Genomic DNA, 69,421 nt, shown 5'->3' on the forward strand with positions numbered 1-69,421 from the left:
CCCCGGCTCTCCACCGTCTCCCCAAACTCACCCTCCCTTTGGCCTTTGCTCTGTGGGGGCCAGAACACCCAGTGGGGCTGATGGGACCCATCATTCCTTCCCTTGCGACGGAATCAGGGCCCTCTCAATGCACAGCATTCCCCTCTTAAGCAGAGGCATCTTATTTAATGTGGGATCCACAAGGACCCCCAGATCCCTTCCGTGCCCATTGTCCCCACCCCCCACCCCCTTTGACGCTCTCCTCCAAGCAGCAGTGAAACTATGATCATTCTTTGGGTACGGAAACCCCTGTTAGAAATCCAATGGGCTTGCCTTCCCTGGTGCTTTAAGACCACCATTTCTCCCTTAGTTCCCTTAGTAAAGCACATGGTTATTTTAGGAGACGCCATATAAGAGAGGTTATATTATGCTATTAAAGAGGTTAAGAGGTTACATTATTTAAATATTCCAGTCTGGATATCAACCATTGAAGCCTTTTCATATTCAATAACATACAAGAAGGAACAAACAGATATGCTGAGCTATTAAATACAGAGGGTGAACTCAAATCCATACAAGACTTGAAACAGGAAGGCACTGAACTTAATTGGTATTCATATGTGCAAATACATTCTAGGTATAATGAAGATCAAAAACAGGAGGGTTTTTACGATAAAATGACTGAATTAGATAAAATCTTAACAGGTACCGATGAAAAGGTAATTAAAAAACTTTATGGTTACTTATTAGAGGTGAAACTCCATGAGGAACAAGTCAAAGAAACTACGTTAGCTTGGGGAAAAATTTTTGGACATGGGATTGAATTAGAGAAATGGCAAAAACTGTGGACTCAAAACTATAAAATGACATTGTCAATTGCATATAAAGAGAACTTGTATAAGATGTTTTACAGGCGGCATTTATCCCCATTGAGAATTGCAAGAATGTCCAAGAACAAATCCGAAAAATGTTGGAAATGTCATCAGACGCCAGGCACATACTACCACATGTGGTGGACTTGTACTGAAGCCAAAAAATATTGGACTAAAATCCACATGTGGTTGTAGAAGATGATACATAAACATATAGATTTAAAACCGGAACTCTTTTTATTGGGAATCATACCAGAAACATACAACAAGGACTTGAAATATCTGATTGTGAATGTATCAACAGCTGCTAGAATTGTATTTGCCAAAAATTGGAAGAATGAGAAAGTACCAACACAGGAGGAAACTATTCAGAAAATAATGGAATGTGCCGAAATGAGTAAGCTTACATTTGAAATTAGAGAACGAGACGATGAGCAATATTATAAAGTGTGGGACTTGTTTTACCAATGGCTAGATAAAAAACCTGGGAATGAAACTGTTTACTTATGTTGTAATAACTTTTTATTTTTTGTCTTTTTTATTCTTTCTGTTATGAAATAGAGTACTGCTGATATGATATATAAAGGAAAATAATGATCTTAATGTATAAGAGTGGGATGATTTGAATACCTTGGTATAATTGTATGTAATGACCATTTTATATCAGAAAAGATCTTTGTATATTAAAACGGATCAACAATGATGTAAGGAATAATTGATATATACATGAATTGAAATACTTAACCACTATATGGATTAATAATTAATAATGGGAAACTATTTTTGGAATTCTGGATGATTGGTGACACTGTGGTCAATTGAAAATATGAATGTATATTATAAATTAATGGGAATTCTTTGTTCTATTCTTTGCTCTTTCTTCTTAGAGATAGGTGATATTATAATACTTTAAAGACTCATTGTTATTTGATAGATAATTATGAATTTAAAGAAATAAGGATTGTTACAAATGAAATAATATTAATGGTAATTTGAACACATAATGCTCAATGACAGTGAAATATTCAGCTATGTTTAATGTAAACCAGTGATGTTAATCCTAAATTTAAGAATTGATGCGCAAAAAACTGTAACCAAACGACATACTTGATGAAATGGAGGAAAGTTGTTCTTTTTTGTTCTGTTCTTGCTTTGGTTTGTATGTGTTGTTTTGTTTAAAAAGAATAAAAATATATTTTTAAAAAAGAGACCATCATTTCTCTATTTTCCTGTTTCCAGCCCTTCAAGGGCAGGGGACCTTCCCAGAAGGCAAGAAGGGGACGGTTTTTCTGAACCTTCCACCCCCTTTTTGCGTTTGCAGACTTGCCGAGCATCTCTCCTATCCCCTCCTCTAGTTATGCACAGGTTGGAGCGCTGAGCCCCCAAGCGCCTCTCATCTCTCCCTGTGGCCTCAGACCCATCGGGGCAGGAGGCCTGGCCTCCTCCCTGGCGCGTGTTACCCTCTCACCCTCTTCTCCAACTTGCCCAGCACCTGCCAATCCCTTTGGGGTTGGTGTTCCTTGCAGGCCTGGATCTCCTTGGCCTTCTCTGTGGGCTCAGGAGGCAGCAGCTTTTCCTGGGCAGCTAATTTCACTCTTGGGCGCTCCTGAGATGCTCCCAAATGACCCCCAAAGCTTTTCCTCTGACAGGTGTGGACATAGCGCTAAGGCCTCTCCAGCCCCCCATTAAGGAAGGCAGCACCTTCTGCCTGTCCCAACCTCCCCCCCCCAAAGTCAGAGACTTCCAAGAAGATTCTGAAGCTTTGGGATTGTGACTCACAACTCTCAGCTCTGCAACTGGAGACCAACAGCATCAGCTGATATTTAAAGCCTTAAAAAAACTGCAGCCGTGTGCTTTCTCGCATTCCTCGCCCAGCAGTCAGGTTGCCAAAAGATTTACTCTCAGAATCTAATAATAGTGCCTAACTTCCAAGAAGAGGGAAAGCACCAGCACTATTTTAAGGCATTGGGGCCCTCAATAACAAACAGCCGTAAACTTTGTCAGCTGATTAAAAAGCCACCAGATTCTTTAAAGGAGCATCAAGCAAACCCTGGCAGGGCAGTTGAAGCCACCAGGGGCATCCTGGACCCCACAGCCCCGCCTTCCTTGCAGCCCAGCCAGGGTTCTCTGGGGCAGTAGGCTCTGCAGAAAAAGGGAGGGAGGGAGGGGGGAGAAATGCCTCCTTTGGGCCAAGGGACAGCCTGTAGCCTTAGTGGCTCTGCTGGAATGAGTGGCAGATGGGAGAGAGGTGTGCAAATGCACTCTCAATACACAGGCAACTTGCGGTGGCGTAGGACACTCAACTCCCAAAGCACCAGAAGGCAAGACAAGAAATAACGGAGGGAAACTAATCAAGGGGAAAAGCAACTTGGAATTAAGGAGAAACTTCCAGACAGTGAAAACAATTAAATAGTGGGAAGGTTTGTCTCCGTAAGTTGTGGGTTCTCCGACACCGGAGGTTTTCAAGAAGAGATTGAGAGATTTGTCCAGAATGGTATAGAATCAAGAAGAGATTGACCACCGTTTGTCCAGAATGGTATAGAATCCCTTGCTTGAGCAGGGGGTTGGACTAGAAAGCCTCCAATGCCCCTTCCAACTGTGTTATTCTGCTCCAATTCATGGCTGGTCTTAGTAAAAACCTGGGGCTTATAGAGCAAGCCATGATTGTCTGAATTGGAGGGTCTGAACCAAATCCTACCTTCCCTTTTGTTCCCTTCGAGGGACAAGCGGAGCTGAGCTCAGAATCAGTACATGGGAAGGGCCAGAGGCAGATCTGGCAAAGTCCCTTTTCCCTAACAAGAAATGCCAAAAAGGGAGGTGGCTTCTTCACGTCTGACTTGTTTATCATGGCGTAATCTGGGGATAGCAGCCCCACCCTGTAATAAGGGAGTCATCCTTAAGTCCTGCCCATCTTGGAGGTTGCTTTGGGAGGGGCAAACCAACATTATGGCCAGGCACTTGGCAGAGGTGGCACCTCCTTCCTTAGAGTTCAGTGCAGCACCAAGGAAAAAGGAAGGCTACAAGGACCAAGAGCTTGACTGCCACACCTGGGGAAATCCTAGAAGGCCCATCAAAGTGTCGGTCTGTGGGCGCCCAGAAAGGAACAAGGGGATCACCAGCAGTCAGCCTGGGTTTGTGAAAGTAAGCAGGCCACACAAATCTGCTTTTGGGGGGGAGAGGAACCATCTGCCGGCCAATGCCGACTGGCGACTACCCGGAGGAGAGCCTTCTCTGTGGCTGCTCCGACCCTCTGGAACGAGCTCCCCGTGGAGATTCGAACCCTCACCACCCTCCAGGCCTTCCGCAAAGCCCTTAAAACCTGGCTGTTCCCACAGGCCTGGGGCTAAAGAGTTTTTGCCCCGCTTCTTGAATGGTATGGTTGTTGTGTGTTTTTAAATTTTGTATTGTTATGTCTCGTCTTTTTTATCCCCCTGTCTGTACCCCCCTCCCTGATTGAATTGTGAGCCGCCCTGAGTCCCCTTTGGGGAAAAGGGCAGCATATAAATGTAATAAATCCAATCCAATCCAATATGAACCAGGGAAGGGGCTAAGGGAGTTATAGGAATGTGGTCGGAGCCACTCTTGACCCCCAGGGCTGACACAAGACTGAGGCTCTGGGACCCCCCCCCCAGCCCTGGCACTGCCCGTGTGCTCCTGCTGTGTGGATGAGTGAGAGGGAGCAGCAGCTGCAGCTGTCATCCAACGCACACACACTCTCCGCTCCCTCTGGTGTCTTCAGCCACCAAAGCTTTAACTGCTCCGGGATGAGCTGGTTTTTTCCGAATGACTAAAAGTGACGGAGTAAAAATAGTCCAAGGGGAGGGAAACACCCCACAGGCCCCCCCGTCAAAGCATGCAGCTCCTCAGATGCAACTTTTGCCTTTAGAGGCGCCAGGATCTACTTTGGAAGAGAAATATGCAGAGGGTGGGGTTTTTTTTGGGGGGGGGGTTGTTTTATTTTCAAATACATCAAGAGATCTTTTTGCGGGAATGCTCGCAATTATTTGGAGATGCGTCAAATAAATAATAGAGACTTCCATTGTATTATTTATTTTTTTAAAAGCTGAACATTATAAATATATTATACCTTCAGGAAGCCTCAATTGCTATGTGCATAAACATATGGGCGTAAAAAAATTACAACACTGGATTTAGATTTTACTGGCATAATATCCCTTCCGTTCCCTAATCCTGGCTGACCGTAATTTCCATAACCATTTTATGCAATAATTTTGGATGAAGCAAAACCCTCCTAAGAATTAAACAGAAATGCTGGTGGAAAAAAAGGCACCTTAGCAGGGGAACACTGTGTGACAAATTTTCTGGCAACTTCCACCCCATGGCAGCCCCCCCCCCCCGGGATGCCCCCCCAAAGGGAGGGCACGAGGCAGGGTGTCTTTCTTCCGAATGGCCTGGGCAACAGAGCTTTCTGGCCTGGTCAACTAAGACCATGGGAGGCTGGAGGCCATTGCTGAAAACGATGGGTGCCTGACCACCTCAGCAGTGGCCAAGGGGGGGGGGAGTGCCAGTAGCGGTGGAGCCTCCCCTGGAGTAGCTTCTTCCAGCCAGGCTGGGCATCTCTGGAGCCCAGAAGTTGGAGCTCCTTTACCAGCCCTCAGCCCCCCCCAGTTGTGGCCCCCTACCTTCGAGGGTCTAAAGATGCCAGAACCCTACAAGAGTGACTTTGCTGGTTGCCAACAGCATTTCTGGCCTCGTTTGACTTGGTGTTGAGACACCAACGTTCAAGCCCCCCACTCTGGCCCCACAGCCCAGATGCGCCATTGGGCAAAGCAGACCACCCACCAGGGGGTCAGCCTCTTCCACAGACTGGGTGAACAAATCTCAGAAGGCAGCCTTGGGTGCAAGTAGTGATGGGTGCCTCTTTCTCCGCCCCCCCCCACCCCAAGGCTCAAGGGGGAAGCCACACATCCAGCACAGGAGATGGGAGAGGGGGGTCTCCAGGGTCTCCTCCCCACTTGACCTGCAGGTGATGCAGCCAGTTGCACGCCCCCTTCCAAGCTTGTTCTGGGCTCCCCCTCTTCCTGAGCCAGGAGCCCCCCCAGGCCTTCGCTGGACCTGATCGCCCTCGTCCGCTTGGAAGCCCAGACTCTCCGCGAAGGAGGCAGCATCTTCCTTCGGGCAGTGCGCGCAAGACCAACCCCGTCCTCCTCCTGGGCTGGAGACGGGGCAGGGGACCCGACCTTTCGGGGGTCTCAGCTCAGGCAGGGCCCCTTCCAGCCCCCCTCCCTCCTTTGCTCGGGAAGCCTTCAGAAGCAGCGGGGAGAGGGCAGCGCTAGACTTCAGGAGAGCCGCCGGGGTGGAGGTGGAACCCTGGAAGCGCCCAGGGCTGCCAGAAGCCCCTTCCCCAGCCTGGCTTTTGGGCAGGGCGCCCCCCGGCTGCATACTCCGCTTCTGAAAGGCCTCCCGCCCCCCGTCCGCCGGCCAAGCGCCGTCTCCGCAGGCGAAGACGCGGGTCCTCGAGGCCGGGGAGGGCTAGGAGGCGCCGCCCTCTCTCTTCTCCTGCCGCGGCCGGTACTTCTGGGCGTAGGGCGAGAAAGCGGGCGAGGAGGCAGCGGGGGACTTGAGCCGCATGTTGCGGCCGGAGGTGATGAGGTCCCCGAAGCCCTGCTGGTGCGAGAAGGCGTAGCCGGAGCGGCGGGAGGCGCTGCGCTGCAAGTAGCGCTTCAGAGCGGGCGGACCGGGCGCTTTGCGGAGCTGTCTCACTTTACGCACCACCTGCGCGAGAAGGAGAAGAAGAGACCGGCTGAGAGAGGGGGGGCGCGGGGGGGGTTTCCTGGGAAAATAGACCCCCTGGGCTCCACGGCACATTTGGGGCTCAATTTGAAGCTCCCCCCCCTCCCCGCCCAGCTTCTGATGGGGCAGAGCGCCAATTGTGCCATCGGCCACGCGGGACAGGGAAGGGGCTCTGCATTCCCATCGGGCGGGGCCCTTTGGGGGCAAGCAAGGCTGGGGAAAAAGTGACCCTTCTGGCCAAAGCCTCTCTGTGTCCTTTCAGCCCCCCCTCCCTCCCCTCTCCCTTTTTTCCCTTTAGGGGTCTTCACTCTCTCCATGATCTCCTCCCCTCCCAGCTCTGCCTGGCACCTCTTCATTCCTGAGTGCCTCCTTTTCCCAGCAGCCCTTTAAGCCCCCCCCCCTCCAAAAGACTTTGCTGTAGCTGCCCCTCCCCCAAGTGGGCAGAAACTCTTGCTCTAAGCCAGTGTTTCTCAACCTTGGCAACTTGAAGAGGTCTGGACTTCAACTCCCAGAATTCCCCAGCCAGCGAATGCTGGCTGGGGAATTCTGGGAGTTGAAGTCCAGACCTCTTCAAGTTGCCAAGGTTGAGAAACACTGCTCTAAGCCAGCCTGAGGTTCCCTTCTTCCCTCTTCAGACCCCCAACCATCTTTCCATCTCCCCCCTGAGATCCGGACCCTCCCCACACACTCTCGGCCTTCCGAAAGTCTCTTAAGACTTTCTTAAGTCCTGGCTGTTCCCGCAGGCCTGGGACTGCTGATCTCTGATTGAGCTCCAGCCCCACTAAGATCGAGTGCATGTTGTGTTCTTTTAATTTGCTTTGTCTTTGTATTTTAAGTTCTTTTAATATTTTTAAAATTGTTTTAATGTAAGCCGCCTGGAGTCCTTCGGGATTGGGCAGCATACAAATCTATTAAACCTTAAACCTTAACCTGAACCTTTCCCGCAGCTTTTGCCATGCGGCTCCATCGTTGGTTTCCCTTCTCTCCTGTGGGGCCCAGAGGTCGTATCTGCAGGGGCCCCTGGGAGCTCTGGAGCCCCTGGGTGCTGGTCCTCAAGGCCTTTTGCCTTTTGCTTCTGCCCAATTGCTGCTCTCTTCCTTCCACTCTCCACAGGAAGTCCCCCTTCGCCTTTTCCAAACGAGAACCCACTTTCACACTCCTACTGTGTCCGTAACCAGCCAGGGAGGGAAAGTCAGGCCCATCATAAAACCCTTCCTTGCGGGTTTTATGACGGGGCCCTCTCCCCCCCCCCCCCCCCGTTTGATGGGGTCTCTGCCAAACTCTTTTCCAGGCACGTTCAACACAGGAGTCTGGTTTCACCTTTGCGTGACCCGTCAAAACCGCGTTCCACAAAAGCGCGGTCGACGAAATCGCGTATGTGACGTCATCACAACGCGACGAAAAAGATCGAAAAATTGAAATAAAAATTAAATTACAGCAAGCCGATTCACATAAAGGTAAGGGTTAGGGTTAGGTTAAGGGTTAGCATTAGGTTTTTCGTTAGGTTAAGGGTTAGGTTTAGGGTTAGGTTTAGGGTTAGGTTTGGGGGGGGGTTAGGGTAAGGTTTTCGCTTTATTTTTACATTTTTCTATCTTTTTCGTCGCGCTGTGATGACGTCACATACGCGCTTTCGCCGACCGCGCTTTTGTCGTCCGCGGTTTTGTCGTCCGCGGTTTTGTGGTGGAACCCACCTTTGCTCCTTGAGAAAGGGACAGGGACAGCCGCCTCCCCATCGCCAAGCGCAGGGCAGCCTTGGCACGCCTTCAACGTGTTGCACAGCCGCTCCGTGAACCCGTCTCCAGGCCCTTTTTTCCTGGCTCTCCGTGGGCAGATTTGGAGCAAGGCACCACTTTCCCTTCACTGGAGGGGGAGGGTTTGGGGGTTGGGGAGGGGGTTTCCTAGTTTTTCATACTGGTTCCCTCTCTTCCTGAACTCATCCTGGTTTCATTCTTGTGGGGGGGGGGGGTTAGGGTTCACTTCCTTCCTTTTCTTTTGTTTCCCATGGCGATACTGAAGGCTTCTGTATAAAAGCGAGCTCTTTTCAAACCTCCCCCCCCCAAGTTCTGAGGACAACACCTGTTATCCCTCCTCTCCCTCCCCACTTGTCCTGCTGATAGATGCGCCTGACCTTTAAGGAGAACCTGGGGCTCTCCCCCCAAGTGGAGGGCAGCACCTACAGAACCAGCTTTACCTGTCTAGGCTGGCAAAGTACCCCACATGACCACTAGGGGGCAGCATGGCCACATGATAGTCACCCCAGTTGCTTCCAGGGCCCTTAAGGAGCCTCCTGAGGACCCCTCTGCAAGTCCACCACTGGAGGGGAGGGGGCTGGTGGCCCAGCAGCTGCAGAAATCCCCCCCTTCCATTCAACCGAGGTTGCTCAGCTCCTCTTGCAAGGCAGGCCTTTGGGGGAGCCACAGGCTGGAGCCCCCCTCAACCATGGGCCAGTCCCTTTCACTCAGCCCAGCTCCCTGAAAGGGTCGTAGCTGTGTTGCTGTCCTGCCCCCCCTTCTGCCCAAGGGTCATCCAGGCATGGCACCTGGCTGCAAGCCTCAGACTAGCCTTGGCACAGGGCCCCGGGCCAGGGGGAGGAAAGGTGGGGTGGACCCTGCCCCAGGTGTCCTGGGGCCCAACGGCTGCCCAAATCCGGGGCCAGGAGGAGTACCTGATCGCTGAGGGTCGGCATGAGCTGCATCTTCAGGAACCGGAAGCCGACGACTGGCAGGACGCAGAGACTCACGCAGAGGCAGATGGAGAGCCACACCTTGGGCTGGTTGAGGATGTTCCGGGCGGTGCCTGGGAGGGGAGAGACGGACTGCAGTTGCCCTGCTGGGCGGAGGAAGCACCCGTGCTTGGCCCGGGATTCAGGGCAAATGCAGGCAACCGGTTTCTTCAGCCAAAACTGGGAACATAGGCACTGTGTCCCCCCACGCCCCCCCCCCACCCTGTGGTGCTGCCCTGTTCCTGAGGCTAAGCCCCCCCCCCCTCCAAGAGGGAAGCAGCTTCCTCCGGGGACAGAGAGGCCCCGTTGGGCATTGGGGGGGGGTGTCTTTGCAGCTTCTGAACCTACCGACAAAGGGGAAGGAGGAGGTGAATATCTGGTAGGTGCCGTCGCTGTACAAGGTGAAGGTGATGATGAAGTAGATGGCCAGGCTGCCCCAGAGGAAGAGCTGGTTCACCGCCGTCCAGTAGGCTGTGTCTAAGCCCATCTGCAAAAGGCAGCCTGGCTAAGGTGGCCGTGGTGGCGGCAGCTGCTTTGGCTCGCTGACCCTCACCCCCCCCCCCACCCCTCACAAGGCCCGGCCGAGGAAAGCCCTGGAATCCCCCTCTGGGCAGCAGCCCCTGTCCGCCTGCCCTCCCCGGGGTCCCTCCTGCGCAGTGGAGCCTCAGCGCTCCCTCCGTCAGCGGAGCAGCTCCCCTCGGAGCGCTCGGGGCAAGGGGGACGTGCGTTTGGCGGAGCAGCTTTCCCAGGCCCAAACCCCCCACCTACCTAGTGGGCAGCTGAATGGCGAACCAAAAGATGAAGAAGATGGGGTGCTGCCAGTTAGACTGGAGCCCCGCTTTTGCTTAACTCTGAGTGGGCCGTGGGAAGGACGAGGCCAAAGCCTGACTTCAGGAGGAAGAGCCAAGGGGGGCGGGGAGGGGGCACAGAACTGCAGCAGTTGGTGAGACGGAGCCCCCTACCTGGACCGACACCACGATGAGCAGACAGGTCTGCACCATGAGGGCGAAGGACTGGTAATCGGAAACGTCCCTCCCGTCGTTCCGCATAGACTCGAAAATGGTTCCGTAGGGGACCAGGAAAAGCACCAGGGAGCTGTAGATGCTGTAGAGGGTGCACTTGGCAAACTCCCTCTTGTTGAAGTACAGGTTCTGCTGGCCGGGCACGTACAGCTGGGGAAACTGCAGGCTCCAGCGGTCGTCCACATCCTGGCAGGAGAAAGAGGAAGCTGGGGGCCCCTGCGGGAGATGCCCAGAGCCCGCCCCATCTGCCAAGCCAAGGTATTGGTATTGGTATTGAGTTTATTTATATGCCGCCCTTTTCCCTGGGGGGAATCAGGGCGGCTCACAACTTAAAAAGGGAAGGGGGGAAAAGACAAACTTTTAACATATAAGACAATACATAATTAGAAACACAACATTCATACCATTCGGGCGGGTTACAATCTTAGTCCCAGGCCTGACGGGATAGCCAGATTCTGAGGGCTGTGCGGAAGGTCTGGAGGGTGGTGAGGGTACGAATCTCCACGGGGAGATCGTTCCATAGGGTTGGAGCTGCCACAGAGAAGGCTCTCCTCCGCATAGTTGCCAGTCGGCATTGACTGGCAGATGGAACTCGGAGGAGGCCTAATCGATGAGATCTAATAGGTCGTGTGGAGGTAATTGGCAGTAGGCGGTCTCTCAAGTACCCAGGTCCACTACCATGAAGGGCTTTATGGGTGACAAGTAGCAGAGGCTGGGAGCTGCCCACGCTTGTTCCTGCTCTTCTGGCTTCCAGAGAGGAGACCTTCCTGGCCTAGCGATGGTCGTGGAGAAGATCAGCCTCCTGCCAGGCTCAGCCCTCTGGACGGCTCTGCTCTGGGCCAACCAAAGCGTCCCCAAACCATCGGGCTCCGGGAAGGAGCTCTGCCGGCTTTTTTGGCTTTCAAAGGCTTGGCAGGAGTTTGAGCGGGGGCTCTGTGCGGCAGGAGCCACTCTTGCCAGGTCTCCCTGCTCCAAGGTGCCCCGGCCACAGCTGGGCAAAGCTCCCACCCTCTGCTAGCAGGGCCTGGAAGGCCAGGAAGACCCTCGTCATTGACCTGCCCTGGGAAAGAGGAAGCAGAGCTGGATATGAGGCTGTTGGTGGACAGAGGGCAGCTCTGCTTTCCTAGGGGTTCATCTGAGCGGCTTTCTCCCCATCCAGACCCCCATAATATGGAGGCCCCCCACGGGGGACACGGAGGGCACCTCCCTTTGCACCGAAGGCCTTCCCTCCCAGGAGTTTCACGTAGATGCCAAATGCCACGGGAGAGGAAGGCCTGGCATCCCACGAAGGACCACTGTGGGACGGATCACTCTGCGCCCCAGAGCCCCAATCCTTGCATGAAGCCTGCTAAGATCCTACGTCCATGATAGAAAACACTGCTGAGATAGAGGACCAGGAGAGGTTGACTCCCAACCGGAGTTGCTAGCAGCGAGACCCATATTGTTTCATCTGATGCCGGGCCTGAAAGAGTCCCAGATAATCTGTTTCTTCTGGGGTTGACTCCTGGGCCCCCACCCTCTCTCTCTCTAGGCTTTCCCAAAAGGAGGGAAACTGAGGCTGAGGGGAGGGTGGCTGGCTCACCAGGTAGACTCCCTAGGCACTGATAGGAAGCTGGGCTTTGTTCTTCGAGGAACAGAGAGTGCTGATCTTAGCAATAGCAATAGCAGTTAGACTTATATACCGCTTCATAGGGCTTTCAGCCCTCTCTAAGCGGTTTTACAGAGTCAGCATATTGCCCCCAACAACAATCCTGGTCCTCATTTTACCCACCTCGGAAGGATGGAAGGCTGAGTCAACCCTGAGCCGGTGAGATTTGAACAGCCGAACTGCTGAACTGCAGTCAGCTGAAGTAGCCTGCAGTGCTGCATTTAACCACTGCGCCACCTCGGCTCTTAAAAGGTTTTAAGTGGGGGAAGGGTCCAGGTGGACTTCATTCATTCATTAAGGAATTAAGAATCCTTCCCATGGGAAATATTTACATCTCAAATTGTCAGATACCTAAAAGTGATACTGCCATTCAATTGGGAGGAGGGAGGCCTCGGAATCAAATCATTAGCTGTATCTGTAACAACTAAGTTTTACAACTTTACAACTGGTTTCCTGTCACCAGAAAAACTGAAGGTCCCAGCATCTCTGAAGGGACGTTTATGATGGCCTTGTGGGATATCTTACTTTAACGTCTAACTAGAGATAGCCATGGGAATGTGTGTTATACACGACTCCCAGGGCAGAAGAGTTAAGGAAACATCTTCACGCTTGTGTATTGGTTGGAATCTGCATTGGGACAAAAGGGAGGGGGTCATAATCAGTTATATCCCACTTGTATTGCCTAAAGGGTTTCAGGTGCTGCTTTGCTTCTAAAGGTTTTCCATTCTGCTTGATTAAGGGTTCCTTTTGAAACAATCTGTTTCAAGAGTCTTTACTTTCTTAAGTTAGGAGAGGAGCCGTTACACAAATAAATAAAATAACCGATAGGATGACTTTGAGGGCACCAGAAAGTAGGGAATGAGAGAAATGCATGGCTTATGGGGCTCAGAAAATAATTTTAAAGATCTCTACTTTTATCTATAACCAAAGAGGACACCAGTTTCTTCTACTGCTTTTCCTTCAGTTTCCAGAACTGAAACCGAGCAAAGGCCCCAGGAGTGACTCTTACCTGGTCAAAGAGACTCATTCCAAGCACTGGCAAACAGGTGTAGACCATGTTGTAAAGGGTGATGAACCATTCATCGTACACAGTCTGCAGGGGAAGAAGGGGGTGGGGGAAGAGGGGAGGACATGAGACAGGAAGGGGGAAGGGTACCAAACCTACAATCCGGAGATCAGTGGATAGATAGATTGATTTGATTTGATTTGATTATATTTATATGCCGCCCTTTTCCCCCGAAGGGGACTCAGGGCGGCTCACAATTCAAATCAGGGAAGGGGGGTACAGACAAAAAATAAAAGACGAAACATAACAATACATAATTTAAAAACACACAACAGTCATACCATTCGAGACGGGGGCAACAGTTTTTTAGCCCCAGGCCTGTCGGAACAGCCAGGTCTTAGTTGCTTTGCGGAAGGCCGGAAGGGTGGTGAGGGTCCGAATCTCCATGGGGAGCTCGTTCCAGAGGGTCGGAGCAGCCACAGAGAAGGCCCTCCTCCGGGTAGTCGCCAGTCGACATTGGCCGGCGGATGGAATTCGGAGGAGGCCTAATCTGTGGGATCTGATCGGTCTAGTGGAGGTGATTGGCAGCAGGCGGTCTCTCAAGTACCCAGGTCCAATACCATGAAGGGCTTTATAAGTGACGACTAGCGACTTGAAGCGTATCCGGAGACCAATAGGCAGCCAGTGCAGCTCGCGGAGGATAGGTATTACGTGGGTGAACCGAGGTGCACCCACAGTCGCTCGCGCGGCTGCATTCTGGACAAGCTGAAGTCTCCGAATGCTCTTCAAGGGCTGCCCCATGTAGAGCACGTTGCAGTAATAGAGGGGGGGGGGGAGGCCCATGTTTTTTCTGGATCCCTGTTGCTTAGCTGTAGTGTCCTCAAAGGAGGCACAGAATTTATTTATTAAATGTATATGACGCCCATCTGGCCTAGAGGCGGCTCTAATATCCCGCTCTTCTCCCTGTTTCCCCCTGCGGACAATTCTCTGCATCCTGGCTGTGGGTCAGTATAGTCTACGTAGACATCTTTGTAAATGAGCAACTGCTACGTTGGCTTCCAAGAGTTGTCTCTACAGAAGAGAACCTGGTTTGCCAGTTGCCCTCTCTGCCTTTACTGAAAAAATGACCGCTTTGGTTGACCAAAGCCACGACTGGGAGCAGAGGTCAGGCTCTGTGAGTGACCAGAGAAGGAATGTAAGGGAAGGACACCATAAAGCGCACGAACGAATGAATGAAACCGAGAGCAAGAGAGGAAGAAGGGAGTTGGTGCACACATGCAAGGGGGGGGGGGAATAGCAGTAGCAATAGCAGTTAGACTTATATACCGCTTCATAGGGCTTTCAGCCCTCTCTAAGAGGTTTACAGAGTCAGCATATCGCCCCAACAGTCTGGGTGCTCATTTCACCCACCTCGGAAGGATGGAAGGCTGAGTCAACCTTGAGCCTGGTGAGATTTGAACAGCCGAACTGCAGATAACAGTCAGCTGAAGTAGCCTGCAGTACTGCACTCTAACCACTGCGCCACCTCGGCTCTAGCCTAGATTTAACCATGGGTTGGACATCAAAAGGGAATGAAGGAGAATCAATGCAGAAGACAAAACTTTGAAGGAGGAACGAAGAGGGTCGGGGAGAAAGCAGAACGCAGCCTTCCCTATAAGGCAGAAGGTCCGTCTGTTCGTCCAGCCATCTGTCACTCTATCTGTTGGCCTGTCTGTCGAAAGGGATTTGATGCGGCTGGCTTGGATAAGGGAAGGAGACTGGTCAGCCGGGGCTAAGCAATCCTCTTAATCCAGCCAGTGCACTGGAGGCTGTGTCTGCATGGGTAGTCCTTGACTTATGGCCGGTTGATTAATGACTGACTGAACTCATGGTGGACCCAGCCAGAGCTACGTAGGACTTGTTTTCAAGGTTACCATAGCTACGCAGAGTTGCACGCATCCCTGTGGTCATGTGATCATATTTTGGGTGCTTGGCAACCATACCACCTTTTATGATTGTTTATAGCGTTTGCATCTCTCCCCCTCTCTGTTTTTTTTTTTTTTTTTTGGTCAATTCTGACATTTACTTACAGTTTCCAGTAAAAAACACCCATTTGGGAAAATTGGCTTTTGTTACACCACAAAATAGGTTGAAAAATCAATAGCAATAGCAGTTAGACTTGTATGCCGCTTCATGGGGCTTTCAGCCCTCTCTAAGCGGTTTACAGAGTCAGCATATCGCCCCCAACAACAATCCGGGTCCTCATTTCACCCACCTCGGAAGGACGGAAGGCTGAGTCAACCTTGAGCCGGTGAGATTAGAACCGCCGAACTGCAGATAGCAGTCAGCTGAAGTGGCCTGCAGTACTGCACCCTAACCACTGCGCCACCTCGGCTCTATATCTCTATATCAATCAGGTGTGGCCATGTGATGCCTTGACTTATCACCACAGTTCTGGGTTCGATAATGGTCAAAAGTCGAGGCTTCCTTTCCAGCAATTCTTTCCTTTCTCTCTGCAGGGTGTTGTGTGATGTGCAAAGCCGAGCTGTGTGGTTAGTGTCCCAGTCCCCACCCTGGCCAAGGGCACGCACGTGTGACATGTCGATCCACGCGGAGAAGCTACAGGGAGGGGTGACTTTCCATGGCAACGGAGTCCAGGACCAAAAATTGTGAGCACAAGTTACAATTACTTGACTCTCACGTCAGTGAAAGGGAAAAGCTTCCGGATGGTAAATTTCTATGCGACGGTAACTACAAAGATTGTGGATTCTCTGTGTGGCTTTGAGAGGTTGGAGAGGAGCCTCCTATGGCTGAAACTGAGCTGGCTTTCTCCCTGCAGACGAGGGTGTTCTGGCATCGCCTGCTGTCCTGGCAAAGGGCTCACGGTCACTAATCAGCCCCTCATCTGGAAGTCCGGCAGGAAAAGAGATGCCTGGTCTTGCTGGGCTCTAGACCTGCCCTTGACCATTGGCTGGAGCAGGCCAGGGAAATGCTCCACCCACCCCCTCACCCTCCCCAGTCGGCTGCTTCCGGGGGGTGGGGGACCTTGGGCTCAGCGGAGGCGAGTACCTGGGCGGAGAAGCCGGAGAAGAAGCCGAACCAGAAGTGCACCAGCGTGAAGGCGAAGTTTTTGTAGAAGAAGTAAGACAGGAACTTGCACATGCGGATGTACGACCACCGGCCGTGGACCAGCAGCAGCCGCTGCAGGTAGCGGAACTGGGCGAAGGAGAAGTCGCTGGACATCACCGCCTGCATCCCCTCCTGGCCACTTATGCCCACGCCGATGTGAGCAGCTAGAAGACCAAACGGGAAGGCCCTCAGCAGGGAGCGGGAACAGGAGAGGCATCCACCCGTCCCACGGCGACTGCGCTTGGCCTCCCAAGCCCGGAGAAACGGGGCCCAGGAAGGCTCGGACAGAGACGGCCCTCAAGGGAATGGCCAGGGCGCTGCTGGGCCTCCAAAAGCAGAGAGAGGGCCACCCACGGCCACCCCACTGAATTTGCTTCCCGTTCCCTGCCCAGAGTCCCTCTGCTTCTGCAGCTTCTCCCCCGGGCCTGGCCGAGAGCCGGGCCACCTACCACACTCACTTTTGATCATGCCGACATCGTTGGCGCCATCCCCGATGGCCAGGGTGACGGCTTTCCTGTGCTTCTTCACCAGGTCCACCACCTGGGCCTTCTGCAGCGGAGTCACCCGGCAGCAGATGACTGTTTTGCACAGGCAGGCCGTCTCCACCAGCAACTCCGAGAGGTCCCCCTCCAGCGCATGAGCCTGCCAGGGGCACAGAGCGTGCAGGAGAGGGTGGTCCTTCTCCCGAGGCTGGAGGGCAAAGCGCTCGGGAAGAGGCCAACAACGGTCCTGGGTCGAGTGAAGGGCCAGACTGCCCCACCTCCCTTGTCTGTCCTCAACTGGCACTTATACCTCCTCACCTCACTTATTCAATCAATTTACATGGCTGCCCTCCTCACAGCATCAGCAAAATATAAGAAACCACCTGGGACACATCCAAGTCTTTGGTGCCATGTGACTGGCAGGATCGGGACCAGCCTGGCCTCGGGGGACGGGGCGTGCCAATGTGGGCCAAGTGCTAGGAGGGCTGCGGGCCCCTGTTTGCCCCCGTCTGTTGCCACCTTACCAAGCTGTGCCCATTAATGATCAGGCCGTAGTCTCCGCTGGCGGGCTCTTTGTTCCAGAAGCCGGAGGAGGTCGATCTCTCGATGTCCAGTTCTTCCGTCCTCACTTCAAGATCTATTTGCATCCGGTCCTTTGCTGCCCTGGAAGAGAAGCAACACGGTGGGCCCTGGGGGCACGAAGGGAGAATGGGGGGGGGGTCCTGTCCACGCAGGGTGCCCCTTGGTGCTCCTGTGGACGGGGCCAGGAGGATGAGCCCCCGGAAATGACTGTGTGCCCTTGCCAAGGCTGGAGGGGGCCAGTAGGGGGCCCTCAGGCTCACTTGTGTGCTGTCAGAGCCCCAGCACCGTGGCCCGACCAGCGCCCGGTTCCTGCCCCAACCCTCTCCCCCCCTGAGCTGCGAATGGAGCCACTGCTGCCTTGATGGCCCACTCTTAGGGCCAGTCTCCCTGTCCTTGAGCTGTATTTGCTCTGGGCGGTTTCCCCGGCTGCCTCCGCCACTCAGGGGCCCCAGGCAAGAGAAAGCCAAGAGGAGAAGGTCTGAATGAGCCCTCCAATTGAGAAGCAGCCTCTGCCAGCAGCCTCGGCTGATCCCCCTGCCTCAGTTCCCCCTTGAGAAATGGCTGGGTGGACACCATCGTCCCATAATGGCCTTTCACAACACCAGATCATTCGGAGGCACGGGATAAAATACCATCAATATGCGGACGATACACAATTGTATCTGTCCGCCCCGTGCCAACTCAATGAAGCGGTGGACGTGATGAACCGGGGTCTGGAGGCAGTTAAGGACTGGATGAGTGCTAACAAACTGGTGCTCAACCCTGATAAGACCGAGTGGCTGTTGTGTTTCCCCCCCAATAATTTGGCCAATACACCAACGCTTAGGCTGGGGGGTCAAATTTTATACCCCTCAGATAGGGTCCGCAACTTAGGAGTCCTCCTGGATCCACAGCTGACTTTTGATCACCAGCTGTCAGCTGTGACCAGGGGGGCATTTGCCCAGGTTCGCCTGGTCCGCCAGTTGCGGCCCTACCTAGATCGGGGGGCCCTCACAACAGTCACTCGAGCCCTTGTGATCTCTAGACTGGAATACTGCAATGGGCTCTACATGGGGTTGCCCCTGAAGTGCATCCGGCGACTACAGCTAGTCCAAAATGCAGCCGCGCGAGTGATAGTGGACGCACCTCGGTTCGCCCACGTTACACCTGTCCTCCGCGAGCTGCACTGGCTGCCTGTTGGTCTCCGGGTGCGCTTCAGGATAATGATGACCATCTTTAAAGCACTCCATGGTAGTGGATCTGGGTACTTGAGAGACCGCCTTCTGCCGATTACCTCCCTAAATCGACCAATTAGATCGCACAGACTGGGCCTCCTCCGAATTCCATCTGCCAGTCAATGTCGACTGGCGACCACACGGAGGAGAGCCTTTTCTGTTGCTGCCCCGACCCTATGGAACGAGCTCCCCATGGAGATCCGCACCCTCACCACGATCCAGACCTTCCGCGCAGCCCTCAAGATCTGGCTCTCCCAGCAGGCCTGGGGATAGGTTTCCAATTACCCGCCCGAGTGTTTGATTGCTGAATGAAAGTTGTGTTTTATTATTTTTCTTTTGTTCACAAAGTGTTTGTTTTGACCTTGCACTTCCCCTTCCCTGTGGTTGTAAGCCGCCCTGAGTCCCCTCAGGGAAAGGGCGGCATATAAATCCCAATAAACCTAAACCTAAACCTAAACCAGAACCTTTGCATCTGACACCAGAGAATATAGCAGTAGATTTATATACCGCTTCATAGGCCTTTCAGGCCTCTCTAAGCGGTTTACAGAGAGTCAGCATATTGCCCCCAACAATCTGGGTCCTCATTTTACCCACCTCGGAAGGATGGAAGGCTGAGTCAACCCTGAGCCGGTGAGATTTGAACCGCTGACCTGCTGATCTAGCAGTAGCCTGCAGTGCTGCATTTAACCACTGCGCCACATTGGACAAAGGCAGCTGGCAGAGTTGGGGAGCGGTGGCCTACCCGCCCATCCACCGCCCGCTTTGAGATGCGGGGCAGCCCAGAAACGGGGTGGATCAGTGAGAGGACCCCCTCCCTGCCTGGGAGTCCTAAGGAAGCAATCCATTAGACACCCAAGGTGAGTCGGGGGAGTGGGGAGACTGAGACCCTCTCAGTCCCTCCAGGAATTGGCTGGAGAAAGTTCTCCCTCAGCCTCCTTCTCTGCTAGCTACTCTCCCCGCTCAGGACAGCTGCCCTCCCTCCCAGATGGGCCTGGGAGCGAAGGGGCTGCAAGGGAGGCCCCGGGAGGTGTGTGTGTGCCTCTCTCTTTCCCTCTCCCACCTGAGCTCCATCTCCACTTCCTCCCAGCTGTCTCCGTGAATGATGAAGATGTCCTTCATGGCATCATACAGCATGTTGCAGGAATAGCCGATGTTCACTGCGGTCTCTGGAAAAAACAGACACGCACCCCCCCCCCCGGTCCATTATTTTCAGCAAGGAGAAAGATACCCCCCTCCTTTCCCCATAGGGAGCCCTCCCCTCTGCTCCCCAGTTGCCTCTGGAGGGGGCCTGGGAGGGGAGGGAGCCCCCAGCTCTGCACCCAGGAAGTTGGCACGCCAGGCCAAAGGACGGAACCCGCCATCCTGGGAGATGGATCTTCTGTGGCTGAATAATCTTCATTTTTTGCTGGCCTCCCTTGGCTCAGCCACATCCACGCCCAGCTCTTCTCGCTGCCCCACCAGCCATTTTTCTTGCCCACGTGTGGAGCCCACTTCTCTCTTCTTCTGTTCCTCAAATAGCAATAGCAATAGCAGTAGACTTATATACCGCTTCATAGGGCTCTCAGCCCTCTCTAAGCGGTTTACAGAGAGTCAGCATATTGCCCCCAACAATCTGGGTCCTCATTTTACCCACCTTGGAAGGATGGAAGGCTGAGTCAACCCTGAGCCGGTGGGATTTGAACCGCTGAACTGCTGATCTAGCAGTAGCTTGCAGTGCTGCATTTAACCACTGCGCCACCTTGGCTCTCAAAGATGAGGTGACTTCCCTGCTTCCCCCCTGCCCCCCCTTCTTCCCCCCTCCTCTCCTGATCCTGACTCCCAGATGCCAGAGATTCGTTAGAAAAACTGGCCAGTCTGTTGCTTTGCCCCCAAGGGCCCCGAGGAAAGCGTCCGTCCAGAAGTAGTGGCTCCGAAGCAAGGAAGGGACACTCCCCCTGGTTCTCCCAACAGGGGATCCGCAGGGGGGGCCCAGAAGCCCTGAAAGCAGCCCCTGGTCATCCTCTCAAGAGTTTGGGCCTCGGCCCCCTCCCGCCACTTTCCCCAGCCCGTACCTTGCTTGTCACCGGTGAGCACCCAGATTTTAATGTGTGCCCTTCCCAGGATCTCAATGGTCTGGGGGACCCCTTCCTGCAGCTTGTCCTCCACGGCGGTGGCGCCAAGCAGCTGGGGAGAGAAGGAAGGGGGAGCTGAGAGGGGGCAGTGGGGAGGCTCCCCAAGGTGCTGGTGCTTCATGCATCGTCAATCCCCCAGCCTCCTGTGGCCAGGCCAGCCACTCGGCAGTCACGGTGGCTGCGTTGGTGTGCCGGGAAAGGGCGGAGGGGGTCATCAGAGCAGGGCCAGGCTAGGCAATGAAAACCCTAACCCTCACCGATGCCGCGTAGCTTTGGGGAAGCCGAACATTTTAAGAGGCTCGCAGGCTGGAACTCCTATGGTGCCCCGAGAGGTTGGCCAGCGGAAGAACCGCAAGGAAAGGGCCCCAGCTCTGAGCAGAGCAGGGGAAGCACTTCCAGATTGATGGGATGTGGGTATTGCATCTTGGCTTGCGAGGGAACTCCTCAATTAGACATTTGAAGGCATGCGAGTGCTGGTAAAAGGTGACGGGTGGCCTGCAAGGAAGGCCCGTTTCTCTAAAGCGGTGAAAATCGTGGACAGTATCTGGGAGCAAGTGTTGGGCACGTCGGTTTCATGCGGTGGAGCTTAAGAAGCACAAGTGTTAAACAGAGCAGAATGAATGGACGGCGCACAATGGATCTGAGCACAAGGAGGTGAGGTGAGCAGGGAGGAAAAGAGGAAGGGCCCAATGGCCAACGGCTGAGCGAAGGAAAGGCAGAGGAGCCCAGAGGGAGGGAGGAGATCACGGAGGGAGGAGACACGATCCTCCAGGCAGAGAGAGAGAGGGAGAGAGAGAGAGGGAGGGAGAGAGAGGGAGAGAGAGGGAGGGAAAGGGGGAGAAAGAGGGGGAGAGAGAGGGAGGGAGAGAGAGAGGGAGAGAGAGGGAGGGAGAGAGGGAGAGAAAGGGGAGAGGGAGAGAGGGAAAGGGGGAGAGAGAGAGGGAGAGGGGGAAAGAGAGAGGGAGAGAGGGAGAGGGAAAGAGAGAGGGAGGGAGAGAGGGAGGGAAAGGGGGAGAGAGAGTGGGGGAAAGAGAGAGGGAGGGAGAGAGAGGGAGGGAGAGAGAGGGAGGGAAAGGGGGAGAAAGAGGGGGAGAGAGAGGGAGGGAGAGAGAGGGGGAGAGAGGGAGGGAGAGAGGGAGAGAAAGGGGAGAGGGAGAGAGGGAAAGGGGGAGAGAGAGAGGGAGAGGGGGAAAGAGAGAGGGAGAGAGGGAGAGGGAAAGAGAGAGGGAGGGAGAGGGAAAGAGAGAGGGAGGGAAAGGGGGAGAGAGGGAGGGAGAGGGAGAGGATGCTTACAGATCCGAAGGCAGCTCAGGGCAAAGGGGGAGCGGCAGTGGGGACGGAAAGGCAGGCAGAAGCACCGGGAGGGAGTTGGTGTAAAGAGGGCTGGGGTCCGTCCTTCTGTTTCCCTCGTGCCTTGAATGTCCTTGCCTGGAGACCTTCTGGCTCCTTCCCTGCACTGCAGGACACAAGGCTCACCTTGGAAGGCACAGCCTGTGTGCTTGCGCCCTGCGCCTCTTTCTCCACACTGACAGTGCTGGAGAAAAGAAAGAGGGTCCCTGGGGTCTCCTCCCCCGTGATAAGCTTGATCTGGGCTCATCCACCCAAGCGGGATCAAGTTCTGGGGAATCTGCCTGGAATTCACCCTGTTGCAGCTGAAGATTCCTCTCTCTCTGCCTCTCTCTCTCTGTGAGGATGGGTGTTTAATTGTGTAATTATGCTTGTTAGCTGCCCGGCACAGGGTCCTCAAGAAGAGCCCTGGAGGAGACATTCCTTGACCACCAAATCTTTCAGCAGCAGGACTTGGTGCCACAGGGGCTGGGTGACTCAGGGGGGGGCATTGGGAATCCCCTGGGCAGGAACGGCAGCAGGGGGCTCCCGATTGGCATTGGCTGGGGCTGGTGGACGGGCTGAGCTACCCCTGTGCCAGTTTCCTGCCTACCTGCAGATCCCTCTCGATCTCCTCGTACACTTTGGACAGCTTTCCCTCTCGGTCGTGCAAGCTGGTGTTCGCCTTGTGGTGACGCTTCCGCCAGTCCTCAAAGTAAGACTCCTCCAGGTGTCGGTAAGCCACCACCAAGGTCCGCAAACCTTCCCCAGCAAACTCCTAGGAAGAGAGCCACGGGGAGGGGGGGGGAAAGAGGGGGTCAAATTCTTCTACGAAGACCAGAGGGCAGGACCGGAAACGATGGAGGGAAACTCATCAAGGAGAGCAGCAACCTGGAACTCGGGAGAGACTTCCTAACGGTTCCACCACAAAACCGCGGATGACAAAATCGCGGTCGACGAAAGCGCGCATTTGACGTCATCACAGCGCGACAAAAACATCGTGCTGTGATCGAAAAATGTAAAAATAAAGCAAAAACCTTACCCTAACCCCCTCAAACCTAACCCTAAACCTAACCCTAAACCTAACCCTTAACCTAACCCTAAATCTAACCCTAAACCTAACCGTTAACGTAACGCTAAACCTAACGCTAACCCTTAACCTAACACTAAACGTAACCCTAACACTCTAAACCTAACCCTAACCCTTAACCTAACCCTAACCCTAACCCTAAACCTAACCCTTACCTTAATGTGAATCGGCTTGCTTTAATTTTATTTTTATTTCAATTTTTAATTTTTTTCGTCGCGCTGTGATGACGTCAAATGCGCGCTTTCGTCGATCGCGCTTTTGTGGACCGCGGTTTTGACGGGTCACGCTTCCTAACAGGGAGGACAATGGAACGGCTTCCCTCCAGAGGTTTTGGGTGATTCATCACTGGAGGTTTTTGAGAAGAGACCAGGCAGACCCTTGTCTGAAATCGTATAGAGTCTCCTGCTTGAGCCGGAGGGCTGGAGTAGAAGACCTCCAAGGTCCCTTCCAGCTCTATTCTACTCTACACCCCTCGTTCCCAGGGCTGAGAACTGGGGCTCCACATCCAACCTGTGGGGGAGGGAGGACCTCTGGGCACAAGACATGCAAAGCCAACACGGGGGGGGGCGTGTCTCCATGAGTTTGAGCCGGGCCACATCCGGGCGTTGTGCCAAAGGGGCTGCCTTGGGGCACGGCAGCTGCTCCTCTGGGAGTCCTTTGGCCCTTGGTGTGGGAAGGTCGAGTCTGATGCATTCAGGACAAGACGTGGGGGCGTCTTCCTTCTCTATGGCCCCAGAGAGCAGGTCTCTGTGCAACCGGGGAACTCGAACCATAGAGAAAAGGGACCAGGCCGGGCCAGAGAAGCGGCCAGCGAGATCCGCCAGCTGCCACATCAGTGCTGGAGGTCTTTCGACAAAGGCTGGATGGCGTGCTCGGAGGGGGGGGGACCCAGGCCTGTGCAGGAGACTGGACAAGACGCCCTGGACTTCCAGAGGGACTCCAGCCAGCAACTCTGCAGCCAGCTCTGCTACCTTCTCACTTCTGTGCCCAGCTCTGCTGTTGGCATTGAGAAGGCCTGGGGGGGGGGGGCACAGCTTTGTCTCACGTTGGAGGGAGGAGCACAGCCGAGGGGCCCGTGGGGCCAGAAAGCAAGCCTGCCTCCTGCCTGTGTTTGGAAGACGCGTGTCTCCACCTACATCCAGGTGCTCGGTGGTCTCTTCCTCGAGCTCCTTGCAGGAGGGATGGAGGAGGCTGTACAGGATGGTGTCGGCCCCTTTGCAGTACAGAGTCAGCTGACCCTTCGGGTTTCGCACTGGAAACAAGGCAAGAAGGGCAGAAGGTGAGTCTGCGGCAGATGGAGCCCAGAAAAAGACCCAACCAGAAGCCCCCCTTCCTCGATCTCTCTTCCCTCACCTCGGGTGTTCCTCCTCCCCCCTCCAAGCCACCGAACAGGCCCCAGGTAGCCTATCTGAAAGGTCCCGGGCCTTCTGCACCGCAGACGGGTCGTCTGAATTGTTCCTCGCTAATTGCACCGGCACAGCACTGGCACGAGGGAAGCTCTGTACCCAGGGTTGAACCGTGGAGCCTTTAGTGCTCTCTGAGCCTATGGGTTATCTCACAGATGTTTCCTTACCCAGCTAGGCAACATCATCAATGGAAGAAGGGAGTGGGGTTTGTAGGGAGGAGGAGCATAGGGCCCATGGCGCTCTCTTTAAGTTTGGCTGTTTCTTGCAGACGTTTCATTACCCAACTAGGCAACAACATCAGCCCTGACAATGCTACCTAGTTTGGCAATGAAACATCTGCGAGGAAACCCCCAAACTCCGAGAGCACCAAGGACCCCACTTGTGCATCAGACCAGGACCCCAGCAAGGTCTCGTGGTTGTGCAGCGTGACAGTTTCCACTGTGACACGAGAAAACCTCTGGGCGGGAGGAGAGCTTGAGCAGAGTGTGCAGAGGGGGAAGGAAGGGAGACACACCAATGACGGACATCCTTTTGCGCACATTGTTGAAGTCCAGAATGGTCATCAGCTCGTAAACCACCATTTCCCCCATTTCCACCACAGTGATGGTCGTGGGGGTGCGGGCGCGAAACACAAAGCCAAAGTTCCGGGCTGCGGTCACCAAGGCCCCCTCGTCCGGGGACTGGGCTTGGTACACCAACGTGCCTGTGGGTGAGGAAAGGTGCTGGTTGTTTTGCAAGCATGAGCCTCCCCTCCAGCCACCGTGCCCTCCTCTGCCAGCTCCGCCGTGCGGTGCAGCCTCACCCTCCTTCGTTTCTTCTGGCATCACCGTGTGGCAGAGGGAAAGGAGGCGGAAGAACGTGTGTGTGGACTCATCCCTGGCCTTCACCGCTTGGAGCAGTCTGCGGTCATAGAAGACAAACTTTGGGTCGGCCAAAGGATTCCACGAAAAGTCAACTCTGTCCATTGTCTGTGGAGGAAATAAGGAGGGTCAACCCCTTTTGCTCTGGGCTGGACATTCTCTGGACCAGTGGGGTGCAGTCAGGGGAGGCACAGCCCTACCACTCTCATCATAAAAAGAAACAAAAATGTAAAAGGGAAAAGGCCTCACCGTGAATGACTGCCTAACTGTTTAAAAAAGCCTCTAAAAAAGCATCCTCTACTATGAGGCAGGAGAATTGCGTGCCTCATTTAGTCTGGCTTTTTAGGCGTTTTATGATCGCTCGAGCACAGTTAAGCGAGGGTTAAAAGCAGAGGTGGGTTCCTACCAGTTCGCACCTGTTCAGTAGAACCGGTTCGTCAAATCTACCGAACGGGTTAGAAGAGGTTCCACCAGTGGACCCGGAAAGCAGGCCACACCTACAGAAGAGGTTCCAGAATTTTTTGCAACCCACCCCTGGTCCTTGGATATGATTATTCTACACTCTCATGCTCCTATTTATAAACCTCAGTGCCTCTGTGAAAGGTAAGGATGAATACTGCGTTTGTGGTGCAATCAGAACATTGCGTGTGTTGAAGTTGTTTTAACACAAACCAAAGATGCCTTTTAAAAAACAAGTTTACATCATATTCTTATGCATGCCAGTGCTGTGTGTGAGGTAATTTAAGGTGGTTCTGACAAGTGTCGTTGGTATCTTCATATCCGGTCCCATGGGCGGCAAGCCACTCCCATCCGGTCACATGGGTGGCAAGCCACTCCCACAAAGGAAGCCACACCCACAGAGTAGGTTCGAACAATTTTTGAAACCCACCACTGCTCGGCAATGGCACTCGAGTGTGGCCGTGCAGAGCAGGGACCCTGGGAACAGGGCCACTGCAAAATATGGGGAAACGGAGTCCCCAGACTTGGCCTTCTGCCTGCAGCGTGGATGGCAGCCTGGAGGTCACTGCTGCTGGGATACAAGCAGCCCCGTTTGAGAAGAGGGTTGGTGGAGTGTCCCTTACCTCAATGTCCTCCACCAGGAATCCATCTGAATCCAGAGTACTTCCTGTGGGAGAGAAAGAGACTGGATGCGAAGGACGACCGGGGCTTCTGTGCCCCAGACACTTGGGGGGGCACCTGGGCCTCCTTTTCTGTCCTGAAAGTCCAAGGCTTGGCTCCCCTCACTAGGAACGCCAAGACCAAACCACCCACGGACACCCCACACTCTACCCCTCATGCTGAGCCCACCCTACAGTCCCTCTGAGAACCTTCTCCAAAGGGCTGCATCCACCTCTTGGCCCTCCTTGAGCTGATCTTGGGCAGAGACGGAGGCCGGGTGGGGGGGCTGACTGTGCCTTGAAAGCAATAAGTCCCACTGTCGCAGAGTTCCTAAACATCGGAACGGAACCTGATTGGACTGCTCTCTTAGGGGGCAGGAATTGGCGATTGGCGATTACTTTCAATATACAATTTTCTCCAGAGCTTGTCTCATCTACGCAGCACTCAGGATCTCTAGCAAAAGTACCTTTTCTCTAAAACCTATGCAGCGGTGGGTGGTTCTGTGCTAGGGAGTAGCCAGGTAGAATATTTCCTTCCTGCCTGCCTGCCATTTTCTATGTCCTGCAAAAGGCCCTCACCCCTTATCTCAAAGTGATTTTGGGGCCAGAGAGCCAAGAGTGCTTGGAGCAGATTGGGAACCCCCCCCCCTCTCCCTTGCCCCCAGGAACAGGGGGGTGGCCCCAGAGCAGGCAAAGCTCCGATGCGTTTCCGTCTTCCCACCCTCCCAGGAGATGCCCCTCCTTCCGTCTGGCCCCTCCTTACCGTAGAGCTTCCCACCGATGCAGCATTTGTTGAAGATCATAATGTTCTTAGTCAGGGTCCCCGTTTTGTCAGAGAAGATGTATCTGATCTGCCCCAGCTCCTCGTTGAGGGTGGTGGTGCGGGCCTGGGCGGGCATGTCGTGAGGAGGGTAGTACATCTTGTGGTCCCAGTCGATGTAACAGCTGTTGGCCAGGCGGATGATCTCAACGCTGGAGCAAAGGAAGGCACACGCTGGGTCCCTGGCAGGAAGGGAAGTGCCCGGGGTACACTCCCACCCTGGCGAGGTGATAGGATTCAGCCAGCCGTGCTTCCAGCTGCTGTAAGGTTATGCTAGAGCAGCAAGCACACACAAGTGGCAAAGGGTCACTGTTGGCCGTGGCTGAACTGGCATTGGTTCAGACGTGGGATTCAGCAGGTTCTGACCAGTTCTGGAGAACCGGTAGCGGAAATTTTGAATAGTTCAGAGAACCGGTAAATACCACCTCCGACTGCCCCCCATCTATTCTCTGCCTCCTGAGTCTCAGCTGATCGGGAGGGAATGGGGCTTTTGCAGTATCCTTCCCCTGCCACGCCCACCAAGCCATGCCCACAGAAGCGGTAGTAAACAAAATTGAATCCCACCACTGCATTGGTTCCTTTAGGAACGGCCCTCTGTGTTGAAGGGACAAGGCCCCATGGTCTCTCTTCCTGCTCCCCGAGTCAAGTCAGGGACACCCCCTCAGGAGAGGCCTCACTTTGGCAGAGCCCTCCAAGGGACACCTGGGTTCCTGGTGGCTCCCCCAACTGAGCCTGCTTTTCAGAGCATCCTACCACAATGGCAGCTTGTCCGGGATAGGACCACTCCAGAAAGGGGAGAAATGCGTCCCGCCCCAGTTCTCCCTCAGACCACCAGGCCCAATGGGGTCTCCTTCCAAGATGGCTTGGGCCCTCAGCCACCACCTTACCTGACATAGAGAGAAATGGGCACCACGGTGTTGAGGATGATGACGTAGGACCAGAACACAAGAAATGCAGAGAAAAATGAGGATTTGACATCCGTTGCCCAGGGCAGGTACACCTGGAACCGGTATCCCTGGTTGTATTCCCAGATGCAGTTGCCGATGGCCAGGATCAAACACATGATGCCCAAAAAGAGGAAGATCTACCGAGAGAGAGAGCGGGGAGGGGGGGAATTGGGAGCAGCAGCTCAGATGGCAGAGGAGGACTTCCCAGTCTGGGCACCAGCCCCACCACCTTCGTCCAGAGCAGCCTTGACCCAAACCAGGCAGCCCTCCTCCCTCTGGGCGCCTGAGCCACAGCTGGGTGTCACAACAACTCAAAGGGTTAGAATAGGACATCCAATCCAGCCTTTTTGCTCAGGGACAGGGATGGATCCAGTGGAGCCTCTGCTTGAAGGCCTCCAACGGAGAGCTTCCTGCTTCAAAGGAGGGCTTTTCCCATTTCGTAGCTTGTGGAGGGTTGTAAAGCCCCGTGAAGCTATTGCTATTATTGACAGCTTCTGTGATTGGCCCTTTTTATTACATTGTGCAATAGTTTTATTAAAAATAAGCTGTCATAAGCTGGATTATTGTAATGTGCTCTACATGGGGCTGCCCTTGAAGAGTGTTCGAAGATTCCAGTTAGTCCAGAACGCAGCCGCGCGAGCGATTGTGGGTGCACCCAGGTACACCCACGTCACACCTATCCTCCGCGAGCTGCACTGGCTACCCATTAGTCTCCGAATCCCCTTCAAGGTGCTGGTCGTTGCCTATAAAGCCCTACATGGCATCGGACCTGGGTACCTGAGAGACCGCCTCCTGCTGATCACCTCCCTCAGACCGATTAGATCTCACAGGTTAGGTCTCCTCCGGATTCCATCCGCCAGCCAATGTCGGCTGGCAACCCCCCCGGGGGAGAGCCTTCTCTGTTGCAGCTCCAGCCCTCTGGAATGATCTCCCTGTCGAGATCCGGACCCTTACTACCCTCCCAGCCTTCCGCAAAGCCACCAAGTCCTGGCTGCTCCAGCTGGCCGGGGGGCCTGTGAAATATCCAGCCCCACGGAAATTGTGAATGTTGCGGTTTTGTTTTTAAAGTGTTGTCTTTGTCTAGTTTTCCCCCTTTCCCTTGTCTATTGTAAGCCACCCGGAGTCCTTTGGGAGTGGGCAGCATACAAGACAAATAAAATAAAATCAATCAATCAAATCAAAATTATATTAAACAGATAAAACAAATTCAGAACGTAATACAAAAATATATGTAGAAAGAAGAAAAAATACTAAAAAATGTGGAAAAGGGAAAAATAAAATCCCCCACCCACAAAGAAGAAAGCATCACTGAAGCACCCCTTGCCATCTCCGTAGCCCTCCGAAAGGCCCTAAGCAACCCCAAAGAAGACATAACTGGTGTCATTTACTGCTTATGGTCAAAGGGCCACCACCGAGGAGCAGGAGGAAAAGGGTTGCATGGATGTCAGTTGTCAATTGAAGATATTATGAATCATATTTCACAACACAGAGATGAATCCAGTTACACTTCCAGACACTTACGCCAGAGATGTCCAACCTTGGTGGCTTTTAAGACTTGCGGACTTCATGGCTAGCTGGGGAATTCTGGGAGTTGAAGTCCACAACCCTTGAAGTTGCCTTGAAGTTGGAGAGCCTCCTGGGCGTCATTGGTAGGGCACATCTCAGGATGTTATGTTATGAACTATCAGGATGTTATGGAGTTTTAGGAGTTTGTTTTCTCCTGTGTGGTTCAGCGTGGCTCTGCATGCCCTGGTATGAACTGGGCCATGGGTGACCGCTACGCCTGCACAAGGAACTATATTACAACAGAGCCCAGCTTTAGACCAAGCAAGAATTCCCTGAGAGAATTCCTAGGAGCTTTGCTCTATGACTGATCAGGCAACAGGCATTTATGAGTCATTCAAAAAAGAACAACCACAGATGAAAGGAAAGAGACTCTGAGGCCATTCTCCCCAGCTGATTGTAGGACTTTAAAAATGGTGTCCACTCGGAATGACAAGTGGGGTAGGGTTTCCTGCCCAAGCAGTGGGTTGGACTAGAAGACATCCAAGGTCCCTTCCAACTCTGTTATTCCGTTCTATTCTTTCCCACCTTCTCCAGGATGGCCCTTCAGGTCTCTCAAGGTGAAACCCATCACCCGCAATCGAGCCCATTGACTTCGCTGCTGCCCTTTCATTCTTTCCATCTTCTTCAAGGTCCAGCTTTACTCCCAGAGAGTGTCACACGTGGAGTGCCACGGATTGCACGATTCCGACTTTTGACAGCAGAGAGACATCAAGGCATTTGAATGAATCTTTTCCGAGCCTTCCCAATAGAGTAGATGAGCTCTACCAAATGCTAATAATCTGTGGCGTGTTTTTTGACTGTTTGCCGCTTTACTGTGATCCTCAACGGCAGAAACAATGTACAATCTTTGTGATACCTTCGCTCTCCTTTGTGTTTCATTCGAGTCACATTTTTCTCACTCTGCTCCTTGACTTTTATTGGCAGACTGCAGATTCTTTGCATTGTTTGTCTCTCAGAATGAGGTCATCGGCATTGCAAAGGGCATTTATCTTTCTCCTCCCCATTTTCGGCTCATCTTCCAATCCTGCCTCCCTTAACTTACTCTCGTCTGCATAGAGGTTGAATGAAGAGGAGGAGGGTGGTGGTGGGGTCAACCCTTTGCCCACCTGGAGCCAGTCTGTCTGGCCAGGCACTGCCCGTTCTGCGGCTTCCTGATCTGCCTTCTGGGTTTCTCCCGAGGACCAGCAGATCTCCTGGGATTCCTGGTTATTCTGAGCACACGTCACATCTCTGTGCAATCAACTGAAGGCTTCCCCAATGTCAGTGAAGCAAATGGCGGCTTCTTCCTGCTTATCCCTTGGCCTTCTCAAGTCTCCAGCCATAGCGCCTCACGCTGGCTCCCGGGCCTTTTCGGAAGCCCCTTCCCTCCCTGCAAGGCCCTGATCTGCATCCAGGGACCCTTCAGATGTTTCCATTCAAACTGCAGGAGTACAGGGAGCCATAACACATGGCTGTGGTTGATTGATAGCTCCTGCGTGAGGCCCTTTCAGCTGTGATTGGCTGCTGTGGGTGTGGAGGGGGAGTTTCCCTTTTTCCCCGCCTTTTTCTTCTGCCCTCCTCTGATTTTACCTCCGGCTGCTCCCGTTTGCCCGCCTGACTCTCATGTCTGCTGCAAATATGGATGTGAAACGTATTGATTTATATAAAACTCTATGTTCCTTTCGGCGTCTCTGACTTCATTTGAAGACCAGCCGGCAATTCCCCGGCAGGGATCCCCGGCAGGAGAAATTAAGGCGATTGTGTTAAGGAGACTAGAAGGGACACAGTGACTCAATAGCTGGGCTTGTCGATCAAAAAGGTTGGCAGTTTGAATCCCTAGCGCTGCATAATGGAGTGAGTTCCCGTGACTTGTCCCGGCTTCTGCCAACCGAGCAGTTCGAAAGCATGTAAAAATGCAAGTAGAAAAATAGGAGCCACCTTTGGAGGGAAGGAAACAGCGTTCCGTGTGCCTTTGGCGTTGAGACATGCCGGCCACACGACCACGGAGATGTCTTCGGACAGCGCTGGCTCTTCGGCTTTGAAACGGAGATGAGCACTGCCCCCTAGAGTCCGGAAAGACTAGCATATGTGTGCGAGGGGAACCTTTACCTATTAAGGAGACTCTGTGAAATCTCCTTTATTTGCCATTGGCATGCAAACTGACCACTTGCCATCTGTGCAATATTTTGTCGTTCTCCAGATTTGCTGGCATAGCCTGGCTGCAAATTCCTCTTCTGCAACTTGCCTTATTCCTGCAGATATCCTATCAAGTCCTATGGCAGCCCCTTATCTCGCACCCATTGAAGCAACTCCAGAGAAGCAGCAACCAGCACCATTTAAGGAAACGCAATCAAGAAGAAACAAGGCCCACACGACACAAGGCAGGCAGGACCATCGACTGCTTCGAAAGGGACACCAAACCCCACTTTGTGCTGACCGAGGGATGGGATTACAGGCTGAGCTAATGAAATGCCTGTCAAGAAAAATGCCAAGCTCAGCGAATAACAAGAACCCAACAAGTGGAATTTGGGTGTCGGCAAAGTGTTCTACAATTAAAGACGATAATTATAATAAACTAGTGACGCAAATAAAGAAACATTTAGAAAGTAGGAAAAATATTCAGCTCTCACTAATGGGACATATAGCCACAGTTAAAATGAATATTTTACCAAGAATTTTATTTTTGTTGCAAGCCGCATCTATAAATCCTGGTAAAACTTTCTTTCAGGAATTAAACAAACTAACAGCTAGGTTCATCTGGCAAGGACGAAAAGTGAGGATTAAACTAAAGTCAATGCAAGACAGCAAGGAGAGAGGAGGCTTAGCATTACCAAACTGGGGGTTATACACACTAGCAGTAACAATAACCTGGGTGAAGAACTGGAGAATTAAAGAATAAAAGAATCTTGACCTTAGAAGGCCATGATCTGCAAGCAGGTTGGCATACGTTCCTATGGGAGGATAAAAATAAAACGCACAAATACTTTCAAAAACATCTAATTAAAAACGCTAAGAGTAAACCGCTTAGAGAGGGCTGAAAGCCCTATGAAGCGGTATATAAGTCTAACTGCTATTGCTATTGTTTTACCAATGGTTGGATAAAAAAACCTGGGAATGAAACTGTTTACTTATGTTGTTGTAGTTTTTTGTTTTTTGTCTTTTTTTATTCTCTCTGTTACGATATAGAGTACTATTCACATGATATATAAAGGAAAATAATGATCTTAATGTATAAGAGTGGGATGATTTGAATACCTTGGTATAATTGTATATAGTGACCATTTTATATTAGAAAGATCTTTGTATATTAAAACGGATCAACGATGATGTAAGGAATAATTGATATATACATGAATTGAAATACTTAACCACTATATGGATTAATAATTAATAATGGGAAACTATTCTTGGAATTCTGGATGATTGGTGACACTATGGTTAATTGAAAATACGAATGTATATTATAAACTAATGGGAACTCTTTGTTCTAAACTTCGCTTTCCCCCCTTAGAGGTAGGTGATACTATAATACTTCAAAGACTCATTGTTTATTTGTTAGATAATTATGAATTTAAAGAAATAAGGATTGTTACAAATGAAAGAATATTAATGGTAATCTGAACACATAATGCTCAATGACAGTGAAACATTCAGCTATGTTTAATGTAAACCAGTGATGTTAATCCTAAATGTAAGAACTGATGCGCAAAAACCTGTAACCAAACGACATGCTTGATGAAATGGAGGAAAGTTGTTCTTTTTTCCTCTCTTGCTTTGGTTTGTATATGTTGTTTTGTTTAAAAAGAATAAAAATATATTTTTTAAAAAAATATTGAATTAGATAAATGGGAAAAATTGGGGGGGGGGGGGACAAATTTAAAAATGACACTATCGGTTGCATACAAGGAAAACCAGTACAGAATGTTTTACAGATGGCACCTGGCACCAGCAAGGTTAGCAAAAATCTCAGTAAATATTTCACCAAAATGTTGGAAATGTGAATTAACACACGGAACATATTATCACATATAGTGGACGTGTGAGGAGGCTAAAAAGTATTGGAAAAAGATAAAAAATTGGCTAGAATCAATAACAGGAGTAAAAATTGATTGGAAACCAGAAGTGTTTTTTACAAGGAATAATGACAACGAAATCTAAAAAAGAAATCCGGTATTTAATTTTACACATAATTACAGTGGCGAGGATTGCCTTCGCTCAGAAACGGAAAAATAAATTGATACCAAGTGAAGATGAAATAATAAGAAAAGTTATGGACTGTGCAGAAATGGACAAATTAACAAAAGAAATCCAGGGAAAAGAAGAAAGAATATTATCATTCATATATATATATATATATATATATATATATATATATATATATATATATATATATATATATATATATATATGATTTTTACAACCCCTGGTAAGCCCCAATTATGGGAGGAAGCTAACTGCTTCCATTATCTGTCAATCGGCTCGTCACAAGAGTCCATCACAACAGAAACCCAATATTTTTACTGTTGCCTTTGTTATATTTGTGTTTTTTTATTTGTGCTGATAAATAAATAAAGGGAGACTAGTATAGATCTATTTCAAGCTATTTAGCTCTCATCAGCTAGCCATACCCTTACTGGGATTTGAACCTGGGCTATATTACATACTAGGCAGACTTCTTAGCCATTAGGCCACAGGCTCTTATCTGTTAGTAAGGGTATGGCTAGCTGATGAGAGCTAAATAGCTTGAAATAGATCTATACTAGTCTCCCTTTATTTATTTATCAGCACAAATAAAAAAACATATATATATATATATATATATATATATATATATATATATGTATGTATGTATGTATGTATGTATGTATGTATGTATGTATGTATGTATGTATGTATGTATGTATGTATATGTATGTATGTGTATATATATATATATATATATATATATATATATATATATATATATATATATATATATATATATATATATGCACTCAAGAGAGCTTAAATTTATTAGAGGTAATCACTCAAAATAGCAGATAGAAGAGTAAAATAAGAGGGTTAAAAAGGGGAAATAACATAAGGAGAATTGTATCGATTTGAAATTACTATTAGAAAGAACAGGAAGTTCCTGTTTTTGTTGTATTGTGTAAATGTAGTGTACGTCTAAGTTCTGTGTGGGTGTGTATTTTGTATGTTTATAAATTTAAAAAAATATATTGAAAAAAAGAACCCAACAAGGGGAAGGCAATTTGTCTGAAGTGGTTTAGGGTTGGATCAACTTTGAGCAGGGGGGGCTGGACTAGAAGGCCTCCATGATCCCTTTCAACTCCTTGATTCTTCTACGTCTCCCCCGTTGTGAGAGCCCCACGGGGAAAGCAGGCACACTTGCCAATTACCTTGAGCCGAGGTGGCGCAGTGGTTAAATGCAGCACTGCAGGCTACTTTAGCTGACTGCAGTTCAGCAGTTCGGCTGTTCAAATCCCACCAGGCTCAAGGTTGACTCAGCCTTCCATCCTTCCGAGGTGGGTAAAATGAGGACCCGGATTGTTGTTGGGGGCAATATGCTGACTCTGTAAACCGCTTAGAGAGGGCTGAAAGCCCTATGAAGCGGTATATAAGTCTAACAATTGCTATTAACAATTGCTATTGCTATTGCTACCTCCACTAGACCGATCAGATCCCACAGATTAGGCCTCCTCCGAATTCCATCCGCCGGCCAGTGTCGACTGGCGACTACCCGGAGGAGAGCCTTCTCTGTGGCTGCTCCGACCCTCTGGAACGATCTCCCCGTGGAGATTCGAACCCTCACCACCCTCCAGGCCTTCCGCAAAGCCCTTAAAACCTGGCTGTTCCGACAGGCCTGGGGCTAAAGAGCTTTTGCCTCCCCTCCTCGAATGGTATGACTGTTGTGTGTTTTTAAATTATACATTGTTATGCTTTTTTTTTTTTTTAATTTCTTTTTGTCTGTATTCCCCTTCCCTGGTTGAGTTGTGAGCCGCCCTGAGTCCCCTTCAGGGGAAAAAGGGCGGCATATAAATGAAATAAACTGAAACTGAAACTGAAACACTTGGGCAGAGGAAGGCCAACCTTGGCCAGGAGACCTGGCTGCTCCCTCTGGGGCAGCCCACGTTACGAAGGCCACCCCAACAAGCAAGACTCACCACCAAGACCAAGTAGTTCATGAGGCGTTCGATGCTGGTCCGTTTCAAAGTGGTCTTTCCGCTGTTCTGCATCAGCTTGGTGTCTGGCCCTGGGGGAACCAACCACGGGGGTTTGCTTTAATTTCAGGATCCGAATGATCTGCACCCAGGAAGGCAGGAGCTCCTGTCCCTTCTCCCCAGGCCCCCATCTCACCACCCACCCCCATTGGAGAGAAACCTATTCAAAGAGGGCAGGAGGGGGGCAGTGCTTACTCGGGGGGGGGAGGAGACTGAGGGCAAGGAGAAGAGGAAAAGGCCTGAGGGGGGGGGCTCTGGAGCCGCCTCCTTGGTGAAGTGTTAGGCGTGCCACGGGGTGACTGAATGCCGAAGTGCCACAACTGTGGCGCCAGAGGCACAGAAGCCCCTGGCACCAGCTCTGGCACAGGGGAAGTGGGGCTCTGATCTTCTGGGGAACCAGCTTCCCAAATGCTGCCCAGGGGCGAATGGGAACCTTTTGCCATGCTCACGTGGCAAAGGGGTTGACTTGTGCCCGTAGCGATCCCAGGATCTAAAAGGCAAAACAAAACCCTCCAGCCTATCAATTTATTTGGAAATTGAAGTTGCTATGGCAGGCTGGCCGCACCAAATATCTTTTGACGGCATACGATGAATCTATACAGTATACGGCTGGATTGGAAGAAGAGGAGGATTTAAAACTGGAGGAAGAGACACCCACCACCTGCGCTAGGCTGCAAGCCCTAGTAGTAAAAGCCACAGGCCAAAAATGGGACTAAAATTAAATCTAAAGGAAGCCAAGCGAATGGCAACAGACAGAAGAGCTGGCAGTGGAGAGATGGGTGGCGGAGAGCTTTTCCCCTTTAGGACCAGTTTCAGAACCGTGGCAACAGTCAATCCACGGGGTGATCACTTCAGGTGACCCCGCGCAGCGGTGAAGCTCTGCAACTGGCCTGGGAGAGGAGGGACGCCGGGGGGCCCTGCCCTCCACGGGCTCCTTGGGGGCCCCTTCAGGCAGGCTGTGCCGCTATCTGGGTGCCCTAGAAGCGCGCGGAGCTCCAGTGCGGGGAAGAGGGCGAAGGGGGTGGGTGGGAGTGAGAAGGGCTGCAGTGGTGGGGACCCAGGGGAGAAGAGGGTGACCTCCCCCTGCCCCCTCCGGCCAGTGCCAGCCACGACCCCTCACCCACCGGCAAAGATGACCAGCCCGAAGCACCAGTCGGTGTTGCGGATGATGCAGCCCCTCAGCAGCAGCTGGTCGTTGTCCAGGGCATATTTCTCCTTCTTGAAAATGAGGGTCCCAGTGAACCTGCCCAGCCGGTTGTTGGGGGCTTCGCAGCGGATTTCCCCTGCAGAAGAGGGGATGATGACTCCCAGAGCCTCCTCCTCCTCCTTCCCCCCCCCACCCCCTGGCCATCCTCCATGCCTCCTTCAGCCCCCTCCCCACGGGCAAGGTCCTCGCCCCTCCCCCACGAGTGGCTCTGCCACCTACCTCCTGCCCCCCCTCATCCCCCCGGTTGTTTTCTGGCAGGTCTGAAGAGACTCCAGAGGAAGGATGCACAGCGGGTCCCCCTCTCCTCCTGGCCCAGCCCCCCAACCACATGGGGCTGGCAGACCCTGTGGGTGAGGGCCCTGCCAACATACCCACCCTGGAAGGAGCTGCCATGCCGGAGTGCCACGCCAAGGCCCCTCGGCCCTCAGAGGAGTGAAGAGAGGCAGGGAGAGAAGGAAAGAGTGCAAAGATCTGTGAAGAGAAGGGGGGAGTCGGGGGGGGGAGGCAGAGAGACAGTTGGGAAGACCCCACAGGGAGGGAGGTCTGGAGGCCGTGCCTGCCTAGAGGACATACCGTGCAGGAGGGGGTAGTAGTGGACAACTATATTAGTGCAAGAGAGAGTGTGCAATGTGTCTGCAGCCTTTGCCCTCAGGCGTGCCAATTGTTAGTATTATTATTTGGGGGCTCCAGGGTGACTTAAGAGTTTAAAAGCAGAAATCAGTGAAGACAAGGTCCTTCCAGACAACCACACCCCATAACCCATAAGCCACAATCAGCAGGCCTCCACAACCACCCCACCGAGGCTGGGAGCACATCCTCAGGGTGGGAGCAACGGAGGTGAAGGAATTGGGAGTCACAACTGACACGATGCTCTCTGGCTTTGCACCCCACAAAAGGCTCACCCAGCTGGGCCTTCTCTCTGGCCAGGCAAGGGGAGAACCCCTAATGGGGGCAGCCCCCCAATCCCAGCCCCCAAGAGGGCCCCGTCTGACTCCCCACTTCCCAGGGTCCCACTCCCACTCAACCTGCTATCCTCGTGGACCGTCTGCTCGAGAGGAAGGGGGAGCCAGGGAAAAGCGGGTGGGGAGCCAACCCTGACCCAGAGCTGCCCCCAGCCCCTCCCTCTGGGGCTCCAAGGGGCCCTCCAGGGGCAGAGGTCCAGGCCTGCCCTCCCCTCCGTACCATTAAAGCTGCTCAGGGCCTGCAGGTCCCCCCCCAGCCCCGCCGTGACGGTCAGCGCCTGCTTCACCTTCAGGTTGGTTTCCCTGCAATGAGAGAGTGGAGGGAGATCAGGTGGCCGGGGGGGGGGGGGGCTCCAGACGGGAGGTGTCCCAGGGAGGTTCTCAGGAGGTTGGAGGGAGGGTCCGGCTGCCCACCGAGGCGGAGGGGGCTCAGACACTCACCCGTCCAGTTCCGTCGTCTCAATGTAGGTCAGGCTGTGGGGCTCACTGCTGCAGAGCAAGAGGATGTCTGCCTGCCAAGGGGGAAGCGTTGGTGAGGAACGGCAGGCCGGGAATGCCAGCTGCACCCCACCCCCCTCTCCACGGATCATGGTGGAAAAGACCCCCGGAAGGCATGGCAGGCTGGTGGTTGCGGACCTCAGTCCCATTAGATTCCCCCCAGTCTGACCAGTGGCACGGAATGCCAGGGGTTGTCCTTCTGCAACATGCCAAGAGACTGCTTGTCCTCTCCGTCTCCCTCCCAGCGACCACGGTTGTGCCACGTGGCCTCCGTGCCCAAAGGCTGCAGGTGGGAGATGCAGAGAGGGCCCCAGTCCCAAGCACGTCCCTCTCCAGCCTCCCGTCGGTGTCCTGCTCCGGCTGGGCTTCTTTCAATGGCTGCCCAAGGAGGAACTTCCACGCTGGCGCCTATTTGGACGATGATGGACCGACGGGGCTGGTCCCTAAGGAGCCTCCTGGGACACCCTTGCCCTGAGGGGGTGGGGGAGGAGCTGCCTTCGCTTACTGTCACAAAATGATTGTTCTCCAGCTTGATGATGTCTCCCACTTCAACGTTGAGCCACAAGTCTTCCTTCAAACTAGAAGAAAAACCCCCAGTTACAAAAGCACCAGAGGGAAGGGCATCCCTTGGCATAGCAAGACTCCTGCATCTTTTTTTGGGGGGGTGGGTGGGGTGGGGGAGCAGCTGTGAGTTGGCGAGGAGCCTGATTGGCATCAAGATGCTTCCTGGCGTTGGGAGGATTTGTGATTCTGATTTCAGGTAAAATTGTGTATTTTGGATAAGTGATCACCATGTGTGCTGGGAAAAGAGGCAGATAGATTCTCTCTAGCACAGTGTTTCTCAACCTTGGCAACTTGAAGATGTCTGGACTTCAACTCCCAGAATTCCCCAGCCAGCGAATGCTGGCTGGGGAATTCTGGGAGTTGAAGTCCAGACATCTTCAAGTTGCCCAGGTTGAGAAACACTGCTCTAGCGATTCCTCTCTCCTTAGCCGTCCCGTCCTGGAATGACTTTCATACCAGCTGAGTAATATACGTGGTCTTAATGTTTGGGAAACTTTGCCCTGTTTTTATCTCTTTGTTTTAGCACTAGCAATAGCAGTTAGAGTTATATACCGCTTCATGGGGCTTTCAGCCCTCTCTAAGCAGTTTGCAGAGTCAGCATATCGCCCCCAACAGTCTGGATCCTCATTTCACCCAGATAGAAAGATGATAGATAGATAGATAGATAGATAGATAGATAGATAGATAGATAGATAGATAGAGAGATAGAGAGATAGAGAGATAGAGAGATAGAGATAGATAGATAGATAGATAGATAGAGAGATAGAGAGATAGAGAGATAGAGAGATAGAGATAGATAGATAGATAGATAGATAGATAGATAGATAGATAGATAGATAGATAGATAGATAGATAGATAGATAGCAATAGCAGTTAGACTTATATACCGCTTCATAGGGCTTTCAGCCCTCTCTAAGCAGTTTACAGAGTCAGCATATCACCCCCAACAGTCTGGGTCCTCATTTCACCCAGATAGAAAGATGATAGATAGATAGATAGATAGATAGATAGATAGATAGATAGATAGATAGATAGATAGATAGATAGATAGATAGATGATAGATAGAGATAGATAGAGATAGATAGATAGAGATAGATAGATAGATAGATGATAGATAGAGATAGATAGAGATAGATAGATAGATAGATAGATAGATAGATAGATAGATAGATAGATAGATAGATGATAGATGATAGATAGAGATAGATAGAGATAGATAGATGATAGATAGATAGAGATAGATAGATAGATAGATGATAGAGAGAGAGAGAGAGAGAGAGAGAGAGAGAGAGAGAGAGAGAGAGAGAGAGATAGCAATAGCAGTTAGACTTATATACCACTTCATGGGGCTTTCAGCCCTCTCTAAGCAGTTAACAGAGTTGCCCCCAACAACAATCCGGGTCCTCATTTCACCCACCTCGGAAGGATGGAAGGCTGAGTCAACCCTGAGCCGGTGAGATTTGAACCACCGAACTGCCGAACTGCAGTCAGCTGAAATAGCCTGCAGTGCTGCGTTTAACCACTGCGCCACCTCGGTTTTCATTTTCTCGGGCTCATAGAGCTGGAGTTGGGGCTGGGAGGTGTCTGTCCTTGCTGGGAAGACCAAACTGGGTAAGGCTGGAAAGGCCTCCAGGCGGTTCTCCCTGGACTGAGTGGTTTCCCAGAGGCAAATGGGATTGGAGGCAAACGCGCATATGCGAGGCACGATGGCACAAGGAATCCAAATTCCATCGACACGGATGAGATCTGAGCAGGCCACAAGTGGCCAGGAGAGCAGTTTCACGGGCTCAATTGAAACCCTCACCACCTCAAGACTGGATTACTGTAATGCGCTCTACATGGGGCTGCCCCTGAAGAGTTTCGAAGAGTTCGAAGACTGTAGTTGGTCCAGAACGCAGCCGCGCGAGTGATAGTGGGGGTGCCTAGGTACACCCACGTTACACTTATCCTCCGCGAGCTGCACTGGCTCCCCATTGGTCTCTGGACACGCTTCAAGGTGCTAGTCGTTACTTTTAAAGCCCTACATGGTTTAGGACCTGGCTACTTGAGAGACTGCCTGCTGCCAATTACCTCCAACAGACCTATTAGATCCCACAGATTGGGCCTCCTCCGGATTCCATCGGCTGGTCAATGTCGGCTGGCGACCCCCCAGAGGGCCGGAGCAGCCACAGAGAAGGCCCTCCCCCGAGGAGTTGCCAGCTGACATTGGCCGGCAGATGGAATCCGGAGGAGGCTTAGTCTGTGGGATCTGATAGGTCTTTGGGAGGTGACTGGCAGGAGGCGGTCTCTCAAGTACCCAGGTCCAATACCATGTAGGGCTTTAAAAGTAATGACTAGCACCTTGAAGCATGTCCGGAGACCAATGGGCAGCCAGTGCAGCTCGCGGAGGATAGGTGTAACGTGGGTGTACCGAGGTGCACCCACGATCGCTCGCGTGGCTGCATTCTGAACAAGCTGAAGTCTCCGAATGCTCTTCAAGGGCAGCCCCATGTAGAGCGCGTTACAGTAGTCCAGTCTTGAGGTGACAAGGGCATGAGTGACTATCCGAAGGGCCTCCGGTCCAGGTAGGGACGCAATTGGTGCACCAGGTGAACCTGGGCAAAGGCCCCCCTGGTCACAGCCGACAGATGATGTTCTAGAGTCGGCTGTGGATCCAGGAGGACTCCCAAATTGCGAGCCCTCTCTGAGGGCCGTATAATTTCACCCCCCAGGCTGAGAGATGAAATAGCTGGACCATCTTTGAGAGGGAGCATCAATAGCCACTCGGTCTGTGATGTGAATTTTAATACTGTATTTTTTTATTTTTTAAATTTTAAATGTTTCTTGTCGGTTGTGAGAGTCCCTATGGGAGTGGGCGGCATACAAATTCTATTAAACTTGGAAACGTGGAAAAGGGCGGCCTACAAATGTCAATAAAATAAATAAATAAAAATAAATAAATAAAAAATAAAACTAGAGTCCAGCTCTGGGACTGACAGCCCTTGTAGGGGGAAGGCTGGGAAAGGGAGTGGGTGAGCGGAGCATTGTCCTGTTTCCCACAACTCCTAACGTGATTTCCCATTGGCTGAAATCTAGGGGCGCTTTGTAAATAATTGGAAACAGCATTGGGGGGGGGTCCCTGCCCTCCACACCAGGTAGCATCCAGCAGGTGAGGCAGGAGCCCAAGGGCCTGACCCAGCCTCACACCTTTTCCGAGCTCCTCACAAGAGGCTCCCATTAACCGATTCTCTCTGTGACCTGAGTACAAATCGTTCCCCCCCCCCCGAGCTCTCCAGCTTCAAAGAAGAAGCCCCCTCCTCTGATGCAGGAAGGGGGGCATATTTAATAGCATCCTGTTTGTGTTGCCTTTACAATTTGATAGCAATAGCAATAGCAGTTAGACTTATATACCGCTTCATAGGGCTTTTAGCCCTCTCTAAGCGGTTTACAGAGTCAGCGTATCGCCCCCAACAACAATCCGGGTCCTCATTTCACCCACCTCGGAAGGATGGAAGGCTGAGTCAACCTTGAGCTGGTGAGATTTGAACCGCCGAACTGCAGATAGCAGTCAGCTGAAGTGGCCTGCAGTACTGCACCCTAACCACTGCGCCACCTCGGCTCTTGATCACCTTTGAGCCACCTGATGAAAGAAACCTGGCTCCTGGTTGACTCAGCCCTCCGTCCTTCCGAGGTCAGTAAAATGAGGACCCAGATTGTTGGGGGGCCAGAGGCTGGCTCTGTAAACCGCTTAGAGAGGACCGTCAGGCGGCATATAAGTCTTGAGTGCTATTGCTAACGGAGGGGAGGGGAGGAGACTTCAGGGCAGAGAGGCGGCTTCAGCCTCTGAGTAAGTGGACAAACACAGCGTGAGAGGCGGCTTGTTCCAGCTTGGGGGGGGGGCAGGATCCTTGACGCGAGTTTCCTCTGGACCCCCAGGGAATTTCCTCCAACCTAGCTACGGGGCTTCTGGGACCTGCCAGTTCTTCCCTGGGGGGCCTGCAGGCCACTCACCTGCCATTGATCAGAACCTTCACTGGCCGGTTGTTGACTTGCTTGTCATTTGCGTGGCGATTCTGAAAAACGAAAGACGGCTGGAATCAGCCCAACCCCAGAGAGGGCACCCAAGACTGGCACCTGCCCACCCCCCACCCCTCCTAGGTAACTGCAGGATTCCAGGAGCCCTAAAAGCAGGGAGTGTCTGTGCCCTGGACAGATTTCTCCAGCAGGACAGCTGATGTCAAGGAAGGGGAGCCCCCCCTGGAACATTTACTGCCCTTCCTCTTAAATCTCCCCCGTTTGCGTTGTCTGGACTTGGGTGGAGGCCGAGAGCAGCTGTTCTGAAGGCTCCTCCAGATCCCCCCCCTCTTTGGCCACAGAGGAAGTCTCGCCTGGACACAAGGGCGGGAGATGGGTCCCAGCTGCTTCGGGAGGAGACTGTTTACTCCCATGATTTCAATTTGGATTTGGGGCCCAGCGTAGGGTTAATGCAGTTAGCCGGGATTGTAGCATTGATGTGCATCGTCACCGCGCTCTTACAACGTCATCCATGGCATCCTTGACTGCGGACACGGTCAGGACCAAGACCAGAGGCACCACTGTGGTGAACCAGGAGAGGGAGGAGATCTCAGGGATGAGCTGCAGAGGGAGAGAAAAATCAGGATGCCCGGAAGGCTCGGGGACATTTTCCACCCTGACTTGGCAGGCAGAGAGAGGCTAAAGAAGAGGCCCAGCCTGGGAATCAGCCTCGGGTGGCCATGAAGGCCTCTATTCCTGGAGAGCATGAAGGAGGCCAGCTGTGGTGGTGGTGGTGGTGGTGGTGGTGGTGGTGGTGGAGGAGGAGGAGGAGGAGGAGGAGGAGGGAGGACGACGACGACTGTGGGGTCCTTGGTGCTCTCTGAGATGGGTGGTTTTCTTGCAGACTTTTCATGGCCCAACTAAGGAACATTATCAGTGCTAGAAGGGAGGAGGAGGAGGAGGAGGAGGAGGAGGAGGAGGAGGAGGAGGGAGGAGGAGGAGGAGGAGGAGGAGGAGGAGGAGGAGGAGGAGGAGGAGGAGGAGCTGCTGATGGGTTGCAAAAGAGCCTCTGAGTGCCCCTTGGAGAGGGCTCGGGAACCGCTCTCTGCTGCCAAAGCAGAACCGCCACAGAGGCCGCTGAAGGGGACAAGGCGGTCGGTGCAAGGCTGTGAACAAACGGAGGGGAGCCAACAGGCGGTAGCCACACAACCCACTCAAGGGGAAGTTGTGTATGGCTACGTGACTAATTGAAAGCTCCTCCAGGAAGGGGAGGCACAACAGCCACCCTGCGGCTGAAAAAGAACGGAGCAGAAGGCGGGGGCTACAGTTGTGGGAAACCGCCAAGCGCCTCTCCCCGCCTTGTGCTTAGAAAGCCAGAGAAGGTGGCAGCAGCGCGCCTTCCACTCAGAAGAGGCACAAAGGCTCATCGGGACCAGCGAGGCAACTCTCCGCAAACAAAAATGAAAAGACGCCACTCTTAGAGAGGGTCGCGGGGGACTCGGGCGCTTGCTGGACTTGTGGGAAGCCGGGGGGGGGGCCCTCCTGAGGGCATCTGGCCTCAGGGAGCCTCCAGAAACGAAGGCAGGTCTAGGAGAGAAGTGGAGCCGCCCTGAGAATGGGAACGAAGCGCAGGGAGATTGAGGGCTATGAGGAAACGCGGCTGTTGCTCAGATCCCTTCATGTGGCTTCTCACTTTCTTCAGGACAGGAAGTCCTTGACTCATGACGGCAATCGAGCCTGGAATTTCCACTGATAAGTGATGCGGTCATAAGGTGCAACTGCAACACTTAGTGACGGCAATCCCTTCAGTCACAATTGTTTTTTTTAAAATAAATTATTTATTTATTTCCAAAACAAACATAGGTTGTAAAAAGTATATCAGCTGGTTACAAAAAGCTTTCGTGCATCTCTTCCACCGTCATCAAATATAATTCATATTAATTCAAATGTCTTAACTCAAATATTTACTATATTAACATCATCGTACCTCCACTTTTATTTGACTACAGTTATTTAAACATCCTTCATCCTTAAGTATACCAAGATTCAATCCATAACCACATGCTGGCATTTCATTTACTTATTTATAAAATCCTCCATTAACATTAAGTCCTCGTATCCTGTTTCAGCTAAACATCCATAATATTTAATACCAAAGTTTTCTAATCCTCCATGTATATAATTTATTATCATTGTCCTTTCTTTATTTAATTATATCCTATATCATAGCATTTTCCCCCTATTAGTTGAAATTTAACTGTATATAGTTTTGTTTTTTGTTATTATAATTATTATTGTTATTAATAATCTTTATATATAGTCCAAAATATTTCTAACCTTCCCTTCTCATATCCAATTATTACTTATCATATCAACTCAACATTGTATACATTACTATCATTATCAATTTTTATTTAACTATACCTATTACCAATGGATTTAACTAAGTTTAGCTAATTTTGAATTATACTCTTCCATCTATCAACCTGCATCTCTCCAGTAACAGAACAATCTTATATCTGCAGTCACAATTGTTGTTGTGAACTGATCTCCTTTAGGTGAAGCAACTTCCCGGGGGAGTCAGTAGGGAAGCTGGCCGGAAATTGCAGATCCCAGGCCTGCAGGCAGGGAAGGAAGTGGCTGTGGCTGGGTGGGGGGAGGGAGGGACCGAGTGAAGGGGGGGCAGGGGAGGGCCCCCAAAAGGCACAGCACGGGGAAGGTGCAAGGGAGGGTGTGCAAAGAGGTGACACTCAGGCTGGAGAGATGGCACAAGGGTGCACAAGGTGATGCAGTGGTCGGGTGGGGGGGGATCCAGTGGTGGGTTTCAATTTTTTTTGGAACCTACTCTGTGGGTGTGGCCTCCTTTGTGGGAGTGGTTTGCCAGCCATGTGACCTGGTGGGAGTGGCTTGCTGGCCATGTGTTCTCTCTCTCTCTCTCTCTCTCTCCTTCCTTTTGTCTCTCTGTCCCTTTTTCCTTTTTTTCTTTCATCTCTCTCTCACTTTTTCTTTCTCTTTCTTTCTTTCTTTCTTTCTTTCTTTCTCTGTGTGAGTCTGTGTGTGTGTGTGTGTGTGTGTGTGTGTGTGTGAGAGAGAGAGAGAGAGAGAGAGAGAGAGAGAGAGAATGGTGGGTTTCAAAAAAAATTGGAACCTCTTCTGTAGGTGTGGCCTGCTTTCCGGGTCCACTGGTGGAACCGCTTCTAACCGGTTCGGTAGATTTGACGAACCGGTTCTACCGAATAGGTGCGAACTGGTAGGAACCCACCTCTGGGGGGATCTGTGGGTTGCAGTGAGGATTGGGGAGGGTGTGTGGAGTTGCACAATTGGCCAGTGCAGTGTGAATGAGGAGGGCCTAAGGGAGGGTGCACAAGTGGGGGGTCGGGGGGGCTACACCAGCCAGTTGCCATCTTCCCTGCCAGTTTCCCCATTGCAAATATGCAGCCCACGGTACGGGTGAATGAGTTGCCAAGAACCCGGATCAAGATTACAAGATTGTGGGAGTTCTGGGACAGCCACAACTGTGAGGACCGAGAGTAACCATCATTCATTCAGCGACATCTTAGCCTGGTACAGCCACTGACCGAGTGGTCGTAGGGGAAGGACCAGGGAGGACAGACCTGAAAGGCCCCGGAAGGAGACAAGAACCAGGAGCTCCAACCTTTCTGTCAGCCTCTGCTTTGCTGCTGCTTCGGCTGCCATGAAACGGGGAGGGGGGGGCATGGTATTTGGGAGGGGTTACTAATTGTGCTGGAGGAAAATTCTGGAGTTCTGCTGCCTGTCGGACTGCGCATGCGGAGGGGGTTCCCGCCAAGGCCAACGGCACCGACATTCCATCTGGGTGATGCCTTTCGAAGTTATCTCGCACCTGACACTTGGGAGAATTTGATTGGACTGCAACTGGGATGCCAAGGGGTGGGGAATGGGCTATTCTATATATCACTCGCTTTCACGCCTAAATAATCAGTCTTCGCTTTGCTACGCTTCTAATCATTTATAATTAGTAAAAGTACACTTGATTTCTACCTATGGAGTCTCGTGGTCTTCTTTCCTAATTACTCAATGAAGAGGTGCTGACAGTAAGCGAAGACTCACTCACACCCCACCAGGAGTTTTCAACCTACCGTGGGGGGTGTACTCACAAGAAGGAACGAGGAAAATGTCGGAAGGGAAGGCGCCAGCGCATCCAGAGCTATTCTTGGGGTCCCCCCAGGTGGTGCTTGCTCCCCCATCCCTGCCCAGGCCCAGGCCACAAGGGAGCCCAAAGGGAAGACTCACCTGCAGGATGAGCAAGACAAGGAAGTAGGCATTGGCGACACGCTGGAATTGCTCGAAGAGGTTGAGAGGCAGAAAGGTGAACAGGTTGTACTTGGAGGTTTTAATGGAGTTTTTCTGTGGACAGAAGACGGCCGTGAGAAGGGTGGGAGTCAGGCAGCACGACTCACCCCACCCCAGACGAAGCGCTGGAGGGTTGAGTGGGCAAGGACCCCCCCCCCCTCCGAGGACCTGTGTGGCAAAGAGGAGAGAAAGGGCATTGTCGCCCCCAGCACCCTCTTCCGTCCCACAGACCCTCAGCTCTCCTCTCTCCGCCCCAGGGAGGGGTGGGGGGTGGGATCTGGTTACTTACAGCATAATCGAACTGCAGGTTGAAGGACCGGTCATTCGCCCGCAGGCACCGCTCCTCCTCTGCAAGGCAAGCGTGGGCGTTGGGTGCCAGGGCAGGGAGGCCGAGGCAGCGGGTGGCAAGGCTGCACGGGCCCCCAATCCTCTCCTGCCTCTTGGCTGGGGTGGGGGCCATGGTGATGCAACATTCGGGAGAGGAGGAGGGCGGGCAGACAGCCATGTCCCCTCCTAGCCAGCAGCCCTGGCCCACCCAGGAATCCCCACAGAGGGAGGGGGTACCAGGGGTACCAGCCTCTGCAAATCTCGCAGCAAGCTGAATGGCAGTTAAATTTAATAAACAAACTGGGTGGAGGCATATAAAAAAAATTGTACTTCAATGTTTTAATGATTGACGAATGATGAAATATTTGTGTTTTTTAAAAGAAATAAAATAAATATTTGAAAAATAAACAAACTAATTAAATAAATAAATAAATAAATATAATATAATATAATAAACAAAAAAAACCCACCTTGCCAGCAATGGCGGGATTGCCTGGTGACTTCCCTGGGGAGCAGTGCAAGAGATGTGGGGAGGCCAGGGGGCAGGTGGGGGGGATGCCCATTGTGGCAGGGAGGGGTCCCATCGTGGGAGGACGGTGTTGTGCCCCCTGCTCAAGCAATGCTGGGCAGGACCCTTTGGGGAGGGGGGCAGTTCGGTTTGGGGAATACTGTTTCCAAGAAACAACGGAGGTCACAGGAGTCTTGGGGTGTCATTTATTTGCAGGGCCTGGAACAAGGCAATCCCCCCCCTCCCCCAGGAGAGGGACCCTCCCAAGCCCATTGCACAAGCCTCTGGCTAATTATCTCCTAGGACCAGCCTTATGGTTTCTGGACAAAATCTCCCCAATCACTGTGAAGCTGTGAAGTTAACCCCCCACCCCTTTACCCACAGCTGGTGTACCAGCCTTGAAAACCAAGGGGTGTTAGGGGGTGGAGTCATGGCATTGCCATTGTATTTAATAAATTTGTATTTGTATTTAATAAATTTATAGGCCACCCAATCCCGAAGGAATCCGTGGTGACCGACCAAAGGGGGGAGTCGGGCTCTCTCTCTCCGGGGGCTTTACCCAAACACTCTACACACACACACACACACACACACACACACACACACACACACACACACACGTTTTCTCAAAATGGTTCCCTGCTTAACAAAGGTGAACAAACATTCAGCTGCTTTTTGGGGAAATTCGGGAAGGCGAGAGACGGATCTGACAGATCGATTGGCAGAAGCTTGATGGACCCTTCGAGTGCAAAGATGCTTATAGGGAGCCTGAAGGGAGAGAATCACCCCAACCTCGCCCGGCTTGCTTGCTTAGTGACGGTGAACGGTAAAAGTAATCCAGCCAGCGGAAAGAGTGAAGATTTGGAACGGAAATCTGACAGGAGACCGAAAGAAGGAAGCAGCTTCCTCTGCCCAAATCGCGAAGCTGCGAGTGCGAGAAGGATGCTAGGATGCTGGACGCCCTGGAGATTAGACGCTTGCGGGAGGAAGACTGCGCGGGGGGTGGGGGGTAGCCAGGGAGGCTGAGGACCCTCCCAGCAGCACCAAGCAGATGGAGGAGGCAAAGGACGTGCTTGGAGTTGCCCCGAAGCCTTGGGAAAGAAAGAAGCCGCTCCGGCAGGGCCGATGAAACGTAGCAGGGAGACAGGTACGTAACAAAAAGGCCCACCTGAACCCCAAGGACCCATTTCACAGAAAGGGACTCACACCTGCCTATCTGAGGCACGGTGACCTCCTGAGGTCCAAGACTTTCCCTAATAACCACCGCTAACCACCACCACCACCCCCGCCCCTTCCCTGGGCTCTCAACGCCCGGAAGCCTGGTGGGCATAATTCACTAAGGCAGTGTTTCTCAACCTTGGCAACTTGAAGATGTCCGGACTTCAACTCCCAGAATTCCCCAGCAGTGGTTAGGACAGTGTTTCTCAACCTTGGCAACTTGAAGATGTCTGGACTTCAACTCCCAGAATTCCCCAGCCAGCTGGCTGGGGAATTCTGGGAGTTGAAGTCCAGACATCTTCAAGTTGCCAAGGTTGAGAAACACTGTCCTAACCACTGCTGGGGAATTCTGGGAGTTGAAGTCCGGACATCTTCAAGTTGCCAAGGTTGAGAAACACTGTCCTAACCACTGCTGGGGAATTCTGGGAGTTGAAGTCCGGACATCTTCAAGTTGCCAAGGTTGAGAAACACTGCACTAAGGGGAACAGCCCCCTCATGGCCCATCCAGGTACTACATCCACGTGGAGGGAAGTAAGCAGTAGGGTACCCCAAGGTTCCACCTTAGGCCCTTTTCAATATCTCCATAAATGACTCAGGTGAGGGAATGGAAGGGGAACTCATCAAATTTGCAGATGATACTAAGCCGGCAGGAATAGCCAATATCCTCGAAGATAGGCTCAGGATCCCAAAATATCTTGACAGATTTGAACAATGGGCTCCATCCAACAAAGCTAAATCTAATGTGGAGAAAAGCAAGGTTTTGATTGATTGATTTGATTGATTACATTTATATGCCGCCCTTTTCCCCGAAGGGGACTCAGGGCGGCTCACAACTCAATCAGGGAAAGGAGGTACAGACAGTGGGATAAAAAAGACGAGACATAACAATACAAAATTTAAAAACACACAACAACCATACCATTCGAGAAGGGGGGGCAAAAACTCTTTAGCCCCAGGCCTGTCGGAACAGCCAGGTTTTAAGGGCTATGCGGAAGGCCTGGAGGGTGGTGAGGGTTTTTATAACTGAGCAGGAAACATCAAAGGTAGAAGTACAGATGATGTGAAACCTGGCTCAAAAACAGGAACTGTGAGAGGGACCTTGGAGTCCTAGTGGATGATTATTTAAACGAGAGTCAGAAATGTGCAGAGGCAGCCAAAAAAGCTAACGCAATCCTTGGCTGTACAAACAGAGGCTTAGAATCAACATCACGGGAAGTATTAGTACCGCTTCATAAAGGCCACGCTTGGAATACTGCATCCAATTTTGATATCACATTACAAAAAAGAGAGAGAAGAAAGAGAAGAAAGGGGGGTAGGAAGGAGGGAGGGAAGGAGGGAGGGAAGGAAGGAGGGAAGGAAGGAGGGAAGCAAGGAGAGAAGGAGAGAAGAAAGGAGGGAAGGAAGGAGGGAAGGAAGGAGAGGAGAGAAGAAAGGAGGGAAGGAAGGAGGGAATGTAGGAGAGAAGGAAGGGGGGAAGGAAGGAGGAAAGGAAGGGGGAAAGGAAGGAGAGAAGGAGAAAAGAAAGGAGGGAAGGAAGGAAGGAGGGAAGGAGAGAAGGAGGGAAGGGGAAGGAGGGAGGGAAGGAAGAAGAAGTAGGACCGTTGTAAGATAAGATGGATCTATGGGATGGTAAGAAAGCAATCTTCAAGTATATTGTCAACAGTAGGGAAAAATTGTTATAAATACATATTATTAATAACAGTTATGAGATCATATAATTGTGAATGTATATATGAAATTGATAAAATTAAAATAATTAATAAAATTTAAAAAAACATTACAAAAAAGATGACAAGACTTTGGGGGGAAAAAATACAAAGAAGAGCAACTAAGATGATTAAAGGCCTGGAAACTAAAACATATGAAGAATTTGGGTTTGGCTAGTCTAGCGAAAAGAAGGACTAAGGGGGACATGGTAGAAATCTTCCAGTACTTGAGAGGCTGCCATAAAGAGGAGGGGGTCCATTTATTTTCTAACTCACCTGAAGGCAGGACAAGAAACAATGGATGGAACTAATCAAGAAGCAACTTGGAATGAAGGAGAAAGTTCCTAACAGTGAGGACAATTAACCAGTGGAACAGCTTGCCACCAGAAATCATGGGTGCCCCCATCACTGGAGGTTTTTTTAAACAGAGTCTTGACAGTCACTTATCTGAATTGATAAGAGCCGAGGTGGTGCAGTGGTTAGAGTGCAGTACTGCAGGCCACTTCAGCTGACTGTTATCTGCAGCTCAGCGGTTCAAATCTCACCGGCTCAGGGTTGACTCAGCCTTCCATCCTTTCAAGGTGGGTGAAATGAGGACCCAGATTGTTGTTGGGGGCGATATGCTGACTCTGTAAACCGCTTAGAGAGGGCTGAAAGCCCTATGAAGCGGTATATATAAGTCTAACTGCTATATAGGTTCTCCTACTTGAGCAGGGGGCTGGACTAGAAGACCTCCAAGGTCCCTTCCACCTCTATTCTGATTCAGAGGTATATCGCTGATACACTGTGTGGGTCTTCATCCAGCATCAACTTCCAACTGTAATGAGCACAAGGTGGGGGGGGGCATGCCCACAGGCCCCCCCCCAATTGGGGTCTCAGTCTCCAGGACCACGCAGGTACTCACCCCCCCCCACCTCCAGGTCATAGGATTTCCTTTCCTTTGAAGTTCCAGGGCTGCCCTGCCTCACTTCCATCGGAGCAGCAGCCGCTGCAGCCGGGAGAGCAGAGCCCCCCCCCCCCGGGGGGGATCCTGGTCCCAGTGTGGCCGGGAAGAGCTCCTCCCCGTGCCAACTCTGCCTCCGGAAGGGGGCCAGGCCTTTCTTAATGCTCCCAAGGCAGAACGGAATTATTAGGCTGCTGCTTTAAGAGTCCCCAAAACAGCACGGAGGGACAGTTGAGCCTCTAAAGAAGAAGAAGAAGTCCGGCCACTCTTCCACTTAAGGTGCCGACACCTCCCTTGTTGTGCTCACCCCCCCTCTTCCAGGTCAAGGGCCTCCAGCGTTGGCAACTGCTGGACTTCCACTCCCAGCATTTCTCATGAGTTGAAGGTCTTCTTCTAGGCGGCTTGCAACACTTAAAAAAACCACCAGAGGAGCCCCCCCCCCCAACTCTCTGCAAGGGTTCACAGAACCTGCTGGTGGGAGATAAAAGGGGGAAATCCAGCCATCTTCACTACCACAATGTCCAGGAAGGGAACCGGCTGACCTCCCGGGGATCAAGGCCACTCTCCACAGAGCGGTCGGTCAATAGTCAGGTTTCGCAAGGGCATTGCCCTCCACCGTAAGCCTCTACTAGATCAAGCAACAAGACGGGGAAACACGGAGGCTCACTTCTCTAATACAGTGTTTCTCAACCTTGGCAACTTGAAGACGTCCGGACTTCAACTCCCAGAATTCCCCAGCCAGCGAATGCTGGCTGGGGAATTCTGGGAGTTGAAGTCCGGACGTCTTCAAGTTGCCAAGGTTGAGAAACACTGCTCTAATACATCAGGAGTTCCCATGCTGGTCCAGCCCCCCCACAAAATGGATCTCTTCAGCTCCCAATAAGCGACGTCCTTCAGCCCTTCCAGATCATCTCTGACCAGCATGCTCCCAGATTTCCTGGTGTCACACACACACACACACACACACACACACACACACACACACACACACACACACGGGAGAAAACACATTCAGACGAGCAGAGGAATCAGCCCTCTGTGCAGCTTCCCCACCCCCACCCCCACCCCCTGCCTGTTAGGAAAGCCGGGCTGGAATCCCATCCAAGGGATTTTGGAGTTTCAACTCCATCAATGAGCCGAGGTGGCGCAGTGGTTAAAGGCAGCACTGCAGGCTACTTCAGCTGACTGCTAGTTCTGCAGCTCGGCGGTTCAAATCTCACCAACTCAAGGTTGACTCAGCCTTCCATCCTTCCGAGGTGGGTGAAATGAGGACCCGGATTGTTGTTGGGGGCGATATGCTGACTCTGTAAACCGCTTAGAGAGGGCTGAAAGCCCTATGAAGCGGTATATAAGTCTAACTGCTATGGCTATAATGAAGAGGGAGGAAATCTGGAAAAATCCCAGGATTTTCCTCCTTTTGGTGGCTGGTCCCTCCTGGACCTCGCAGGCAAACACCTGAATAGGCCTGGACCCTTCCCAGCACCGCAGGGGGCACAGCCTGGATAAATAGAAAGGGGACCCCAATTGCCTCCTGGCTTCCCCCCTCCTGAACTGACCCACAGGAAATATGGGGGGGGAAGCCCCTCACGCACAAAGAGGGGCAACCTATGGGAAACTCCAGGTCCCGCTTGGGAAGGCATGAGAGGAGAACTGGAAGGGATCCATGGCCTCACTCACCCAACACAGCAGAGAAACGTCTTCCTGCTCCCCCTGACCCTAATCCTACCCCCCCTTCCCTCCTGCAGCAGGAGGACCCCTTGCCCCCCCCCTGCAAGGGAGGGAGGGATCAGCCCTGTGTCAGGACCGGACACAGCTGTGGCCTCAGAGCAAGGGCCAAGCACAGCCTGTCCTACCCCTCGCTAGAGCCCAGGGGTCAAGGGGGGGGAGGGAACCCCCAAGGAAATACTTGGAAGGAGCTGGCAGCCTCTCTTCTGCCTTGTTTCAGGGGGATTGTGGGGGTTGCAGCTCTCTGATCTCTGTGGGGTGGGGTTGGAGTGGCAGGCTTGAGTGGCAGGCTTCGGCCAGACAAGGTGCTGCCGGACTCTGCCCTAGACAGGCAGGGATCTCCCCCTTTGGGGGTGGGGGGTGCCAGCCGCCCAGAAGCTCCACAGCCGAAGGCCCAGCCCAGCTGCCCCAAGCCAGGGGGAGGGGGAGGGTCTGCCCTTTAGGCCAAGGAGCAAGAGGGGTTTTCCAAGCGGGGGAAACCTCGCCAATCCGCTTGCCTCCAACGAGACTCCTTGGCTGGGCTCATCCGTTCCAAAAGAAAAGCAGGAAACCGACTGGCTGCTCTGGCTGGTGCTGGGGGGAGGACTGGGGTGGGGGGGGGTGGGGGGGGACAGGAGGAAGCCCTGGGACTGACTCCAAGTGTGGGAAACCACAGAACTGCTGGTCGTTTTGCCCAAGAACCCTCTGGGAGGAAGGCAGGGGGCTGTGGGGGCCAGAGGGGAAGCAGGGAGCCCCCCCACCATGTGTTGGCTTCCAAAAGCCTTGGAGGGTCGGGGCTGAACTGAAAGCTGCCCCAGGGGCCTCTTCCTGGGATCTCTGGCCCGGCTTCAGAGGGGGCCCTTCTGGGCGAGGACCATGGACATCATCTCCCCCAGGGACACCTAGCAAGGTGGGCCCAAGACAGCCTCTGCCCCCCCCCCTTCCCATGGTACAAATGGGGCCAGAGTAGAGCTGGGGTCCCGATTCCTATCTGCTGACCCTCAGCCTCTTTTGGCACAGAGGCCCCCTGGGAAGGGCAGACCAGCAGCCTCCCCTCCCTCCACGCTGGGGCCCCTCCCTCTTCCAGACCAATGAAGGCTCAGGTGGGGCCTTGGAGGGGGGCAGGATGGGTCTTCCCTCCCTTGCCCCCCACCTCCCCCTCTCTGCTCACCGCTTCCTGGGGCCAAGCTCTGGGTTCTCGATCTGCGCCCCACTGAGGTGGTCATGCCCAGCCTGCCACCAGCACCCCAGGCAGTGGAGGCCTTGGGCGGAGGCACCGCATGGTCATCAGCACAGTGGCCAGCTGGTTCAGCCCGGAGTGGGCGGGGGGGATGGGAGCTGCACCCACACTCTTGGGGCCAGAGGAGCAGCGAGGGGCTGTGGGGTGGGAGGGGCTGGAATGCGGTGGAGAATCCGAGGGAGAGTCGGTTGGTGACAGTTGGAGGGAGAGGAGGCTCGGCCTGGGAGACGGAGGGAGACGATGCTGCCTGCAAGTGGGGGCCAGGCACACCGGGCCCTAAAGGCCCCCAAGGGAGGGGGCAAAGGCCTTTCTACCAGGGGCCCCTGGGTCACACAAGCCAGGGATTTCCACCTTGGTTCAGCCCAGAAAGAAATCCGCTTCCATGGCTGTTGGGCGCTCCCACTTTCCAGCCCCATCCAGGGGCAGGACCGGCTCCTAGCAGGTGCCCCTTTCAGAAAGCAGAACGAGGGTCCCGAAAGGAATAGCCCACCTGGGGAGAGCCCTTACACACCACTGCTTAGCCTTCTGCAGCAATTAAATCCCAAAGAGGGATATTTGGTTCGTGTTTGTCTCAAGAGCCTGAGAAATCTGGGAGCAGCCAGGAATACCAGCAACGGATCCCTGGGCACACCGGGGTGGGGTGGGGGTGGGGGAGCTGCTTTGCACCAGGGCTTATGTGGTCCCAAATCACTTGTGACCTCTTCCTCTCTGCCGGCCTTAAAGGCTGCTCTGGACAAAGCAAGGCGTGACTCAAACAATGTGCCCCTTTCCTGGCTCCCTCCCAAGACGGTAGGAGAAGGAGCCGTGTCCCTGATGCGGAAGGAGCCGGTGGGAGGGGAGGGCTGGCTGCCGTCCGGGAAGCCCCCAAGAGGCTTTCCGGGCATTGGCCTTGGCACCCTTTGCATGCGGCTCACACGGAAATGGATCAGCCACTCTGTGGCGGTGCCCTTATTCCTCAAAAGCACTTGATTCACGGGTGGGGTCCTATTTCCCGCAAGAGGGAGATGCCCCTCCCCCCAGAATCCAGTCCCCCCCCCCCAGAACTGGGAGGAGTGGTTTCCCCGTTCTATTTTCAGTCCATCCCCTCGCAGTCTGACAGGAAACTCTTGATGTACAAATGTACAAATCCAACTTTCTCGTTGTGCCTCCTGCATTTGGATGGAGGTTTGCAAAAACAACGAAATAAAACCTCACCACCCCCCTCAAATGCTTTTGTGGGGTTGGGATTCTTTTTTTTTTTTTTTTTAGATATTTTATTTTTATTTCCATTTCATTCTATACAATCACATGTTTACTGTGCATAACCGAGGCATATAACATTGGGTAATAAACACAGCCCTCACTTTTATAGAAAATGCCCCCTACAATACAAACCCAATATACCACCTTAGCCCACCATACACCCTCTTTCAACCCCCTCCAACTTTCATTCTTCCTTCTCACACACCCCTCTACGCCTACTTCCCCTCCCCCTCTATCTAACCCTAACCCTATCACTCCCTCTCTTCATCCATTCCCTCCCTTCCTTCTCCTCCTCCTCTCTCTCCCCCTCTCCACCCTCCTTCTTCTTTCACTCAGCTCCTCCCTTCGGTATACTTCTATTACCTTCCAATATATTCAGTTTGTTCTGTTTTGACACTAACATTAAAAAACCCACAGTATACAAGTGCAATCATGCTTTAAAATTTAACACATATTATATTTCCCCCCTCCCCCCCTCCCATTCTTGAGGCAAGACCCTCTGCTGACCTGGTCAACCGATGTGGTGCCCACCCAGCCCCAGGACTGCAGGACCAGCCAAGGGGGAGGAACTGCCAGCCCCCCCCTCTTCCCTGGCATTTGTAGGAGGCTGAGCTGGGGGCAAGGAATGGCTACCTGCAATGAAGGATTTACCTGCCCGTTTAAGCCACACCTGCCAATGCCAAGGGCTTCAGGTGACTGGCCACGCATGGCTTCTGGGGGGAGGGGGAGGCCTGAGGTTTTGGGCTCTGCAGGATGTGAGGGAGGCGAGGAGGGCGTTGCAGGAGCTCCGGCCCCCTGCCCCACTTGGAGAGCCCAGGAATGGAGCCACACCATGAGCTCCTGCTCCAGAAGCAGCTCAGGAGTGCTACTTATCACCTACAAAGCCCTTCATGGTAGTGGGCCTGGGTACTTGAGAGACCACCTACTGCCAATTACCTCCACTAGACCCATACGATCGCATAGATTAGGCCTCCTCCGAATTCCATCTTCCAGCCAGTGCAGACTGGCAACTACCCGGAGGAGAGCCTTCTCGGTGGCTGCTCCGACCCTCTGGAACGAACTCCCCGTGGAGATTCGAACCCTCACCACCGTCCAGTCCTTCCGCGCCGCTTTAAAGATCTGGCTGTCCCGGCTGGCCTGGGGTTAAGATTCTAACCCCACCCGAATTGTGTGACTGTTGTGCTCTCTTTTTAATATGTTGTATTGTCTCCATGTTGGAGTATTGTTTGTCTCCCCCCCCCCCTTTTTGAACTGTGAGCCGCCCTGAGTCCCCCCAGGGAAAAGGGCGGCATACAAATAAAAGGAAAACGAAAAATGAAAACGAAGGAGTCAGCAGTGGTGGTGGGAGCCTCCTTCCCACCAAAAGAAGGCTCTCTATGGAAGGGAGGGGCAGAACAGGGAAAGCCCCCTCTTTTGGGTACCCCCATTGGGGAGGGGGAAGAGGGCTCCCCACTTCCTGCTTGTAAAACCTAGCTGCAGAGGAGGCCAGGCTGACCCTGTCCATTCCCTCTGGGAAGCCTTCACACCAGCCCCGGAAGGATGTGGCATCTGGCCCCGAGGGGGCGTTCTGCTCCCCTGGACATTTGACCAGAACAACAGCGGGGTGAGCTGGATCCCCTGGCAAACCTCGGGGTGACTTTGAGCAGAGGCAGAAGAAAGGAACTCGGGGTGTCCACTCAGGGCTTGGCCTGGTGCAAGCACGGCCACAGCCCAGTGGGAGGAAGGGGGCTCTTGCAGGCGGTCAGTATGAGCAAAGGTTGCCGTCCTCTGCCCGCCCTCGCAGTGTGGAGCGAGCGAACCTGGGAACTGCAAGGGCATTGCCCTGCTCTCCACCTGCTCTGCGGGGCTTCCCCGTCGGATCTTGCCAACTCAAGCTCTCCCAGGCCTTGCTGGCCTACAAGGGGCTCGTGATCTCCTTGGCCCGCCTTGGCTTTCGCCTACGCACACGATGCCCAGGGGAAGGGCCCGACTCTGAGCTTCTGCGGAGCCTCTGGATGCTGGAAGACAACGGAGGGATTTCACTGGAGGAGGGCCTGACGGAGCATCCTCCCACAGTCCTGATGGAGAGGGACTATGTTCAGAGAAAGAGAAATACTCTGCACACACCCCATACTCAAGGAGTAGTCCTTAATGGCGCTACATCTACGTGGAGGGAAGAAAGCAGTGGGGTGCCACAAGGTTCCCTCTTAGGCCCAGTAGCAATAGACTTATATCCTGCTTTGCAGCCCCTCTCTAAGTGGTTTATAGAGTCAGCCCATTGCCCCCAACAATCTGGCTCCTCATTCGACCCACCTCAACTCATCGAATCTGCGGAGGATACTAAGCTGCCAGGAATAGCCAACACCCTAGATGCGAGGCTCAGGATCCAGAGGGATCTGGGCAGACTTGAACCCTGGGCCCTATCTAACAAAGCAGAGGGGATCCTGGGGATGGGGGGGGGGAGAAGCTCTCTTCACTCACCCTTTGAGGTCTTCCTGTCCACGGATGGCGCAAATAATGGCATCCCGCCAGCAGCCCCCACCAGCGCAGGATCAGCTCCTGGGTCAGAGAGGAAGGGAGGTTACTGGGGGAATCTTGTGGGTCCTCTTCTCGCCCCGGAGGAGGGAGGCAGACACGAGTCACCTGGCAGGTCTGATTATGCGGCTGCCCGGCTGCCGCCAGCTGGCCAGGCCTGTGTGGAGCAGGTGGCTGGCGCTGGGGCCACTTGAGAGCGGGGGGAGGGGCTACCTGGCTTGCCTACTCCAGGTGTGGAGAGGGGGAGAGTTTCCTTACCCGGGTGCCAGTCCAGGCCCGCTTGCCAGCAGTAGGCGCAGGAGCTGTTTCTGGGCCAAGAGGGGAACATCGGCCCCTCCAGCCCTCAGGCCCACGGCTGCTGCTCCTGCGTTCTTCTGAGCCCCCCTGCTGGGACACCCACCCACCTCGTCCCCTCCCAGCAGCCCTGGGTAAAAGGACCCATCGGGGGTGTCCAAGAAAAGCCCCCGCCCCCAGTCTCTCTGGGGTGGAGTGAGGGGCCCTTCCTGACCTCCAGCCTCACATCCCTGGCCTGGCACCTCTGCCTCTCTGCCTCACCAGCGCCCTGCAATCATGAATCTCTTCATGAAAATGGGAGCACAGGCAGTGGCACATAGAAATGTACATGCTATTTATTTCTTTATTCAATTTTTTTCCCCCCACAAGTCTTTTTTATTTCCATTTCATTCTATACAATCACATGTTTACTGTGCATAACCGAGGCATATAACATTGGGTAATAAACACAGCCCTCACTTATATAGAAAATGCACCCTACAATACAAACCCAATATACCACCTTGGCCCACCATACACCCTCTTTCATGCCCCTCCAACTTTCATTCTTCCTTCTCTCATACCCCTCTACACCTACTTCCCCTCCCCCTCTATCTAACCCTAACCCTATCACTCCCTCTCTTAATCCATTCCCTCCCTTCCTTCTCCTCCTCCTCTCTCTCACCCTCTCTACTCTCCTTCTTCTTTCACTCAGCTCCTCCCTTCGGTATACTTCTATTACCTTCCAATATATTCGGTTTGTTCTGTTTTGACACTAACATTAAAAAGCCACAGTATACAAGTGCAATCATGTACTTTAGAATTTAACACATATTATATCTCCCTCTCCCCCTCCCCCTAGATCCCCCCTCCCTTCCCTCCCCCTGACTTCCCAGAGCCCGTACATGGTATACCTTTTTGACAATCACAGTCTAAAATATCTCTACATTGAACTCAGCTTCTTACTGTTACCCAAATTTTTAACAGTTTAAGTTATTACTGATGTTAAGCATAAGCTATCTGCAGTTTTATTCAATTTTTATAGTCATTCGTCTCAAAGCAGTGACCTAGGACCATGATAAAGAGTTACAGCTTATTCTGTGGCAGTTGAGAAAGAAAATGTCTCCTCTCTTTCTCCATCTCCTCCTCCTCCTCTTCTCTGGACAGTTGCCTTCCCGCACGTGTTTAAAGATTTGGGAGTGAAGGTCAGTGCAAACTGACAGGGAAAATACACCTGGGACTATTAACAATGGGATCTCTCATCAGTATTTTAAAAGAAAATATTTCGCCTACCACTTTCTTAATTTTTTCCTTGAAAACATTTTGCTTCTTAATTTTTTTTATTTCTTTTTTTTCTCAATAGATTTTAGACTGTGTTTGTTAGAAATCCATACCGTGTACGGGTTCTGGGAAGTCGGGGGGGGGGGCGAGAGGAAGGTGGAGGGGGGTTGGGGGAGAGGGTGGAGGGAGGGAGGGGTATATATTAGGCTAGACAAGAATTTGGTGGTAAACTAGAATTATTTTGATATACAAGAAATTGTACTTCGATGTCTTACTGATTGAGGAATGATGAAATGTTTGCCTTAAAAGAAATAAAACTTTTGAAATCAGAAAGGAAAAAAAAAGTCGTAACTGCGAAAACGTTTTGCTTCTCAATCCAAGAAGCTTCTTAGTTGAGTTCCAGGGAAAGAAAATCCAGATGCCTTTTGGAAAATCAGCTCTGGGACAAACATGACTTGGAGAGCTGAGAATCTCCAGAGACATTTCATCCACAAAAACAACTCCCCCCCCCCTTTGCCAATATGCTAAAGCAGTGTTTTTCAACCTTGGCAACTTGAAGATGTCCGGACTTCAACTCCCAGAATTCCCCAGCAGTGGTTAGGACAGTGTTTCTCAACCTTGGCAACTTGAAGATGTCTGGACTTCAACTCCCAGAATTCCCCAGCCAGCATTTGCTGGCTGGGGAATTCTGGGAGTTGAAGTCCAGACATCTTCAAGTAGCCAAGGTTGAGAAACACTGTGCTAAAGTGTCTTTTAAACCTTCCTAACCCACAGAAACCCACGGAGTCCTGGGTTGAACGTGGTTCCTGAGCCCATCCAGCCCAACCCCCGGCCCAGAGGTTTCAGGGACAGCCGCTTCGCATAATGCACCACCATACTGTATCCTGTGCTCTGGAGACCATGGCATCGACGACACGCCATGCGCCTCCACAATTCCCACTGAAAATCCCAGGCAGGTTTTGTCTTTCTGGGGTTGCAAAATTTCCTTGGCCATTTGCCACGCATGAGAAGCCTACAATTCCAAAGAGGGAGGAAGGGGCTGCATGAGGTCATGTCAGTGGTGGGTTTCAAATTTTTTTCGAACCTACTCTGTGGGTGTGGCCTCCTCTGTGGGAGTGGCTTGCCGGTCATGTGACCTGGTGGGAGTGGCTTGCCAGCCATGTGTTTTCTTTCTTTCTTTCTTTCTTTCTTTCTTTCTTTCTTTCTTTCTTTCTTTCTTTCTTTCTTCTCTCTCTCTCTCTCTCTCTCTCTCTCTCTTTCCTTCCTTTTCTCTCTCTGTCCCTTTTTCCTTTTTTTCTTTCATCTCTCTCTCACTTTTTCTTTTTTTCTTTCCTCCTTTCTTTCTCTTTCTCGCTCTGTGTGAGTCTGTGTCAGCCTCTGCTTTGCTATCGCTTCGGCTGCCATGAAACGGGGAGGGAGGGCATGGTATTTGGGAGGGGTTACTCATTGTGCTGGAGGAAAGTTCTGGAGTTCACTGGCTGATTGGACTACGCATGCGTGGGTGTTTCCCGCCAGGACTAACGGCACCGACATTCCATCTTCGTGATGCCTTTTGAAGTTATCTCACACCTGACACTTGGAAGAATTATGATTGGACCGGGACTGTGATGCCACGGGGTGGGGAATGGGCTATTCTATATATCAATCGCTTTCGAGCCTAAATAATCAGACTTCGCTTCGCTATGCCTTTAATCATTCTTAATTAGTAAAAGTACACTTGATTTCCACACATGGAGTCTCGTGGTCTTTCTTTCCTAATTAATTAATGGAGAGGTGTTGACAGTCTATCTGTGAGTATGTGTCTGTCAGTGGTGGGTTTCCAAATTTTTTGGAACCTCTTCTGTAGGTGTGGCCTGCTTTCTGGTGGAACCTCTTCTAACCAGTTCGGTAGATTTGACGAACCGGTTGCGGTGCAGTGCGAACTGGTAGGAACCCACCTCTGGGTCATGTCCAGCCTCAGCCGATATTGATTGATTTCAAATGCTGTTAACAAACTTAAGGATTTCAAGCCCAAACAGAAAAAGAATAGAAAAATGGGATGAGGTCAGGCCACATCAGTTCGCTTTGACTCCGAATATCAACAGCAGGACGGAGAGCAACGAATCTTCCTTAAAGACCCCCCGCGGGAGTCTCACGGCCTCACCTGTCCATCTATCTGCCTGTCTATCCACATTCTTTATATTAAACTCACTTTAAGATCAAATGTAACTAATTTTACCTCCTTTAAAGCACCTTCATTCACAGTGTTTTACAAGAACGGGACATATGAGCTGGTTGTCCCCGAGGTCACATAAATAGTTAATTTCAATTTCATCACCTCCCTTCAACATCTTCTAGAAATACAAGTGAGCTTCAGAGTCTGAATGGATCCCTCCTGGACACACCCTCCCCCCCCAGGGCAAGAGGCAAGTCCAACTGCTCCAGCGGTCAGAGGCTGGACATGGCTTTAAGTTCTTTAAGCCCTTTTGTGAAGAGCTGCTTACAACACCCCCAAACCCCTCCCCCACCTTTGGGAAGTTATCATCCAGCCCTCTCCCAGAAAAATGAAATATCCTAGGAAATATTGAAAAGGCAGAATATTTCTCTGGATGTGAAAAGAAACACATTTCAAAAGACAGAATAGTTGCCTATAGCTTTCTGTCCATCCCCAGCTAATGGGCCATTTAGATGGCCAGGCTAGCCCACTTTACATAATAAAGACTTCTCCTCACTGCAGCTGTAGGGGGAAGGGATATTACTCAACTGACCACCAGGGAACTGAGAACTCATCACAGCCTAGAGAGTAGCCCCCTGCATGGCACCATGGGAGTCTGACAACCAGTCAGAATACATTTCTTACACAGGAACAGGAAACAGAGAGGTGGGACTGAACAGGGTATAAAAAGCCTAGCAAGCCCCTCCCTCAGCCCTTCTCTTCTTCTCCACCAACATTGAAGCATGTGATCCACCTTTTCTGTTCGGGGCTCAAGCCATGTGGCCCTGTCCAACATTAAAACCATCTTTCCAAGCAGCCTCCATGTCTCCAGTGTCTTCTTCCCCACTTGGAGCTGAACCCAGAAGGACATTTCTTTCAACACACCCACGTAAGATCTATCAGGTATATTTACCTGTTACTGTCTAATGCAGGGAACTTTAAGACTTGTGGACTTCAACTCCCAGAATTCCCCATGCTGGTTTAATGTAAAAGCCTTCGGAGCAGAAGTGCCAGCCCTAAATCCATGACCCATCAGCCTGAAGTAAACACTTGATTTTCTTCTCCACCCCCCCAAAAAAAATCAATGCTAAAAATAAATTGTCAGGGATGAGCCTGAAACGATGGAAGATTGGATCCTCCTTTGACAAGAGACAGCCGTCATTCCCATGAGAGATTCTGAGGAATGTTTCTGCTAGACACTTTAAGAACACTAAAAATTCTCACAAATCAATAGGAAAGAATAAAAAGAGCTTTTTAATAGTTAAATCCCTCTTGCTGGTCTTTAGATTGTCCCACACATGAAGACATTCTATATCGCTTATTTTGATCTTCTTTTTATTTTGCCCAAGAAGAATATAAGTTTTATTTACCAGTTTCAGTCATTAATATGGAATTTAAACAAAACAGACTCCGAGAATTTTAGCACAGGGCAAAAAGAAATGCCGAACTCAAGTCCAAAAGCAGCATCCCCCCCCATGGGTCAAACTTTGTGGTGGGTGGGATTCCTCTCAGCCTCCCAATTCCAGGGAGGCTCCTAAACTCAGGCACTGAAATGAGACCAGGAATGGGGTTCCATTCACTGTGATTGTTGACAAGTGTGATGCACAACCGCTGACATCATCCCTTGGCAGGAGGAGGGGGGCTCATCCCAAAGGGCACTCAGAGGCTCTCCCTGGCCAAGCAAGTTACCAGGGCTTGGGAAACAGCCTGGCACCGTGATGAGTGACAGGTCCAAGTCCTGTGGCCAGGCCCATTCCAGACTGGCTTCTCCAGAGCTTCCAGAGCCAGCTGCCTTTGGCCCCCGGGGATGCCACCAGCTGCAGGGACTGGCACACGTGGGCAGGACAGCAGCAGAAAACCCTCCTGCCATAGCTTTTGCCCCTGAAGCTGCACCGGCTGGAATGTGGCCACTGACAGCTGGGCACCCGGCATGAGGCCCTTGGCCAGGAAGATTGTCCATCAGACCCTGGGCTCCCTGGCAGGAAGAGGAGGAAGTTGCGCCTGGTTGCCCCCTGCTTCCCCTTTTATCTTGGGGAGGCTTGGGGAGGGGGGGGGGGTCCCTGGCTCACGCCCTGGGCAAGCCGCGCAGCACAGTCCAATCCCTCGCGGTCCTGGGAGCAGCGGAGCCGAGGCGGAGGCGGCTCGCCCTGCGGTGCTGGCCGGCGGGTCTCCCTGGCTCTCCGGGCAGGCAAAGGGACCGAGGGACACGTGGGGCGCTTTCGCAACGCTGCCCAGCGCCGCGCCATAGATGGAAGCGCCGCGGCTGCCGCAGCCTCGGGAGGGAGGAGCTGCGCGCTTAGCCAGGACGGGAAGCCGAGGCGGGGGGGGGGGGGGTCTCTCCCAATAACAGCAGGAATAGCAACAGGCAGCTGGGGGGGGGGTGTCAGCTGGGGACAGAATTAGCCTGTGGTCGGGGGGTGGGTGGGCGCTGCGTTCCTGGCTGCCAGGAGCCCCGGAGTTCTGGGAAGCCTTCGGGCCCCTTGTCTGAATTCCTGGAAAGCGTCCCGCCATCGGCGCTGCCAGGCAAAGGACGGAGGGGGGGTGGGGGGGGACGGAAGAGCGGAGCCCGCGGGCAGAGGGGCGGGGGGGGGTCGCCCAGAGGGGAGCCCGGCTGCCGCGGCCGTCGGGCTGGGAGCTCCTCTGGAGGTGCGCGGCTCCCCAAGGCCGGATTGGGGGGCGCTCAGTCAAGGCGCACCCCAAGGGGGGGGGCGCTCAGTCAAGGCGCGCGGCGGCCCAGGGGTTCCGGCCCCGGGAGACGGACCAAGATGCGCCACTGTCCGACGGCACTCCCGGACCGTGCCCGGCCGGTGCCCCCCAGCTATGAGAGCAAGGCACTGCCCGGGCTGGCCCCAAACCCGCGCCCCGCCCCGCTCCCGTCTACGAGCAGCCCTGGGGGGGGGGGGAGAAGTGCCTCCTCCGGCCCCCGCCTGAAGAAAAGGCGCCGTGCCCCGGGGGTCCCAGGAAGCTGCGCTCCGGACGCCCGCCGGACCCCCGCCCTGCCCCGCCCACGCGCATCACCCCCCCCCCGACCCCAGGGCGGGCTTCCCGCGGGCGCCCTGTTGGCGAGGGCAGCGGGTCTTCCTGGGAAGCGTCTGGGGACCCCCCCCCCTGGCCGTCCGAGCGCCGCGGGTCGGGGGAGGCTTACCGTCGGCGGCTCTGCCCCGTCCAGGCACCGCCGGCCCGCCCGCCCGCCTTCCCTTGTTCCGCTCCCTTCGGCTCCGGGCGCTGCTGCGGGACGGCGCGGGCAGAGCTGGGCCCGGCCTGTCGCCTCCTTGGCAGCCGCTTCTCCGGGGCCCGCTCGGGGCGTGGAGGCGGCGGCCGGCGCTTTCCCTGCTTCCTGTCGATAGGAAAGGGCTTTCGCTTCGCTTCCTTCGCCCCCGAGCGCTGAGCGGGCGGCGGGGCCGGGCAGTCCGGACCGGAACGAAGGCCAGCAAGCGGGCAGGGCCGGGGCCGACGGAAGGCAGTGCGGGGGCGGCCTGCGTTGCTGCTGAAAGACCCCCAGCCCGCTCCCTGCCTCCCCCCCCCAAGAGACCCAGTTCTGAAAGGACCGGGGGAGAAACTGCCCACCGGAGATCAGGGTCTGCGTTGCCCGGATAAAGGGAGCCCCTCCCAGGCCAGGGGTCCCACAGCAGGAACCGGGGCAACTGCCTCAGCTGGGCTCCTCTGCCAGCTCCCAGGACCCAATGCACAGATGCTGCGGGGGTGGGGGGCTTCTCACCCCCCTTTCATGGTCACCCGCCTGCAGCAAAGGAGGGGGGAGGAGGTGTCAGCAGCCAAGCAGGGGGGCCTGCAGGGGAGGGGCTCAAGGGGCGCACAAGGGGCTGGGGGGAGGGTTGTTGAGACAGTGGGTGCAGTAGGGAGGATGCCCAGTGCCCGGCATTCTGCCCTCTGCCTTGGGTGAATTTGTGGCCAGTGACCCTGGAGACCTGTTGATTGGGCCAAAGGCTGCCCCAGCAGGTGGAAGCCACACCTGGAAAAGCTAGAGATGAGACCTCCCCTCCCCGATCCTTTCCCCTCCCACTCAGGCTGGTCCTCTGGGGATCACTGGCGCCCCATGCTGGCCAGCTGGCCACCCCACAACAAAGAGAATGCCAGGCTGCCCGTGGCGAGAGGCCTGGCTGAAGCCCCCTGGCCTGGGCTTCTCCCAGCAATGGCTGAATCCTATTCGGGCCTCAAGAGCCTCCAGGGCCCTGGGCCTCCCTCGCAGTGGGCTTGTCTGCACCCAACGGGGCCCTTGGTGGGGCTGGAGACCCTCAAGGGCTCCGTCTGGCCGATCATGTATCAGGCAAGTGGTCAATAATGTGGGGGGGGGAGGGATGGAGCCACTGGCTTCCAGCCGCACAGAAATTAATGGATGCAGCACGACTCCTGTAGCTTCCAGCTGGGCAGCACACTTGGCGGGCGGGGGGGGGGGAAGAATGGCCGCCCCCTCCTCTTCTTCAGCAGGGGAGAAGCCTTTCTGCTTCCCCAACCGGGATTCCAGCATTGCTTGGAGTTTGGGGCAAAATTAAAGCGAGTCCCCCACCCCCTCCCCTCTCCGGGACGGCCAGTTTGGTGGCGACACCAAAGAAAACCCCATTTTGGGGGCAATGGAGCCACTGGGGGAGATTTAGGCCTCTTTCGGTTGCTTTGCTGGATTGGCCAGAGCCGAGAGGGATCCCCCGGAAGCCCCTTCCCCCCACTCACTGGGGAGGGAAGATGGGGGCTCTCTGGAGCAATAGCCCCTCCCCAGAGACACTAGCAACAGGACCACCCCCCCCCAGCTGCCGCATGCAGGCTGCCTCTTTCAGCCTGTTTGTGGGTTGACAAAGTCCACAGGTGGGGAAGGCTTTCTCTTAAGGACGCCACCCAGAAGCCCACCGCCCGGGGTTTTCTCCCTCTGAGCAGAGGCAGAGAGACCCTGCATGTCCAAGGCAGCCCCCCGTCTCCCTGGGACTTCATCCAGCACCCCCCGTTCCCCTGGCATCCCGTCTCTTGTGCAGGGGCTTGGGGTGCCCTAGGGAGGACCCCTCCCCTCGTTTGCAGAGCCAGCACTGCAGCCTCCGAGGTACCAAAGGGGCCGTAAAAGAGGCCTGGGGAAGCCTGGCACTGGCCAAGACCACCGTGGGAAGCTTCTCGTGCCCCAAAGGCAGCCTCCTTTGGGGGGGAATGCTATGAAATCCGCCTGCCGGGCACGGCCAGGGATGCCAACAGGCCCTGAAGACGGGGTGAGTTCAGGGGAGGATGAGGAGGGGGGGGGGGAGGTTTTTCTGTTGTTTTCGTTTTTGCATTTATTGCTCTTGCTGGGCTCTCAGCCCCCCCACCCCCCCAGTTTGGTTTGGACTCCAGGGGTTTTGCAGACGTTTTAACTGAAGAAACAACCCTCCCTTGAGGCTTGACCCGCAGGGGCTTCAATGGCCATAAAGCCCCAGACTGGCCAAGAGGTCATCTGGCCCACCCCCGGGCCTCTCTCCTGCTCCCACTGAAGGGTCTGGCTCAGCCCATAAAGCCCTCCATGGTAGTGGATCTGGGTACTTGGGAGACCGCCTCCTGCCAATTACCTCCTTGCGACCTATTAGATCGCACAGATTAGGCCTCCTCCGAGTTCCATCCGCCAGTCAGTGGCGACTGGCGACTACGCGGAGGAGAGCCTTTTCAGTAGTAGCTCCGACCCTTTGGAACGATCTCCCTGTGGAGATTCATACCCTCACCACCCTCCAGACCTTCCGCACAGCCCTTAAGACCTGGCTATCCCGTCAGGCCTGGGGATAAAGATTGTAATCTGTCCCCACCCGAATGATGAATGTTGTGTTTTATTTTTACTTGCACTGTTTTCATGTTTATTGTTTTTTTGTCTTGTATCCCCCTCCCTATAAATTGTAAGCCGCCCTGAGTCCCCTCAGGGAAAAGGGCGGCCTATAAATAAAAATCAAATCAAAATCAAGCCCACCCCAGGGCACAGGACGGAGCCTGGCTCTCCGCCCCTCATTCCCGAGGCCCAAGCCCCCAGTGCCCCCAGGACCCGCATAGGACTCCAGCGCAGAGCAGCCCTCCTGGGCGCCAGCACAAGGCCGGTGTCCAGGCAGGGCTCCAGTGTTGGCCGGGCACAAGGGCCACAGGAAGGGATGCCAGGCCAGTGTTCTGCAGGAGGACGGGGGCCTCCGGTGGGTAAGAGAGATGGCAGCCGCCTTCAGGGTTGGTGGGCCTGAGCTCAAGTGCCGCCCGTCTCCTCTGCAGCTGCTGTGCCAAGAGGCTCTGGGGCAATGATGTCAGGTCCCCCGCGATGCCCACGCCCCCCCCCCCAGCCGCAGGGGCCAGCCCAGGCAAAGGCCACAGGTGCGAATGCCGCTAACAGTCCTTTATTCAAGGCTACACTTCCTGCAACGGTGGCACATTCAAGGGGGGTTTGAACAGCACTTTTGTATCACACGTACCCACAACAGCTACGCAGCGCCTAGAAGCGTTCTGAGAAAGACCGAGAAGCTGCGGAAGGTCAAGAGGAAAAGGGAAGCCCCCTCCTCTTGCCCGCAACGGAGGACAGCAGAGCACGCACCAGGCCACGCCCCGTCCTCGTGCCCCACGGCCACTGAGGCCAAGCAACTCTCGGAAGAGGACGAGGCGCCAACGGCCCTCCGGGGCTCCATCCGCCGGCCTCTCCAGGCGAGCGCCCTTCCCAGACCCTGAGACCCTCGTCACGGCCCAGTCAAGGCTCAGCTGGGCTCAGGAGCCCCCTCCCTGCCTGCCTGCGGCTTGCCCGAGTGGCGGGAATGTGGGGCCGGGTCTTCGGTTGGATGTCCCTCCCCCTGGAGGGCACATGTTGCCCCCACTCCTTGTGCACAGCTGCTGGAGCAGGAAGGGGTCCTTGTCCCCGTCCCCCCCCCAGGCCCGACCCATCCCAGAGA

General features: G+C 53.1%; 1 protein-coding gene across 1 annotated transcript; it reads right to left on the reverse strand.

Annotated features, from left to right (window-relative positions):
• Window positions 1-4,875: 4,875 nt before the first annotated feature.
• LOC106542843 (phospholipid-transporting ATPase ID) lies at window positions 4,876-59,186 on the reverse strand. The gene is made up of 27 exons (XM_087715192.1): window positions 58,739-59,186; window positions 47,680-47,738; window positions 47,331-47,444; window positions 43,581-43,679; window positions 43,056-43,117; window positions 39,006-39,078; window positions 38,444-38,514; window positions 38,223-38,305; window positions 36,958-37,116; window positions 35,777-35,865; window positions 28,008-28,204; window positions 27,064-27,272; window positions 26,265-26,308; window positions 25,125-25,290; window positions 24,837-25,025; window positions 24,053-24,168; window positions 22,440-22,604; window positions 20,441-20,552; window positions 19,450-19,555; window positions 17,118-17,256; window positions 16,570-16,753; window positions 16,052-16,275; window positions 13,007-13,090; window positions 10,290-10,535; window positions 9,676-9,814; window positions 9,271-9,401; window positions 4,876-6,587 (listed from the first exon to the last, which is right to left on the reverse strand). The coding sequence occupies exons 1-27, from the start codon at window positions 58,779-58,781 to the stop codon at window positions 6,345-6,347; spliced, it is 3,546 nt and encodes a 1,181-aa protein (XP_087571318.1). The 5' UTR covers window positions 58,782-59,186; the 3' UTR covers window positions 4,876-6,344.
• Window positions 59,187-69,421: the final 10,235 nt, after the last annotated feature.

This window comes from Thamnophis sirtalis, unplaced genomic scaffold (genome assembly GCF_051295495.1).
Source record: "Thamnophis sirtalis isolate CommonGarterSnake01/CBP01778 unplaced genomic scaffold, rThaSir2_p1.2 scaffold_5, whole genome shotgun sequence".
Classification (NCBI taxonomy): Eukaryota; Metazoa; Chordata; class Lepidosauria; order Squamata; family Natricidae; genus Thamnophis; species Thamnophis sirtalis.

What these genes read in the sequence shown, in the direction of transcription:
- LOC106542843 (XM_087715192.1), bottom strand. Translation starts at nt 58,781, where the DNA reads ATGCCATTATTTGCGCCATCCGTGGACAGGAAGACCTCAAAGG. An exon ending in AGGATGCCATGGATGACGTT is followed by an intron (nt 43,118 to 43,580) that starts GTAAGAGCGCGG and finishes TTCGTTTTTCAG; the next exon opens with AATCGCCACGCAAATGACAA. An exon ending in AGAACAATCATTTTGTGACA is followed by an intron (nt 38,515 to 39,005) that starts GTAAGCGAAGGC and finishes CCCCCTTGGCAG; the next exon opens with GCAGACATCCTCTTGCTCTG.